The 72,089-nt window shown below is 43.8% G+C and overlaps 1 protein-coding gene across 1 annotated transcript; it reads right to left on the reverse strand.

Moving 5' to 3' along the window:
• Nucleotides 1–11,172: 11,172 nt before the first annotated feature.
• On the reverse strand, nt 11,173–49,596 carry ELOVL5 (ELOVL fatty acid elongase 5). The gene is made up of 8 exons (XM_080340871.1): nt 49,556–49,596; nt 28,210–28,275; nt 26,145–26,332; nt 19,039–19,116; nt 18,234–18,405; nt 16,579–16,703; nt 14,530–14,664; nt 11,173–13,106 (listed from the first exon to the last, which is right to left on the reverse strand). Exons 2-8 carry the CDS (start codon nt 28,265–28,267, stop codon nt 12,975–12,977), a joined length of 888 nt encoding a protein of 295 aa, XP_080196997.1. The 5' UTR covers nt 28,268–28,275; nt 49,556–49,596; the 3' UTR covers nt 11,173–12,974.
• Nucleotides 49,597–72,089: the final 22,493 nt, after the last annotated feature.

Below are 72,089 nucleotides of genomic sequence, written 5' to 3' on the forward strand. Positions count from 1 at the left end.
TATAGTGAGGTGGATAGATGCTGGCAGGGCGGTGGATGTGGTCTACCTTGACTTCAGTAAAGCATTTGACACAGTCTCCCACAGCATCCTCGCTGCTAAACTGAGGGAGTGCGGTCTGGACAATCAGGTAGTGAGGCGGACTGCGAACTGGCTGAAGGGAAGAAGCCAGAGAGTCATGGTCAATGGGGCAGAGTCCGGTTGGAGGCCTGTATCTAGTGCAGTGCCTCAGGGGTCGGTGCTGGAGCCAGTACTGTTCAATATATTCATCAATGACTTGGATGAGGGACTAGAGTGCACTATCAGCAAGTTTGCTGATGACACCAAACTGGGAGGAGTGGCTGACACTGGAAGCTGTGCTGCCATCCATCGTGACCTGGACAGGCTGGAGAGCTGGGCGGGGAAAAATGTAATGAAATAGAACAGAGAGAATGAAAGAGAGAGCCGCTGGCTGCTTCTTAAGGTCACTGAATCATTTCACTACAGCAAGTGATCTTGCTAGCTGGAAATGTTGGAGCGGCTCCCCACACCTCGTCGCTGATGCATCAGTGAGACACTTTAATCCCTGCGCTCACAGGTGAAAATGCACCAGGCCCAACCTCCCCGCTGCCTCCTCCATTTTGTTTTCCTCATCCTCCTTCATGTTCTTTTATGTTCCTAACAGCATTAAACTGATACAGATCTGTGTATTCTACAGTCTGTGGGCAGAAGGAGAATAGATACCTTAAAGGAAAAAGAGCAAAACTCCAAACTCCACCAAGCATTATTCAGTCTCCCTGGTCCTGGGAGTCTTTGGCTTTGCGACTTGTAGGAAGTTACAGGAAGGAGTTGGCAATGTTCCTGATTGCACAGGAGGACATGGTGTCCTGGGACAGGAACAAAGCTCTCTTCCGCAGCACTTTTAGCTTGGAGACAGCAAGTATTGACAGTCAGGATGTTGAAAGGTGTGCTGGTTTAAGAGCAGATGTCATGCATGGTTTGGCACGCTGTGTAATCAGTAACAGAAGGAATGAGTGGTCCCATTGGACATGACTCTGTTACAGCAGGTGCTGACATCTCCAGGCTGCAATCCAGCAGACCACATGGATGAATAAGACCAATATATATTTTATAAATGCCCCTATTTCCCTTGATAGGAGATAGAAGGCTGTTCCCTTGGTGAAACAAATTCAAACACATTATCTGCAAGCCATCGGTAACCCTCCTCGACCTGCTGGACAAACTCTTCTTAATGCACCCAGGATATCGTTGGTCTTCTTGGCCACAAGGGAACATTGTTGACTCGTGGTCAGCCTGTTGCTGATCAGAACTCCAAAGTCCTTCCCTGCAATGCTGCTTTCCAGCAGGTCTACCCCTAACCTGTACTGGTGCCTGGGGTTATTCCTTCGAGGGGTAGGACCCTACACTCGCCCTTGTTAAACTTCATTAGGTTCTTCTCTGCCCAGTTCTCCAGCCTGTCCAGGTCTCACTGAATGGCAGCATAGACTTCTGGTGTGTCAACCCTTCCTCCCAGTTTGGTATCACCAGCAAACTTGCTGAAGGTGCACTCAGTCTCTTCATCAGGTCACTGATGAACAGGTTGAACAGGACTGGACCCAGTACTGACTCCTGGGCAACCCCACTAAGTACAGGCCTCCAACCAGACTTTGCATCATTGATCACAACCCTCTGAGCTCGGATGTTCAGCCAGTTCATGATCCACATCACCATACATTCATCCAGCCCACACTTCCTGAGCTTGCCTATGAGGATGTTGTGAGAGATGGTGTCAAAAGCCCTGCTGAAGTCAAGGTAGACAACATCCACTGCTCTTCCCTCATCTACTCAGCCAGTCAGACTATCACAGAGGGCTATCAGATTGCTCAAACGTGATTTCCCCTTGGTGAACCCATGCTGACTACTTCTCTTGAAAAGTGACTACTCATTCTTGAAAAGTGAGGACAATTGAAAGACTTCAGGCATCTTAAATACAGACAAACCACTTAAAAATATCTCAAGTTGCCTAAAAGCCCTCTGGAATCAGGGAAAAAGGTCACCTCCAATTAATGTTAGTGACCTGGGTATCCAGCCTCACTCAATTAGAAGTTAAACATGGGACCCTGCATTTACTTGTTCAGTTCTTATGCTGCTAAAAGCCCAGGTAGGATTTGATCTGGGATCTTCAGTTTCAGAGGACAAAAGAGTCAAGCCAGAGTGTCCTCTATGATTGCATCTTGCAGACCTCTTCATTTCCCCACTAGATTACATTATTTTTAGAATGTGTTCAGTCTCCTTATGACCTGGTTTCTTCACATTATACTACGAATGATTAACGTATAACCTTTCCCTCAGGAGGAACCAACATCTCAGCAGCCAGCAAAGTTATTACAAGCAACTCAAGTGCATTTCAAGTCCGATCATCAAACACATTTGTCATCATTATTTTGGTAGAAAGTTGCTGCACTGAAGTGATTTGATCTTTCAGCAGCTGATGGGACAAGGCTTGCTTTACAAGTGGCTGCTTTAGTACGGCAAAGATCAAGCAGGCTCCCAGACACCAAAGACTGCATGTCCTGTTTTAATTTATGTTTTAGTACTGCTTGCAGGACACTATTTTTGTTTTCTGTCTCTCCATAGATCATTTTGACAGAAATGGAGGCGCATTTTTTCCATAGGGAAAAAGCACAATGTTTTCAGCAAAATAACTGAAAAATACCAGCTAAAATAAATAGCAAGGAAATGTTGTCTCAGTAGCTCAGTAACATCTGGTGTTCAGGTAATGGACATGATGTTCCCTGGGGGAGGGTTCCTGGGCACTTGCCAGACCACTGCAGTGGAGGCATCTGAAGGGACAGTGTTTTGATGCAGGAGCATCGCAGAGGGGAGAGAAGGAAAACTCGCTCCCAGGTCCAGGCTCTCCTCACTCCCCCCGGGTGCTCTGGCAGAGCACAGCGCTGAGGATGGTCCTGGGGAGGTCAGCATGACCAAGGAGAGGAGGAAGACCAGCACCATTTTCCTTCCTCTCCCATAGCCCCCATACTCCACCCAATATCAGGTTTCCCCCAGGGTGGGGCTCAGCTCATGCTGAGATCTCATTGCCCAGGAAAGAGAACAAGTACCAGGAGGCAGACATCTCCCACAACCTGCAGCTAGCCAAACCACTCCATCTGAAAGGTGTCAAGGGTTAACATGACCACCGGCAGTTGCAGCACTTGTTTCAACATTGGTATTGGGATGCTATTTGTGCCACCTTGAATGTCAACCTATTTTCCCTCTATTCAGTATTTTAAATGATCCTACTTAGTGAGAGCCATCAAGACCAGAAACAAGATTTATAAGATGCAGAAGAGTTTTCAGTAAGAAAACTATTGCCATATAACCTACTCCATGAAGTGCTACTAGTGAACAGCAACATCAGTACATGTGGTTGAAGTCCACCACCAGGTTTCTGTGGAGGCAAGAGGAAGAGAGGCAGCATGATTGCCAGCTGATTTAGTAATCATTTGACCCAAAATAACACCCCGAGAAGCAAAACCATGCCCAGACAGTGGATGCGCCCGTTTGACATAAAGCCAAAGGAAGAAAGGAGTAACGACAGCGAACACACGTCTTGGCACTGCTTGAAGGAAACCTACCTTTGCATCAGGCCTGAGCTGCAGCTGCCCTGCAGATGGCAGGGATGCCTTTGGGTGTCCATCAGTCACTGAGACAGACAGTAAATACAGCTGATCAGAATGCCGCTCTAGTGTCATCTTCACGTCTATGCAGAATCCCCTTCACCTTGCTGGAAATGAGAGCAATTCAGTTAATATTCTCCAGTTTCTCTTCCCGCCCCTGTTCTGAAAACTGCCATCAGGGCACCCTTCTTTCCTTCCCGCCAGACTGTCTCTCTCCTCATTGCCTTTTCCTTCTGACAGTTTATGGGTCTTCTGACTCCTCCAAAAGTTTTCTACTAGGCCATGTTCCCTCATTTTTTTCCTAAATAGCCTCCTGCTTTGCTCAACAGAAGGGGCCAACTGTGGTTTTTGCCCAGTGCTCCAGCTGTGACCTCTGGACAACTGCAGGACCTTGATTATCATGAATTCTAATTAACATAACCAATTCCCTTCATCCCTCACTCACCACACTGCTGCAGAAGCTCACTGTTTTCTATATTCCCCTAATTCTGGACATTTTCACATTTGCTCACAGGTGAGTAAGTCAGACCCAAAGAACTCTGAGGTGTCAGAGAAGGGAGGATGCTTTGTTCTGTAAGACAAAGGAGATGTTATCCCAGCATCACCCTTCCTGGTGCTCCTCGAAGGCCAGACATTTTGGATTTTGCTCACCCAACTTTATCTGGTAAAAAGCACAGTAAATACTGAATGATATTAAATAATTACCAGCCACTTGTATGTGCTAGACAGATGGTGATATATTGTATTAATAATCATTACAGGTTAAGCTTTCATGTGAAAATATATTTGTTTTGAGATTTGGACTGAGTTTAATTAGTTTGTTCCTTTTTTTTTCCTTTTTCCCTGCTTAAATGCATTCTTTCACCTCCAACCATAAAATTCTCTGAAATAGCCCTGGGTATCAAGGTGCACAGATCAGCATTCTGATAATTTTAGTCAAAACAGCTCCTGTTTTTCCCCGAAAGCCAGCGCTACCAAGGTTATTTGTGTAGTCAAGGTTAGATGCATCATAAAAGCCATTATGTAGGATAGGATATGCTTGCTTTTAATCTCCTCTTCCTTTACGATCCCTGTTTCCACACTAGGAAAAGCTCTTGATTACAAAATCTTTGCAGCGGTGAATAAAGGGCAACATGCTATTAATATTTTATTCTTGTCTCTGTTATGCAAAATTAATTGTACCTTGATTATCTGTTCTACTAGGAACTACTGTGCAGATGTTTCCAATACCGGGTGGGAGCTCTGTTTACCTAAACTTTACCTTTCTGTCCTCTTTTAAAAAGGGGCTAAACGTGGTTTTGAAGAACATACTACAGTGCAATCGCAAGGGAAAAATCTCCAGCTGTGAAATCTATATGACAATGTAAATAGTTATATGCCACCCTTGCTTGTACTAAATTCCGGCATGTTTGTCACTGGTCTCATTTCCATCTTTTTATGGAATTCCTCTGGTCCTACCTTGCAGACAGGCACTAGCCTGTCCCCACTGTCACCTCACAGGTGCCACCAGGAGAGAGCATCTCCATGGGTGCATGTTCCCGAGTTACTCCCCTGCTTTTGGATCCCTGGGTCTAACAATTCCCTTCTCTGCTTCCCCTCAGCCTGCAAGGCTGGCGCCAGTCCTGGGTTTAACCAGACCTGATTTTTGGCAGATGTGCTTATGTTCTTAAACCTCCTTACAATCATCTGCATAAGAGAAAACACCTCTACAGATGCTGCTTAGAGCTGCTCTCTTTACCTCTGAGGCCAGACAGCAAAATTTAATACAATCATGCTTGGGGGGATCTTGCTTGTTTGTTTTGGCAGGTTGGAGTATGTGGGTTTTGGTTGTAAAAGGTTTTGGGGTTTTTATTTGTTTAGTTGGTTTGGGGTGTGTTTTTTACTTCTACTTCATACAGTAAAATCTCACATTGGCTATAATTTCTTTCCAAGTGCTCTGGCTACCTGAAGCTGTGGAGTGGGTTCCATGCTTGTTTTGGAAGTTTTTGGAAAACCTTGTATCTCACTGCTTTCTGACCAAACAGGAGTTAGTTCTTAATTATTCTGATTTTCCTGTGTTGCAAATGAACTTTTAGTTAATACTGCATATTGGAAAAATGTTGATAAACCATGCAGAGCATCTGTTACCAAATCATCTGGTGTCGTTTCAGGAGTTCCCACTCATTTAAAAATGTTCTTACAACAGTGGAAACGGGCAGCAGTTCTTCCCATTTACTTTGTGTGGAAACCAGAGTGTAACGATGACTTCTTAGCTTTTTGTTTGAACTTCTGAGGACAGAGGGATCTTTTTCATTATGATTTGCAAAAATCTTTACAAACTTTCCTTGAAAAGGGCAACAAAGCTGATAATAGCTGATAATAGTTCTGCCATCTGTATGCATGGGAGGTATTTCCTGGTCTTTTCTGCAAACTCATCACTATTCCACTGAGGAAAAGTGCATTTGCATCGAAGATGTGTCCAGCTGCTGCTTCTCCCAACCCTGAGCACTGTGGGAAGCAAAGCAAATGGATAAATTAACAGAAGGTCTTTCAGAGAGGCAATCCTTTCTAAAGGCACAGAAACATGTTAGGCACTTAGATCTAGAAAGGCCCTGAAGCACCAAGATCCTATTGATTTTAAAGGAAGCAAAATGCTTAGGTAACTGCATAGGCTACAGATTTTTTTTTTCTTTTCAAAAAATCTCCTATTTCTCCCAAGTGAGCTGAGATTCTGATTTCCTACAACAGCTGGTAAAATTGAATTAGCAGCATTTAGTAAAATTTGGCTTCTAGTGGTAGGCAGAATAGTTCATGAAGACACAGCTTCCCGCTTGCTAAACAGGATGAGACACCATATGTCCAATAACCCGCACAAATACCACGACAGTATGTGTGGAAGAATTTTCACTTGGTTTCACTTTAAATACTTTTACCATGTAATTTATCCCCATGTGGCATTATCTCTGGTGCAGGCTAATCCTAGAGAGAACGCTGTGAATATCCACTGAGACAAGTCTAAGGCAGTAATAGTGCAACTGTACCGCAGGGGTTGTGCTTTCCCCATTACACCAGCTCAAGAGCAGCAAATACACAGGTGGAGGCAACTCATAAGGGACTGCATTTTTACATCAACAGGTTCAGTTCCCTTCAAGTTTTACCAGCTCCCAAACGAAATGCAGCCAGAACGATTTTGCATTTCTCAGCGTGACACATCCAGACCATCCCTGATTGAAAAGCAGGAGCTCCAGCTCAGGCTGTGAGGAAATTCCTCTCACAAGGACATTTAGGACCTTTCTGCTGAGCATGGGCTTCCTCCACACATGGCACCACTGGGGTACCTTTCCTCAGCAAACAGGAGGTTCCTCCACTGCCTTTAAAAACTTTCCAAGGATTACGGGCCAGATACTCAGAAACAAGAATTCGATTTGGAAGAAGCAAGGTTAAAAACCAAAACAGAACACAAACAACTGCTTTACTCTACTGAGCGTGTTTTCCTTAACTACAAAAGCTCCAGCTGTAACATGTTGGCCAGTTCCCTTTAGGCTACACTTTCTGGTGCTGTGGTGCCTCGCAGCCTTTGGCAGATCTTGCTTGCAATCAAGGAAGTTGCCTTCTGTCCAAACTGTTGGGTTTGTAAGAAGAAAACGTGCCCAGGTGGGGTGGGGTGACCTTGGCCAGCAGCAGACAACCACCCAGCTGCTCTCTCCTTGTTGTCAACAGGACTCGGGGAGTGGGGTGGGAATAAGACAAAAAGCTTATGGGTCGAGATAAAGACAGGGAGGTCACTCACCAATAATTATCATGGGCAAAACACATTTGGGGAAAAATAATTTCATTTATTACCAATTAAAATGGAGTTGAATGGTGAGAAACGAAGACAAAAACTAAACCACTTTCCCCACAGACCCTTCTTCCAAGGCTCACCTTCACTCCTTCATTCCCAGCTGCTCCACCTCCTCCCTGCTCCAGATAGTGTGGGGAGCTGTGGTCCATCCATAACAGCTCTTTCTGCCGCTCCTTTCTCCTCTTGCTCCAGCCTGGGACCTTTTCATGGGCTGCAGTTCCTTCAGGGCATGTCCACTTGCTCCATCATGTGGTCCTTCACAGGCTGTGGTGTTGATATCTGCTCTGGTGCGGTCCCTGCTGGGAGGGAATCTGCTCTAGTTCCTGGAGTACCTCCTCCCCTCCTTCTTCTCTCACCTTGGTGTCTGCAGGGTGGTTTCTCACACTTCTCTCCTCACTCCTCTCTCTGCTGGGTGGTATTTTGCCCTTTCTTAAATATACTTTAATAGAGGCACCAACAGCTGCATTTTGCCAGAAGGCAGAGTGGGACACCAGGGAGGTCCATCCTCTGGTCCTACAAACTTCAGAAGTGGCCAGTGTCCCATCTTCAAGCAAAGCCCCAAACCTTCACACTACTCTTATAGGAAAACTGCTCTAGAGCCGTATTCCACTAGCAAAGGCCCACTTCCAATTTCTAGCCGATGTTTACTCCTGGTTAGCCTATATCCATTTGTTTTGTGTCAATACAATTATTATAGTGATAGGCTGTGATTACGTTCCCACTCAACCCTGGTCTTGCTCCACTCCCATTTTGCAAGTCTTCTCAATTCCTCTGACCATCCCAGTAACTCTTCCGTATGGCTGATCTTTTATAACCAGTTTTCTAGAGAGTAGGTGACCATAGTGGAGGAAAACCCTGTACTCATCAAAAGGAAGCCCCACCAGGGCCTCAGCCTCACCCTCCTACTCCCGCATGTTCCTCTTTCTATCAAAGACTGATTAGCAAATATGATTTTTCCCCCTCTCTTTTCACAGTAGCAGCTCTAAGTTGTTGAACAGACGACTTTCAAATATCTTTCCTTCTCTTCAGTTTTTTCCAATTAAAACTCCCATGGAAACACCTGGAATCCTGTTACTGGTCCCTAAATGGGGATTTATACTCATCCCATCCCTTTTACTCCAGCCATCAAGGTCACCTAGTTGTTGCTGTAGGATACGTCATCTTCCTTGGCATTGACAGTGCCTCCTCCTGTTGTCATCTGCAAACATCACTGCAAATATTCCTACTTTTTATACCAAGATCACTGCTAAAAACATTATTAATGGGCTCCCTTTAGGCTTAAAGCATTGAGACAAACCACCTTCTCGTCAGGCTGATCCTTTCTTGTCCATAGATTCTGTTGCCAGTCACCACACCTTCTAGTTTAGACAATAATTTTCAAGATTAAAAGCAGTACCTATCACAGACGGATGGAAGATGTATTTCCTTTGTCTACATGGTATTTTTTTATTGAACAACAATATTGGTAAGTCAAGTGTGATCACTTCTAGAAAACCTGTTACATTTTTTCTCTCATTTTCTGTTTACTTCCTTGTACTCAAACATTCTTCCCACTTATTCCAAAGTCTTTCATCATACTGCAATTGAGCCTACCAGCTACCAGGTGCCACTTTTTATATTCTGCCTACAGAAAACGTAGTATCTGCATGATATATCCTTGAAACACAAGATGTGTAATTCTTTTTCCTCCTCCACATCCCAACTTGACTGACTTAAAACATTATATATATATATATATATTTTTTTTTTTTTTTAACTAGATCTTTGTTACTCATTTTTCCCCCTTCTCTTTGAGATTATTTTAACACCTTTGACTTAAAATATAGTGCCTCTGCTACTGTTGTGTCTTGGGAGCCCCGGAGGATTCTGGTTTCTCCTGCTCATCCAGATTCGCTGGACTGAAATTGAGACATATGTATCTTCTTTTGTATATCCATCTGTTTACATTAAATGGATTGTCTAACACAAGCTCTCTAGCCATTTTTTAATCACTCTTGCACTGCTTCTGGGAGATTCTCAGCAGAACCCACACTGTCAGAGTAATTTGGCCTCTGGTGTTATTTACACTCTTCTTCAGCGTCTACCTTATTTTTACATCTCTTTTTTGAATAATGCATACCTTGTAACAACATATATTCCAATCACATGCAACACACACACATTTATATCAGCTTATGCCTCAAGACAGCTACCAAATACTAAAGGTAGAGGCAACCCCTGGAGAGCTTTCCATCATGTTTTAGGCTTTGGGGGTTTCTTTGCCCTGATTTTGGTGGCAGTTGTCCTATCAGAAGCTCCAGTGCTTACTCGATGTCTGCCTTGGCACTAGGTAAGTAAAACACAGTCAACCAGAGAGATTTCCAGAATGGTTCTCTGCTTTTCCACTGCCCCCTGCAAACTCCAGGAATCCCAGCTCCTGGGCAACCAGGGGACAAGCCAACCCAGGAGTGGCTGGTACCTCCGTGACATTCCAGGTCTTCACACCAGGATGGCTGGATGGCTGTAAGAAAAGCTGTGTTCCCCGCATTTGAGTTCACCTGTCCCAGTCACAGCTTAAAAGCGTTCACCTCCCTCCCCATCATGAAAACGTGCCAGGGCCCAAGTATGGGAAGTTCATGAAGTGTGTGGGATCTTAACACGGCAGTTTGAATCTTGGTCATTCCGTCTTTGCAAACTGAGGTGTTTCTTTCTTCTCAGCCTGCTTTACGTGACACCTCTGTCCCAGTGGCAGCAGGTGGCCTTTTTGTGTCTCTCCAGCCTTTACAACTCAAAAAGCCCTTTCAGAGGATTCTTAGTGCCAAGTGCCAATCACAGGTACACAGACCCAGGCTCCTGCCTCTGTCCATCAGTCTGGTTGTTGATTATGGTAAAGTGTGTCTATCTAAGCCCTGCAGCTCTTGGGACATTCTACAGCTGCTGCAGACACTCCAGGAGAGCACCCAGGAGCAACCATCTTCTGACATGCAGGTGTGAACGCTACTGATGCTATACTCTTCCCAAGACCACAGCTCCTGCCAGTTTTGGACAAAGTCACTGGGTCTATGTGGTGGCCACATTTTGTCACCGTGTGCCCCTGACCTTGGAGGCCAGGTCTGGAGTGCAGAAGCCCAGTTGCCCCTGGCTCCCCAGCAAAGGCCAGGTTGGTGCTGTGGCTTCTGCCTTCCAGGTACTCCCTGCAGGTTTGGCTCAGCTGAACTTGCACATGCAGGATCAAAAACTGTCGCAGCAACCATCCCAGGCATTTGGAGCTCCCTCACAGACCAGCAAAGCATGAAACCTCTGAGCCTTTCACTTAAAGCACAAACCCCATTTCCTTGGTCTATGTTTCTTGCATTCGGAGCCTGCAAATGAGATGACAGACAGCTATGCAGGTAGTTCTGTTTCCACCAAATGCATCTCCAAGCTATCTGGGCTTGTTGCAATGTGCTGATTAAAGACTCAAATTGGAGAAGGCTCAGAAATCATCACTTAAGAGCAAGAGCAGCTATACGGAAATTGCAAAAATGCTCCCACTGTGGAGAGAGGTGTTACTGCCATTTGAAAGACAGGACATTTGAGGCAGAAAGTCCACCCCAGCCATGTTAAGCTTTGCTCCCAGCATTGATCATCTCAGAGCCATCTCTGCTCCTCCTTGGCCGGATATAGGATGGGGCAGCACATTACATCTGTACAAACCCACCAGGATTCAGGCAGAGATCATCAAAAGTATTTTAATGATTAAATCATGTCAAACATTAACAATGTAGGTATATTCAGATGAGCCAGGGGTTTATTTCTAGCACATTTAGACAGCCTATTTTGAACATTATAGCTGCTGTACTGAGCTATGTAAAGACTCTGCAAACCAATACCTAGAAATGAAGACATACGCACAAGTTTTGATAATGTAAACATAACAGACACTGTCTCCTTCAGAACAAGGAATGAAAACCCACAAGGCTAGTAGAACTTATTAATTCCCTAAGAGATGTGCAAAAATTTTTAAAAAGATTTCATTAAGAAAAAATTAAACGTTAAAACTGGCATTTATATAAATATCAAAACCCAAATAGTTAAACGAGCAATAATCAGCAGAATGTCTTGCACAATTTGATTTTTCATAGCTAAATGAATAAAATATTCATCAGCCAAACTCCACCACAGCAGATGCTGGAATACCAGCAATAGACATTGGCTTTGCAACTGACTCCTCATACGTGCAAGGCAAGATTTTACAAGAAGGAGTAACTTTAACAAACACTCGAACCAAATCTTCAGATAACAAGCCAAAACATTACCGGTGACATACACAACTCACATTACAGAAACAGACATCTCCAGCACGTTTCAGTAACATTTAAAAAACATTAGGTATGACTTAGATGGTTTAATTTTGCTTGTTTGGGAAAAATAAAACCCCACATATTTGTGTTAGGCACATTTTTAAAATGAACATATGCGACATGAAGAACAGTGCAGATACCAACTTAAATACAGACAGTTCCACCAGAAAAGCATCTTTCTGTCTTCATTTTTAAATACACTTTCGGATTTGTCACAGACTTAAACAGTAGCTCGTAAAACGTGGATATGGCTATGGTAATAACACTTGAAATTCTGCCAGTTTCCATATTAAAAACCACTTCGCATTGAGCATTTAAGAGTTCTCAGAGACAAGAAAAATAAGAAAAAAGAAAAAAGTTTAAAAAAAAAGATGGGTCCACCCTGTATACACTCTAAACCTTAGAAACAATACTTAAGTCTTACTGGACTGTGTAAGCGCCAATTAATTTTACATTAGTGACATACTTCAAATAAAAAAATAAGATCTATTAAAAAGGTAAAATAACTTTTCCATCTGGTTCGTGACTGTTTAGTCAGTTAAAGCCAAATATACAAAACTAAACGCACCATTTCCGATTTCACTGTATCGCGTAAGGGATACGTAACATCGTGTATCACATACAGAACAGTAAAATGATCAATGGATTCTTCTACATGACTTTTTAATAAAAAGCCAGTCAACTGAAAAGTTGAAACATACCCTAATTTTTAAACCAGTAAAATAAGCTTTGGGCCCTGCTTTTAATTTAAGGCATGTGTGTTTATCTACTGAAACCAGCATTGTACAAATTACCTCTACAATCACATGCATGATCTACAGTAAAAAAAAAAAAAGGAGGTTTAGATTACAGTGTTTTCAAATCGTGAATCATAATTCAGCACCTATCATATAGACTAGTAAGGCAACAGCAGTGTCGGATACTACGATAATACTCCCTTCCACAGTCTATAGCAGGGTCAGTGACAGCCCAGAATTATTTTTAAACTTTAACCTACTCTTATGTTCTGTATACAGTTTCTAGGGTGTTTGCACTGGTTAAGTCCTACATAAATCACACTATTCTAGGCAGGAATAGTTACAGTAGCTGTTAGAGTATTAGTGCACAACTCTTATTGTGCTTACAATCAGATGATTTTGTTGTTGGGGTTATCAAAATGGTTTTTCAGTTTGGTGTTCAATCCTTCCTTTGTTTCCTTTGTTTCACATTGTTCTCAAGGGAAGAAAAGCTGTTTGTGTACCCATTCACAGTGGCCGTAGAGCCGTTCTGATATTCTTTCCTCCTCGAGGACGCCTTCTTGTTGTAAGTCTAGAATATATGGAAAGACACATGGTTTTGCTTAAATAGATATAAATAACCACTTCCTCACCATAACTCTAGGAACACAAAAGCAAACTCACATCCATCATTTTTAAAGACTTTGTGCGGGTGGTAGAGTCTCACAAGCTCTACAACTTTTTGTGTATGAGGCTACACTGTGCCCTTCATTCATCACAGCAAGAGAATTAGTTCACTGGGAAAGAAAAAGGCTTGGTAGTATGATGGTAGCACTGTTATTGTTAACAGTAAATCAGAAACAAAGGAAGCGACTTTATGAGCAGGCTATGGCATAAGAATATAGTCAAAATGACAAGTGAGGAAGGAGGTTTGATGCACTGCAGGTGACAGTACCTCGATGAAAGCCAGAACAAGAAGCGGGTAAACACGAACAGTGAGGGAAGGTCAGAGACAGAAATGTGAAAGGAATTTGCACTGGCTAACATGGGAAGCAGAAACTAACAGGGACACAAAAAAACCCTACAGACAGTGAAAATATATACATGAATTAGGCTTTGTCAAATGGGCTCAGTCACCTGACATGAACGCATTGCCCAAAATACATGTGTGTGAAAGAAAGTTAAATGGCTAAAAGTTAAAATACAAGTAAAATCGATGAAGACAGCCAGGTCATATTTGGAATATACTATCATGTTTGATTAGCATGTTCATATGCAACTAATTTTAAGAAGTACTGGAAGATCAGATAGGGAAGCCGCTGTGCTTCCTCCCATGAATCACTCTTGCCAGACCCGAAATGCCCAAATCTTTCAAGACACATTTAAAATACATAACAGAGTTTGCTTGTTTGGGGGCAATAGGCCATGTTGGTTCGATTTTCAGAAGATGGGTACACATCTTGGTACAAAGCCTGATCGTGAACTACTCAAAACAACACATACCAAGCCTGCATGTGTTCAGGCATGAAGTCAGTTTTGTAGGAACACAACTCAAACCACTAATTTTTCATACGGGAATAAAGACAAATGCCTGTAAAGGTGAGCCAGAACCAGATGTCTTTATGTTGGGAGTTTGGGAACTTTCCCTGGGTATAAAACAAGCATTTCCCCTTGTAAGAGCAGTAACGAACAATTCCTCTAGGTGCTTCCCAGGCTGCTTTTTATTTCAGACTGGAAAGCTGTTGCTTAAACAAAGGTCTTTCTCTCCCTTACCTGCAGTCAAAATTGCATTAGTAAAGCACCTCTTTGTGCCACTCTGCTTACTGCAATTGTGGATACAAAACATCAGACGTTTCAAAATTGTATGTCAGACCAACAAATATAGTACTTTAGCAACATACATGTGTTACTGGAAGTCGGAAAAAGGCTTTTTCAAGCCTATCTTTCTGTAAACAGCTTTGCAATGCGATACAGCCAGCAGAACACTACAAAGAATTGACGAATGTTACTTTTACCTGAATATAGAAATTTGTGAAGAGAATAATCAGAGAAATCATGTAAAAAATCTGGAAATACAGCCATCCCTGAGGAAATGCACATGGCCAAACAACACCACAGCTGGTCTGGAAGATTGTCAGGACAAACTGAGTCTGGGGAGAGAGAAAAAAAGAGAAACGGAGCACATCAACACAAGGAGGAACAAAAGCCATTACTGACCAAAATCTCATTAGTTATTTCCAAAACAAGTCAAAGATACGTAATACTGTGTGTCTGACAAGTTTATCTTCTCTGTCTCGCTAACAGTGGAAACCTGAGTTAGCAGACATTCAGGTTGTGGTATCTGGTTGTTTAAGTGGCTTTATTTGATTAATATTGTTCCATTTTAGGGCATTAGAGTAGCTGATGTAGAACTAATGTATAAATATACTAAGGAACTAAGACCACCTTCTTCCCAGTGAGAGCTCATTAGGGTTTGACTCCACCATCCTGGCAGAGTAGATCTGCATTTCACTGCTTCAGTTGCAGAAGATTTCAGGTCATTGGGTCTACACACAGATCCTGAAACCCTCTCCCACAGACAGGCATTGCCTCTGGGGCGAAGGCTGCAGGGAAGCTAGGAAGGCAAGGAGGAGGATTGGGGTTCATTATCTTCAATTATGTGGAAAAAAAGTGTTTGGGCTTAACTTCTGCAGAGGGTTGCAGGCAAAATTCATCCTTACATGAAGGCTACCAGATTAGGGAATGTTGATTTAAAAAGGAAAAGACTGTTGTGTTCTACTCTGCTATTTTGCTGCCCTAACAGCTATGCACGCAGAGCAGTGAAAGCAGCTATGACAATAACCAGGAGAGGAACAAGGCACTGAGACACTTGCACTCTGTAGCGCTCCAACAACCAATATGGAGAATAGAGGCTAAATCTGAAAGAGACCAAAAAAACCCCAAAACAAAAACAAGAAAAAAAACCCCACAAACCCACAAAAACAAAACCACAAGGCAACAATCCAACACCCTTTCCCCCCCAGCTACGATCCCCACTGCTATAATACTTTAATACTTGGCCACCCTTCAGGAAGGGAGAGTGCTAAAAAAATAAAAACATTTTGAGAATCACCACTCTGAACTGCTGGCAGCAAATATTATTAATCACCACCAGCAAATGTTATTAAACCCATTCACAGGTCTGGGAGGGTGCTAATGGGGAGGCGGCAGTTGCGGGGGAGGTAAAAAGAGAAGTCTAGGCTTCAGCTTCCCCACATACAAAAAGGGGAAGAGCAAACACCCATGCACATTTTCTTGTGGTGTTCTGACACATTATACATGCTGAAACCTGGTTCTCATGTGGTATCACTACAGTGTGTGCCATATTGCTTAACTTCATTGCTCTTTTCACCTCCAGTACACAGCATCTGCACTTCATCACTGTACACACGGGAAACAACACAAATGGATACAAGGAGTCCAACACAGAATTACAAGAGAAAAAAATCTGCCCATTTAAAGTGCAGAAGGAGACCAGAAATATTGAACAGTTTTGAATAAACCATTTTCAACTGCATGCAAAAATGACACAGAAAAGTCATTGTCCCGCAGGACTAGAATGAAGGGCCTTGTTAGCCATGGACTGCGTTGCACTCGGTTTCTGGTCTGTCACCTCAACATCAGCCTGAGCCACGAAGCACAGAGAAGAGCACGCTAGCTCTTGGAAGCTCTTGGAGCACGCCAGGCTTGGAAGAAAAGCGGCTCCCTCTGACCCGGCTACAAAGTCCCAGAAAACCCAGCGCTGTGACTCCCAAACACATCCAGCACAGGGAGACAGAAAAAGATCCCACTGATGTCAGCACTGATTTGTGCACACCATCAGTCCCCAGCATCCTAAAAACAGAGCAATGGGAGGCGCAGAAGCTGGATATCTAGAGTGATTTAGGCACTTAAAGATGCAGAAGGTACTAGGCTTCATTCTCCTTTCTTCTACCCCCTGCCAAAATTTTCCAACTCAGTAAAGAAAAGAGGACCTCATCACAAATACGAGAGGTGGCTGAAGCACCAAAGAGCTCGTTACTCACCAGCTGCCCCTGAGTGATGTACTTCTTCCACCACAAATAAGGACGCATTGCTGGAACAGCAGACAGTCCGTAGTAGGAGTACATGAGGACATGGATAAAGCTGTTCAGTGTCGCACCAAAGTAAGCTAAAAAAGGGACGAAGGGAAAAGAAAGTACACTGCATTACCAGGAACAAGCTGTTTCATGGAACCTACAAAAATAACAAGTTCATAATGTTACTATTTAAAATATGATTTCTCCTAGAAAACAGGCAAGAGATTTTTTTTTCCCCCTGATTTTTCTTCTGCTCACCCAATGGAGTGGCTGAGCTGCTTTGCAGCTGTGCACTTTATACAAGCTTTCTGGGTTTGTTTCCTTGATTTATTCTTTTTCACATCTACATTACAGCTTCTCAAGGGAACTGAGGAAGCTGATAAAAAGGAGGCACGTAAGCATTTCCAACAATTGATAGCTTCATCCATCTAATTTTAGGCTTATTTCACTTCCTTCAGGCAAGAGCCTGTTTTGTCATTTATAACCAAAAGCAACAGATATCTTCAGAAACTGCAAGTTAATGATTTTATTTGTCCTTGTTCACAGTACCTTTAGACATTAGGGAAACTTTTCGCTTAACACCTAACTGCACAGAACTGTGATGACCAAGCAGAACATAAAGCTTGGAAAGGAAGAAGAAAAACACATCACCAGAAATAGCACAAAGTATTTTCAAGACCGCGAAAACACAAGATAGACTCCGAGTATCTGCACTTTTGACTGCTGTATAAACAGGGACTGACTTCCCTGGAGGAGGATGTGGTTCCAGATGCACACTTTTTATAAGCGCAGCATTGCTCATAGTTGTGCCGACAACACAAAACAAGTAAGAGTTGCTATGTTGTTTGGCTCACAAAGCAGACTCCTGAGCAACCCAGCGTCTTGGTCTGCGCTGCCAGGAGTTCATGTCCACTGGATTTGAAAAGGTTTCTCTTGGATGAGTGTGTTCAACAAAGCCAGTATCTATAAGCTGCTTGTCTGAACCACAGCTAAGCCATGCTAATGAATTAGGAAACTAGATGCCCGCTAAAAGCAATGAAATTAAAGAATCAAAGCAAGATTGCCAGAGGTCAGCAGGATTTAGACAAGAGACACATGGACATCTTCCATTTAAGATGAATTCGGTCTAATTCATTAGTGCTCAGGGGACAAGATTTTAATTTAAATCATTTGTTATGGCTTGTGGTATAATAAGATTAAATTAATAAAGTAACATCTCAAGTGAACTTGACAGATCCAGGGACAAGAGTCACTATTAGCCATCTTGCAGCTGAAACAAGCGTCTGAAACTCACTGGGAAAAGAGCATTGTTTCATCAGAGGGTCTGCAACCACCACACAAAGAGAAAGCAAAGCTGACAGGTGTCAGACCTGGACTGCTGCAGCTGATAAATGTCACGCTGTCACACAAATCCTTCAAGCTATATAGGCATGCCTTTCTAGGGGCTCTGTGTGCAGCTTAATATCTGTAACTACCTGTAACAGCTGCAATTCAGCAAAGCAGCTTAATATTGGTCAGAACAAACCCTACAGCTGTAGGTACCAGAGATGTTTGGTTTTAATAAAAGTAAACCAAAACGATGCCCTTCTTGCAAACATTCCCCACCATAACCCAGTACTTACAGTGACCACAAGGCACCCAGTTCATAACAAACCACCAAATGTTCAGCATCGTTGCATGGTGGTAGACATGCAGAACAGTGATCTGATGATTATTTTTCCGCAAAATGAAAAAGAAGGTATCCATGAACTCAATGAGTTTGGAGAAGTAGTACCACCAGAGGACACGTATGATCTAGAGAGGAGGAAACAAGTTTCAGAAGCGTTGCACATCGCAGGGGCTTTCAACCCTTTTCCTACCTAAGTAATTAAAATCCAGATTCTGTCCAGCACTACTTGGATTTCAGACACTGCTGAGATCTTCTGCAGTGCTTCAGCCTCAGGTGTCTCCATAGGAGATCTAGGTACAAACCCACAGTTACAGATGAAAACGGGATGACAAAGGCTGCTTTATGAGGCTATTGCTGTGCACCTAGGGTGGCCTGGGAGAAAAAAAGAGTTCATCCCACAGTGCTCTCTGTAAAGGAGAGATCTGAATGGTGACAAGAAGAAATCATCATCACATCTCAGAAAGAGAAGGGGAGTCATGACACACAGTGCATGGACACAGTCTGAAGACCAAGTCCCTGTTTTTTGAGCTGGGAACACTTGACAATGTACAGGTAATGACTCACTCAAATTGGAAATACCAACCACAAATATACTGTGGATCAACTATTGACTACACATTGTCCACTGTATTGTAAAAGAAAAAAAAAACAACTGTATAGTTTGAACAAAATCTGCCTCATCAATACTGTTCTGCTCTCCACTTACATACAGGCAGATAATTTGAAATGTTACTAGCTATAGGTCTCAATAACATTACCTTCATATCAGCTTCTCCTCCACTGTGCGTATCTTGACAGAAGAAATTGTATCCTCCTTCCCATACTCCTGTCACCAGCTGAGAAGATCAAAGAATAAAGTGTTATTTGGGGAGAAGGTTGCACCCCGCAGCACGTGGAAACCTCGACAGTGGCTCTGCCGAGATGTCTGGGGCCAAGGGATTCATGGGCACCCAAGTGTGGCATCAGGTTGAATTCAAGCTCCCAGCAGTGAACAAATCATAGTGGAGGGTGAATTAAGAAAATCTTCCAATTGGGTTATGTCAGAATAAAAATGGGAGGTAGAATCTTATCCCCGCTTATCCCACATAGTGAGTGTTTTGTTCAGTCATATTTCAGACAGATTCTTAAGAAATATCATTCCTTCTTGGCTGATTATCTCATTGTTGGAGAAAGTGAACGGCCAAAGAAAAGTCAATATATTTTTCTTCTGATTATTTTTGGAATGAGAAAGTTTTATTTTTAAGAGATTTTATACACAGAGATCCGACTATAATCTTTTCAGCTGTGTAACAGAGCCAATCTTAGCTTTGCTTAAAAGCTAACAACTGGTGTTTTACCCTATTTCCATTCTTCATGATCTTTTTACAAGATTCACGTATCCCAAGTACACGATGTCCTTCCCAGTACAAGCGGCTTCCCCCACAGGATCTGCTGCTGCCTTCCTGACTTTCCGGCCAAACAAATAACACCTCCAACACGACAAGGTTACTTTTGAGAGTAATGACCAGCTATTAAGCACAAGAGGCTGACGGGAAGCCTTTTGCAGAGGGGCTGCTCAAACCTCCAAAGAAGCAAGAGGCAATCTGGATGTCATGTCCCACCCTTCCATGGGTGGTAGATGGAGGAGCAGGTTGAAGGTGGGATGGGAGGATGGGCAGGGTGCAAAGACAGGCACGAGCATCCCTTTAATATCACAACAGAAGGGATCATTGAATACTGTTTATAAAGTCATTTTTCCTCTTGGGAGTAGCATGAGGAGAGGACTAACAAATTTAGATGATTCTCAAGTGAAAAAAGTAATTGTTAGGTATCCTAAAAAAACATTTTAAAGGTGAGGACAGATATCCTGCACAAGCAAGTTGACTGGTTTTGGCCTTATCTACACTCGTGCAGGATAAAAAAAAACTTTGCAAAGCCACGGTGAAAAACTCTTTGTACCGTCAGTCACTTAAAATGATCACTTGATTAAAAGACTACAATAACTGGTATGACCAAATGCTGCTCATAGCTGTGAATGGGAAGCTAATTCTAAAAGGTACAATAAAGGTTATCACTTAAATGAGCTACCTTTTCATAATGTTATTTCTTTCATGGCTCATTTTCCCCCAGTCAGCCTAGGTCATTATTTTTGACCTTCTGAGACAGAATTATTGCCACTATTTAGGACGGGGGGAAAAAAAAAAAAGACATCTAGTTATATCATAGCATACAGACCTGGAATTATCTCATGTATGAAAGACAAATCAATATCACTGTGCCACAGCACGAGCACGGCAGCCGTGCACAACAGCAGACCCATGCAATTCCCCTGCCCAAGCAGCAAGGGAGGACTCCTCTCCCTGCCATAAGGAAGACCCTGAAGTGCAAAGCACACCAGTTAAAAGCCATACCCAGCTACAGCACCAGCCACATCTCGGGGCAAGCTCTGCACTAAACCGCTCCTTGCGCTGCACCCGCCAGTCCCTGGGACAGAAGACCACATTGTGCTGTGATCATGTTGTTAAGAGCTTACAGATGTTTTCACACAGTTCTCATAGTTTGAAGTGTTAGGAATAGAGGGGTAACCACAATGTTTATATTGTGATTAATCCAAATAGCCATCCATCATAGAACCATAGAATGTCCTAAGTTGGAAGGGACCCATAAGGATCATTGAGTACAACTCCAGTCCCTGCATGTCACAACCCCACAGTTCACACCATGTGTCTGAGGGCACTGTCCAGTCTCTTCTCAAACACAGGTTTGGAGCCACGACACCTCCCTGGGGAGCCTGTTCCAGTGCTCCACCACCCTCTGGGTGAGGAACCTTTTCCTAATGTCCAACCTGAGCCTCCTCTGGCACATCTTCCTGACATTCCCTCGGGTTCTGTCAGTGGTCACCAAAGAGAAGAGACCAGTGTCTGCCCTTCCTCCTCCTGTTGTGAAGAAGCTGTAAACCATGATGTCTCCTCTTAGTTTCAGACTGAACAAACCAAGTGGCTTTAGCCACTCCTCATACAGATTCCTCTCCAAACCCTTCACCAACTTTGCAACCCTCTTCTGGACACTCTCTAGTAGCTTAATATCTTTTCTATCCTGTGGCACCCAGAACTGCACACAGTGCTGCAGCTGAGGCCACACCAGTGCAGAGCAGAGTGGGACAATCGCCTCCCTTGCCTGGCTGACACTGCTGTCTGTGCTTAACACATCACTAACCCTGCGGCCCATAAACTTCTCCCAAGGAAAGGGGAGCACAGTGAAACCCAAAAAGCTTTCCCCGGAAGTGACACAGGTTCACTACCTAAAGCAGAACACAACCAAAGGTATCTGAATGGATCCCACCTCTCTGAAGGCTAAAGGTATCAGTGAGGCTACAGGCAGCTTCAGCCAAACCCGAGTACTCCCTCCTTTCCAAAGGAATATATAATAATATGCTAGGAATTCTATATACTCTTACAGCCACAGGGGTTCCAATGACAGAAGTAAATCAACATTTGTAGGAAAAGAGAACATATTTTGGCATATAAAGTTAGTATAGTCACAAAAATAACTTAATTGCCCCCTGTCCAGAAGGAACTAAATGGTGAAAAGCTGCTACAGCTGCCCACAAGCTTGTGCCCACCAACCTTGCTTCATGCAACATTCAACACACATAGGTAATTCTTATTCCGAGTTAGCCAGCTGCTTCTTTGCCTGACACCACTATTTCTTGCACCCACAATACTTCCCAGCACATGCTGGAAGGCTTCAGAAAATAAAACCAACACACTGCTCTGAGACCCAACCACGAATGGTTCCCCAAAGGCTCCACTACGCACGGGGCTAGGCACACAGCAGCGGGGAGCTGCTGACATGCTACCTAGAAAGCAATAAACGGAGGTGCCATAAATTGCCAGCGAGTGCATTTTAGTCATTGCTCATGCTTCTTGTGGTCTGCTTCCAGGATTGCCAGAGTTTCTAACCCCTCCTCACAGCTACTGCTCCACAGGTCTCAACTCGCCCGACGCTCCTGATCCTCCTCATGACGGGCTGGAGAGCACAGCCACCACGGGCTGGAGACAACCTGTCCCTGCTCACTGTCTCGAGGCAGTCCTTCATCTTCAGGCTGGTGGGAGCCTGGGGTTGCTAATGGCATTGCTGATGCACAACCACGGGCACGTCTTCTCTCGAGAAATTAACCTGTCCAGAAAAAGCTGACTATAACCATTTTCACCAAGAGTACGTGATTTTTAAATGACACAAAAAGAGACAGCTCCTTCATAAGCCAATTAGAATTGTGCTCAAAGTCAATGTTAAGTCCCTCAGATCAGAAGAAAACCCTGCAGCTTAAAGTTGCTTTTGTGTTCAAGCAATTCGTACATCCACTGCACAGAAATTTTCTGTTTTTAATATCGCCTTCATTTTGTAATTCTGTTGCCAAATTCTTTATAATGCTGTACCATGTGCTTTTTTTTATCAGCTCTGCTACCAAAATAAACCAGCACACTCATGTCAGTCTGACAAGGCTGTAGGAGAGGCATTACTGGGACGTATTTTGTTTTCTCGTGATAAAACCAAACTCTGAGACATGCTGGAGAGGGGCAGATAAGGGACCCGGCATGGCATCACACTGTCAAGGCATGATGGGCTTATGAGCTTCAAAACATAGCTAGACTTGAGAGGAAAGAAGCAGAAGTTCACATGTCTGACCAAAGAAAGCAAACACATGCAGAGATAAGAAATTTTATCTTTTATTAACGCAATCACCTCAGCACAGAGATAAGAGCTTCAGGACCTGTAGAGAAGGCAAGGGGAGAAGACAAAGCAGCTCAGCAGCCACTGTCACCCACGGCACCGCTTCACTGAGTCCCCTCCTTCCTAAAACAGGGTGCTGCTCTTAGGATGCTTCTCCTATCTTCAGATACAGCTGTGCCAGCCTGCGGGACACCAGCCCATGTCCTATAACCCCTCTGCCACCTTATCCACCATGCAGGAAGCCAGCCCTCGCTGTCCCTGCCCAAGGCAGGAGTGTTATTTCCCCTCGAAATCCAAGCCCTTTAAACGTCTATAGAATAAAACGTTGTTGTTTCTGCCTAACATCATGTTTCCTCCTTTCTTGAAGTACGGGAGTGACAGGTCAGCCTAGAGAAACCTCTCGCACTCCCCTATGTCTGCCTTGGGCCTGCCTTTTATATTGCCTGAGACAGGCACAGTCCACTACTCTGTCCTGCTGGTATCAGAACCCAGCCTGGCCATGAAATGCTCAGATAAATAATTTATAGCAAGTACACATAGAAACTATCATCTTAGGAATTCCAAATAAGAGGTATAAGATTTCCAGTGACTTTAAAATAAGGTTATATTATACTATATTACATCACTAGACCAAATGGTGCAAGTACACAATAACTAGGAATTATGCAAAACCTACAATGCGATTTTTTTCCTCCCCCACGTTACTACATACAAACCTTTGGATGCAAAAGTCAGAAAACCAAGGTCATCTTTCTCGTCCTAATTTGGAGGGTGCCTCACTTTAATATCTTGGTTTGATCATATAATATTTAAATTGAGCTGTGATGCTATGAATCATGACGTGAACCATCAGAGCTACAACTCAGGAAAAACTCCAAAGCAGGGTGTATCACACACAAGCTATTAAATTGGCTTACTTTCAGACAGGCTACTGAACAAGTTCATTAGTGGCAATGGTTTACAACTTCCCTCAAACTAGGACTGAAAAAAGTTTAATCCAGCTGTGACTCAAAGTAACAACAAGGAAGAGAACAGGCAGTTACATCATTTTTTTTTTTGAATGCTGCCTTTCACCATTTTACCTTAAAAGCAAGAACATGTACTACAAAGTGCTACTGATGTATCGCTGACCCTTCAAAGCCAAATTTCCATGACTGACATGATCCAAGTGAGGGTATCACCTGCAGCAGCTGCGGAGGCACTACAGCTACAGAACATACCTGGAGGTGCAGCAATCTGATTTTTAGCCCTATCACCTGGCCCTTCGTCTCTCTCCCTGCAAACACTGAGCAGTGTGGTGTTAAATCAGCACAGCACTCTACTCAGTAGCATTTTTTATGGGATCACTCCCTGGTTGCAGAACATCCCTTGGCCCCACGTCCAGTTTGTGCGTGCCATCAAACACATTTCATTGCAACTATCATGAGTTTCTCAGTCTTCATAACACTGCCGCTTTGTGTATTCCCATTTATAAAGAGAAAGTATAGTTTCAACAATGCCAGTGAACACTTCTACATAGATAATGTTACATAAAGAGCAATATTCGCTTTGATGTAAAGCATTTCATAATATAGGAAGAAGCCTTAATATTCAGCGTATTTTAGTTGTCTCAGTCCTTCACAGCTATTCAGCCAGTTACAAGTATGAGGACTTCTTCAGCATATAATAAATAGTCCTTTCTTGGTAACAAGTTCATTGTTAGCAAGAAAAAGGCATTTATAAAATCAACAGTTCAGATCTTTTCATTGTTTAAACTTATCAGCAGGTTTTGTAACATGGCAGAATGTTACAGTAATTTTCATTTGGAAACTATGAGTATTATTCCAAGTATTCAAGGGAAAAAGATTGCTTATCATTAGAGTTTTATCCACATTTGGTACAACTGAAGACAAGTCTGCACTTGTAAACCCTCAATAACATAACCTGAGGTTAAAACATTATTTATAATTATGTAATAACATATTATCTACATAAAATAAAGCAGATGTTGCACATGAAGTCCACAGCAACACTACTTTCAGACAAATTAAACAGATCAACACAAAAATTTAAGCACATCAAGAATACAAGTTGTTCCAACCATCTACTGAATCCAAAACTGCTCCATCCAAAGAATTAAGCATGAAAGTTCTCACTTACCTGCTCAGTAATTTTTGACTAGACAATTCACTACACAAGAGAAATAACTTAAAATTTAAATGACTTCCTATCTAAACACTCACCTCATAAAACACCATAGAATTAACTACAAACTTAAAGTAGAATCACAGCTTGCATGTAATTCTAAGCAAATGCTAAAAAAGCCCCAAAAAGAAAACAAAAAGAAAAAAAAAGAGATCAGTAGATTTTGCTATAGACTGTAATCGCATGTTGAAAATGAACTCTCTCCTTACAGAAAGGAGAAATGCAAGCCAGAGTATTCTGTACATTAAAGCCACACACTAGATCATTTTCTGACCACATTCTTGTTTAGTCTGGCATTGGTCTTCATTTTCACTTTAATAAAAAACATACAATCCTAAGTAAAAGTAGCTAAAGTGCTCTCTGGAAAGTAAAAAACTTTGCCTAAATCTTTGTTTTGTTAGCAAAGAAAATAAGTCCACAGAAAGTCCAATTCAGTTTGAAATATGTTTGTATGTTCAGATTTTAACTTCCAAGAAACAGATGGATCACTACGGCGTTGATGCAATTGATTCAGCAAAACTAAGAGGACACAAAAGAAGCTATTGCAAGCTTAGAGAAATGGATGAGAAGAGTGTCTGCATGGCTGAACACACTCAAAACACATTTTGCACTCCAAGCCATGGTTTTGCTGTGAAGTACTTTGTACAATCCACCAGCACAAACACGTTGAGCGTGACTTCTAGGCAAGGAAGAGCCAATGAAGGAGCAGCCAGGTTGGTGTTGAAAGACCAGCCCTTCACTTGCACTAAGCGAGAGGAGGGCATGGGAAACACCACAAACCGAGTTCAGCACGCACGTTCAGCGCAAGGTTTGTTTCATACCATTCCTAGAGGTAACACCACAACCCCCGTTTTCTCCCCTGAGAACGGTTGCAACATTTCTGCAGATGTTTCCCCAGAGATCATTTTCAACATATCATTAAAATAGATACTGCAAAATCACCCAGACCAAACCCCTTTTCTCCTACCTCATGGAACATATACAGAGAAAGCAGCGTAAGTCCAAGGTTGTAGACTACTAGAATACCCCTGCACGACAATGGTTGCTTATTCCGCATGTACTTTGGTCCTAGCCATACGATTAGTAAGTACAAGACTGAGAAGATAAAGGTAGGTGTATAGTTCTCCAGAAGAAGCCATCCTTTTACTCTGGGGTCTGAAAGAAACAAACAAAAACATACAAAAACTTAGATTTTGTAAGGGAAAGAGTTCAATGCATCCAGAAAAAGCTGTACCCAAAATGCTTTCAGTGCCTGAATATGGGAGAAAGAAGAAGGAAGAGCAGCATGCTCTTCTATTAAGAGCTAATTACAAACAACCTACACAAACAAGAAGATTTTAGTTATGCAATTGTTAAAGAAAGCAGAAAAAATTATCTTCCTAAGGCAAAAATATTCTTAAATTATTACTGCTGTTATTTTAAAATACTCATTACCAGTCAGAATCATCATCCATCTTGAATACCACTGATGAACTTAAATTATAAAGAAAAGCTTCAACGACACTCTCCCCCTTATTATCTCAAACCAGCCTTTTCTGAGAGTACACATCCTATTTCTTCAGAGAGCCAGCAAAGCTAAGAATGAAGCAGATACCCTTGTGATTTTCTAACCAATACTAACCCAATTAGACTTACACATGTGCTACTCAAGAGGATTCAATTTTGGAGTCCTTGTATGTGCAATGAAATACGGAGCAGTGAGTGCAGTCTGACTAACCAGTCTGGTCAGCAACACGTCAGCTGCTCAGGAAAAGTCCATAAACCACCCCGAACGAGAGGATTTCAGGGGAACACTTGGGATAAGCATATGATCCTTTTGAACCACAATGGTGTCGTCTACACCCAGCGACAGCACGGTCTTTCACTCCTCTCACTAAAGCTGGCCCAAAGGATTAAAACCAAGTTTATCAAACCATAAATGAACAAATCAAGTACTGCTGGCATTCACAGCCCTGACTTAATTTTAAAGGAGTCATATGTGGATCCTGAATGTAAGAAATAAGGCCTTAAAATGTAGGTTGGGAAGTAGTTAAGACATCCAGGGAATAGTTTGGAATTGCCACCTTTATGGCTCATTATTTTTAAGACACAACAAATACAGACCATGTGCCAGCACATGCAATAAGTTATATCAGAACATCCAGACTAACTTAAACAGGATTAGCATGAAGAAGGGGTCAACAAGGGCACTGGGCTACTCAAAGTAAACAGAAAACACACTTTGAAGGAGCAGAGACTTCTTCCACCTCCTGTGGACTTCATGCTGTGAGGAAGCGGCCCCACAACTGGAGTTTCACTGGAGCGAAGACAGAGGTAGAACAGACACTGCTGAAGCAGAAAGGCCGTGACGCTGGGCAGCACTGCCACGCACACTGCCGGTGGGATGAGGCCATGTCACTCCCCCTGGTCAGGAACAGGTGAGACAGGGCCAGCCCTACCCTGGCTGGAGTCCTCCACCAGGAGGCCACCCCCTGTGCTGTTCTCACCTCCTGTCCTCTCCCTTCCTCGTGCTGCCCAGGACTGTGCTGTTCTCCACCTACCAAACCCCGTTCTTTAAAAAGAATGGTTTCAAAGCAGCACTGCTTTTCAAAAACTACAGGGTTTTTTTTCGGTGAAAAATTCCTAGCAGCTTTAGTTATGAGGGCAAGAGTATTATTTCATCAAATGCAAATACTAAATAAACCCCAGATTGTTAAAAATAAAAGCTATTATTAAATTCTAAAAAAAAAAAAGAAGCGGCAAAGATCTGAGTGAGATAAGTCATTCACTAACAACACAAGTTTAACTGATAGTAAGAAGAATAGTACCTACAACTGTCACAGCAGGAAAATCAGCAGCTCTTCACATCAACGTATCAGAAGCATTGAATAGACTTTTTTATTTATTACAGAAACATACATTTTGACACTTTGCAGATGCTACAGAAAACAGTCACCTGTCAATGTCAGGATGTTAGAGGCTGTTTCTTATGCTTTAGTATCTACATTTTAATAACAGTTTTATTTATGTATTTATTTTTTGAAAAAACTTACCTCTGGGTCCAAGCCAAACGTCAAGGTAGCTATTGATTGTTTTATCCAGAAGTTCCATTCTACAACCTATTGAAATAGAAAGAAGATAAGAAAGTTAGTTCTTCAGCTCACAAAAATGGTTTAATCATCTGGATACCATCTGCTAGGGTTAACAAAGAAAACACTAAGCAAAAATTGCATCAGACATACTTGACATAACCACCATATATATATATATCTGGAGAGAGAGAGTGCATAAAGCTTATTCTCGTCTCAGAGAGCCACTGGTGTAAAAGCAGTATTTCCCACTGAAGTATTTAATCATGGATCTAGATATACAGAAGCTTAAAATAATGAGTTCAGATTAACCCGAAGTTCTTTTTCATTCTGTATTTTTGTAAGTGTAAATACAACAAGACATCTTGCAAGATCCCTCTGCAAGGAGGAGGAAGAGGAAGGAGGAGGACTGGACCTTGAGAAAGCCAGCAACACTGAAATTCTCAAATAAATACTATGACCCTCTTTTAACAAAGAGCCTCAAACACCTGGCAATGCTAGCTGGGGAGGACCACGGAAGAAAAAATACAAGTGAAAACTGGCTCTGCTATCACTTCTGCAGATAGGTGACTGATTATAGCCCTGATTAACAGCCCATAAAACCAAGAGATCAACAGTCACCGACAGACAGAGAGGGTTGGAGAGGCCAGGGAGAAAACACTGCAGTTTGCGGCATGGGCATCTCCCGTTCCAGAAACATTATCACACAAAACTCATCTGACATCAGTAGAGCAGAGTGATTCAAATGTCACCTGTCAGCTCCCCACACAGCCAGCACATACTGCGGTACATAAGTCACTGTACCTCCCTAAGGTTAAAGCAAGAAAGAAGTAGCAACACTTTCCATGAGCAGGGATGAAACTGTTCTCAGGAGAAGTCGTCGTCATTTTCTTCTTGCTTAAGAAAAAAACAACTAAAACAAGCAAACAAAAAAAAACCCCTTCCAATTTCCTCTTTCCTATCCAGAACTGTACTGAACTTTCACTAAAATAATTTTATTCATTTTTAATAGGATAGTTTTTACTTCTTGGTGTTTCTATCACTTCACCCCCAATGAAGTACTAATATTAAATGGCAATTTTTATTTCTGGGGAAATAACATACGCAATGCATAAGCTGTCAACATACCCACAGCACAAACCAAAACAATTACACGAGTTTATATGTGGTTGCTAACAACAAAAACAATCATCTCTATTTTTTTTCAGTTCTGGCTAAAGAAACACCTCTCTTCCACCTGTTAAAACCCTGCCTCTAGGGGATTTCTGATTTACACAAGTAAAATGAATAGTAGGTCCTCTGGTCTCAGTCAGCTGGGGCTGACAGCTCTGTTTATTTCAAGTCCAGCAAGAAAAGCCAAGCAGGATGCAAACGATGTCCTCTCCCCAGTCCAAAGCGGGACTGGGAGCTGCCTGGGACCAGGAAAATACAAAGACTTGGATACGTGCCTTTAGATCACCCGGTCTTCTGCGCCAGTCCCTGTCCCCTCACCGCAGGGCTCCAGGCAGGAGGGTTTCAGCTGCATCCCCAACCCACCGCTTCCCAGGGGGCTCCTGAGGACACCCACAGAAAAGGACTTTCCTCTCAGTCTGCATCAAGTCCTTGTACAACTTCGGACCACACAAAGGCAGAGAAACTTCCCTGGAATCTGGTCACCAGCCACAAACAAAAGAGCTCGCTTAAAATAACCAACCAGGAGTGTTAAAAGTCTTTTGCAGCGCTGATTAATGCGGGTTTTATTTCCTGACTGAAGAAGTCCAGCCCACGCAAGCACACCCTTCACAAAAAGGTGCATTTTGGAGATTACATCACTTCATCAGCTATGACACACAAACTGTGAGTGCATGTGTGAACGGCCACAACACTGGCATGCTTGTGTCCTAGGAATAAGGAAATTTAGCCAAGAAGCCCATGCTGTTCTACCAGAAGCATGAACATCAGGAAATCTGTAAGAAATGAGTATAGAATTTCCAAGGAGAAGAAAGTAAGTGATCCAGAGCAAGCTCTTCTTTTTCTTTTCCACCTCTGTTTTTTTGTTTGTTTGTTTAATGTCAGCTATCAAATATGGCCAGAAAAAGCATTTCCTAGCGGATAATTAATTTGTTGCTTGAAATCCCCACTTACTCAATTTGTCTGTCGCCCCTTTGATCCACCAACTGATTTAGTGAGGCAGGACTGCAACATCCCATAACCCCGCATCAGCGCCTGACTCTAACTCCCCTTTGTGCAGAGGAAGACTTCAGGTGGGACAGTTTGTTTCAAAAAGAAAGGAATGCTATACAAAAATATACAAAAAAGCTCAATTCAGAACTGACTTGCTATACACTGTTGTTTGCTGGTCACTGAAAATGCAGATATAGAAATGAAACAATTATGAAAGCAGAAACAAAGACAGCAAGAAATTAAACTCTGTGTTCAACCCTTCCATAAAACTGGAAGAAAATGTCATTCCTCAAGAGGAGGAGGCTTTCTGCAAAGGTCTCAGCTTTTTTGGGCTGCTACCCCAAAGGAGCTTTTCTGGTGCTGCCCCAAAGCAGCTTTTTGTGGCAGCATTATCAGACAGCAGTTTGTAAGGCACAGCAAAGGAAGAACTACTCACGGTGTTGATTTCCAGAATCTGCAGAAAAAGAAATTGTTTCAAAAGGAACTCATTTGTGTAACAGAAAAACAGAGGGAAACAATCTGCTTTTGTTCCAGAAGGGGTCATGTGAAAATGCATCAAGTCTCCTGCCAACAGCCACACAACATTAAACACTGATTCAACGGCAGCAACTACAAGGGTTCTCTTTTAATTGGAATAGTTTCCCAATTCAGAGGAACATCAACTCCCAGAAAAATTAAACCAGTGGCCATTTGAAACACTGTTATCTGCATGTTTCCTAACACTCAAAGTAAGCAAATTCTGCAGCTGACCAGGTACATGAGCAGATCACTGGCAATGCTCCTTTACCTCGAAGCCATCCCACAGCAAGGCACACTATCCATAGACTCATGGAAAAGTTTGGATTGAAAGGGACCTTCAAAGCAGGGACATCTCCAACTAGATGAGGCTGCTCAGAGCCCCATCCAGCCTGGCCTTGAATGTTTCCAGGGATGGGACATCTACCACCTCTCTGGGAAACCTGTGTCAGTGTTTCACCAACCTCATTGTAAAAAAAATTCTTCCTCACTAAATCTACACTTTAATAGTTTAAAACCATCATCCCTAGTCCCATCACAATGGGCCCTCCTAAAAAGTTTGCCGTTATCTTTCTTACAGGCCCCTTTTAAGTACTGAAAGGCCACAACAAGCTCAGGTCTCCCTGGAGCCTTCTCTTGTCCAGGCTGAACAACCCCAGCTCACTCAGTCTGTCCTCACAGGAGAGGTGTCCCAGCCCTCTGATCATCTTGGTGGCCTCCTCTGGACCCTCTCCAACAGGTCCATGTCTTTCCTGTACTGAGGGTTCCAAGCAGAACTTCAGGTGGGGTCTCACCAGAGCAGAGGGGAAGAATCATCTGCCTCAACCTGCTGGACACGATTGGCTTTCTGGGCCAAGCGCACATTGCCAGCTCATGTCCAGTCTTTCATCTGCCAGTAACCCCAAGTCCTTCTCCGCAGGGCTGCTCTGTCTCTTCATCCTCCAGCCTGTATTGATACTGGGGGTTGCCCCGACCCCGGTGCAGGACCTTGCACTTGGCCTTGTTAAACCTACATCACCACTCTCTGAGGAAAGCGTTACTGAATGCTGAAGTATTTTACCAGCTCCTCCCTCCAAAGCAAATTGTCTCCTACACTATCCACAGAAAACACATTATGGGGGGCTTATGCCAAAAAGTGATTTCATAATTCTTACTCACATTTTAATGTTGTTTCTTGAGTTCAGTTTGTAGGTGCAAAGATACAGCACAAAAATATAAAGGATTGCCCCCGTCCCTCACCGCCCTTTTTAAGCAAATCAAAGAGCAGCAACAAAACATTTTGGGCTGAAAGCTCAAAGCATTGGGAGCCTGCAGGATTCAGCAGGATCCTTCAGCTCTCACCCTTCTGCATGAGAACTCCCTGAAGCAACAGATCCCAGTTTTAACATTTCAATGCCTGAACCTGAGTTCCAAAAAATCCCCAAAATAGGCATCTAAATAATTGTGCTGGCTTCTGAGAGCAACGCGCCATCAGGTCTGGCTGCTCAGCCTTCTTGGAAAACGGCCATGTTCTCCATTCTTAAATTAGAACTTCGAAGCCTAATTTTAGGTACTTAATTTCGGAAATCTTCAATTGTGTTTTCTAGTTGAAGTGATGTTTCCCAGTCCCTGTCACTGCAGAGGTGACTCCTCTTTTCTCTCCTCCAAAAGTACAAACTATCCCTCCTCCAAAAACACAATGATCACACTGAAATTTGCTTTTGTAAATGTACTAGAATTGAAAATGCTCAGCTGCTGGAGAACTGGAAGACAGCACCAACAATCGAAGCTGTCAACCATTGTCTGTCCTTTCTGCAAAGCTGCCCAGTTTCTCCTTTCCATTCCCAAAGCCTTAACTTGCCTGTGTTCCCTTTGCTTTTGAACTTGCTGCCAACCCCAGATCCCTTTTTGTTTGGTTGGGTTTGGTTTTTTTCTGTTTTTCCCTTTCCTTTTCGAATACTCTTGCAGGTTCCAAGCGTGCTTAACGTTAGCAGTAAAAAGGACTTTAGAATAAATCACAGTCCAGATTGATCTGAAAGTGCAAGTATATTTATTTTATAGGAAACCAAGCAAAGCACGAGTGCTGTGGATTTTGTACTTTAGTTTTGTTTAAATGCAATAAACTATTTTTAAACTTTATTTTGCAACTGCATCTCTAGCAAAGCGATGCAGGTTTTTGGCCCATCTTGCACCAGCAGCAAATCCTCCAGCCGGCTGCTGACTCAGCAGGACCCACAGTGCTGAGCTTTCACACTCACCAGCACCACCAGTGCAACAAAGCGTAGAAATAAATGATTTGTAAAAAACTCAGGGAAGTGTCAAGAATGCAGGAAAAAAAAAGAGAGAATCTAGTCTCAAATAGTTTAACCTCAACGGTATTTCAAATAATTTAAAAATGCAGGGGGTAAAGGAAGACTTTGGCCAGTTACCAAGGGGGATGATTTCATGCCACTACTTTTCATGTCATTCCACCCCTCCAAATCTCTCAGTAATGACTACCTTCATACATAAACACAGTTGTGGTAATTAAAGTATTTTACAGAACAGAAACAAGTACAAGAAGGAATACTGCAAAATGGAATAACTAATCATACTCAATATCCAATACCTCATTAAACCAGAATCTAAAAATCTCCAGAGAGGCAAATCAAGACAAATCATAGGTCCCTGCAGTTTTATTCACATTTTCAGCAGGCCTAAACTAGCTCAAATTAGGAGCATCCTAGATTAGGACATTCACATGCATTTCATCCCCTTGCAGTCAATGGCTCTCGCTGTGCCACAGGATAACGTCAGCCAGAGGGAAAACACCGAGGGCAATGGCTGAGTGGGATGAGCAAGTTGGAAGCAACCACACAAACGCACCCATGGAAGCATTGAGAATGAGAGGAAAACAGTACATCACTGCCTCTCCATCCCAGAAGGATGCATCCAGCTACAAACACGGATCTCTCGTGCTGCAAAGCCACCCTTAGCAGCAGCAGATCTGTCGTCCCTCAGCACTGTGGGAAAACGCTTTTGCAGCAGCATGTGCTTTCCTGGAATAAAACATTTGTCTGTGCCAGACCGCTGCGCTCACACCGCAGCATCGCGATACTGGAAACTTCCTCGCCGCTACCGGCTTATAGAATGGTGCTGTTAGAGTAATAAAGTGTAGACTGCAAAAGCATTTACAGAAATAAAAATGGGAGGAATAAAAGGCAAAGCTTGCAGGTTTATTCAACTGTCATGTTTGTAACAGCACACAACTGTAAAATGTGGAAGGACACTGTGAAGACAATTCCCAGCTGGGGGTTGAAGAACTGGTTTGTTTGTTAGTTAGTTATTTTTTTTTAATGTGAAAGAAACAGAAGAGAGACTCTGTAGCAAACTAGGTTAGATATAAACAGGGACAACATGTACATGGCACAAGAGCTACAAATTGACTTTTTTGGAAGGAAAGCCAAAGCACAGCATTTGTTATATAGGTTCACTCTGAAGCTCTTCCCAGGCAGTACATGAGTGTTTATTAACAGCTACTGTTTGCATCTGAAGCTTCCCCTTTTTTCAAAAGCCATGCTGGTATTGCAATTGGAAAAATGTTGCTAGCTGTAGGTCACAATGGCAAATTAGCCAGAGGAAGCCTGGGAGACTAAAGAGAGAGAGCTGAGAAGACAAAGGAGTCAAAAGCTAAGCCCAGAGGGCCATAAGGACCTCAGCTTTCATTTCAGGTGTCGCTTCTCTCATTCAAGTGCCACCTGCAAGAAGGTCTGAAAAACTCCTCTCCCTTTTAATAAAGGGATTCCTCTAAGCTTTGTTTGTGCACTTCACTCAAACTAATTTTTCACTTCCACAATACAGAAATAAAGGTGTGGTCCTCAAAGCCTATTTTAATGAGGCTTCTTGGTCAAGAGCCAATGAGACCAGAGCCAACAGAACCAAAGGACAGAGAAGCCCAGTCTTGCATGACCAGAGCTTGAGTGCTCTGTAGTCGTGTCAATCTACCTTTTTATTTTTTTAAATGTCCACATCACATAATTGCATATTAAATTTAAAAAGCAAGAAGTAAGAGGGGAAAAAAAAAAAAGAGTTATAAGTGGGGCCATCCTCCCATGTGAACCCTCATGTCCTCTACCACCCCGCAGCAGCGGTGCCAAGAGAGCATCGGCCACCAGGCTGCCCCTTCCCTTGCCGAAACACTGCTGCACCAAGGGCTGAACCCAGGCAACATCACTAGAATAAAACTGAAAGTACAGGACAGGCCTATAATTCTCAGTTATCTTCTTGCATTTATTAGCTTGGTATATGAAAGCTTGCTATCTGACCCCTAAACACACCCGCAATTCTCCTGCACATGTGAAACACCGTGCAAAGCAAGGAATGGCTGTGTGCAGCTACCCAGCAATCAAGGTTTAACTATAAAAAGGTTATCTGCGTTTACAGTCTGACTAGATATAGTGATCCAATAAAAAGTTGAGAAATTAGATGAAGATCATGAAAGCTGAGGGTGCCAGTCATGCAGGTCATGCTGCACTATGCAGCACTGTCTAGGACAGGGACACAGTACGCACAAAAACTGAATTAACATGCCCTGCTGAGATGTGTAGCGACAACCCCTGTGTTCATATGGCTAAACGATACCTTTTGGAGAACCACTTGTGTTTGGGAAACCAGATCACACTGAAAAAGTGCATGCAAACAAGTCATGCTTAGGCAAGTTACAGTGTGTTATGTATCCTTTGCATGCTTACTTCTATTTCCAACGAGCATAGGGTAGTACCTGGGTTGCTATGGGAGAATTCCCTGGTGAGCCATAACACATAAAAACCCCCATGTAATGCACTAAACTACCTACATTCCTCAATAACAGTGAATTTCTACACTTTTACCTAAAGGAAGAAAATATGTATTACTCACACTGTAGATGTCCAGCACAGCTTGCCTTGCTGCTGTTTCTTCACACAGCCAGCCATGCTACGAAAAGTCAATCTTCAAACTTAACTGTTTTCCAGCTGTACCTCCATGACTTAACCCTGTACAGCTACAGCTGGACCAGTACTCAGTGTCTTCATTTTAAGATGCTGAACATCATACCAGACAGTATGTAGTGAACAGTATTAACCAAAAAAAAGTCACACAAGTATGAATGATGGCCATCTTAAATAGAAGAAGGTACCAAAAATGTTCATTTTCTCACCCTTCTGAGAACTAAGAGAAAAGAAGAAAAAAAACCCTCTAGGTACAACTGATATGCCGTGGCATCATGCTGCTCTGGACAAAACCCTGCCACCAGGCACCCTGTTAAACCCCCTGCCTTCAAAGTAGTACACAAATTATAGCCTCATCATTCAGAAAAGCAAGCACCTTTGAAGGTCTGATCTGCTTTCCAAAGAATAAAGGGGCTAACACTATGTAAGGCAAGATTTTGACCTTGTTTTCTTCCTGCCTGCAACTGACAAGGAGTGTTGAGAGTGAAGACAACATGTCCTGCTACAGGACCAGAAGACAAGGAGACAGAAGATTTCTTAGAGATGCACCAGTCAGATCATTTCCCCCATTTCCCTTCTTGCACAACACTTAGCACATCTGTAAACAAAGTGCTGCCAAAACCGGACAGATGGCATTTCTGCTACACAAAGTCAGGGCTGAGAAGCCTGGTGGGTCCTGAGGAGCTGGATGTCCTTGCCTGCACCAGACCTGTGCCAAACCAGCCACTGCTGAAAATCAGCAAGTTTCAGGGTAACAAATCATCAGCTGTAACAAGGAATCCTGAAAACAATGACTCCTAGAGTGGGTAGAAAAGAAAGCATTTCTACCTGTACATTTCCTTGGTTTGATGTTGGCAGCACTTTCCTAAATGTTACTTCATCAGAAGACCCTGCTCCAGCAGGCAGTTACTGAAACTTCTTGTATTTTATTCTTTGTTTTAAGGGGAGAAAGAGAAATCAACCAATTAAAAGGAAATATTGCAGTGGTAAAGCTTGGTGTGATCTTATCACTGACTCTTTCTATGAACTTTAAATAAAATACTGGAGGAAAAACCAACAAAACACACCGTCCAAACATCTGACAACTGCCAAGCTATTTTCTATGAGCTCATAAGATAGAAAATTCAGGCACCTGCAGAAGTCTTGCAGGGAATTCCAGCAAAATAGGTCAATTTCCTCCAAAACTTAGCCACTTGTTTATTTCAATAAGAAGCAAAAAATTCCTTGTGTAGTGCAAGTCCCACTAAATGGTGTTAAAACCTGTTCCAGTGAAGAACCCAGCTAGACTGAGGCCCCAGCTTTAGTGCCAAGGTGCAGAAGGTTTTACGACATTTTCTTCACACTTTCAAAGGCACCGGAGCAAAGGCAGGGTCAGTACTGTAATTTGCTAAAAAAATTACATGCTTTAAGCACAGGGACAAACCAATACCCACACAAGCAGCAGGCAAGAAGTTTGCTCCTCCACCCCTGACGATGGGTGTACCAGATGCCCCTTCTCTGTTCTGCTGCTTGGGCAAAGTCTCTCTTGAATTATGTCTTTGGCAACTTACCTGTGTGTAAAGATGAGAAGCTCCCTGACATACAGCCAGTTTTCCTGCTCACACCTATCCCGGTGCCGGCTCACTGCTAACCCTCAGGCTGGCAGGAGAGTCAGCGAGGTCAGTCCATGGCTATAAAACCACACCCAGAGCTTGTGGGGTGACCAGGAGCAGCCAAGAACAGATTTGATGCTGCTGCAAGGGCTGCTTTCATTCCTCCCCTGCACTCCACCTGCCCAGGTGAAGGCATGCAGGAGGCAATGGAGATAGCCCCCAAAAATAACCAAGCAAGAAGATCAGGTTCCAGCTGGGTCCATCCACCACCTGATGTACTGGAGAAGCAGCACCAGCACAAGGCAGGCACACGGAGGTGACCATGAGGTCTTACCTGACTGGAGCTCAAAACCATTGCATCGCACCCGGCAAAAAGGAAGCTAAATAAAATAGACAGACAAAAAAGAAATACGCTAATTTTTTAAAGCAGAATTATAAAACGCTCTCACAAGAAAGCCAAAATAAAATGCATTGCACACACATTATTTTACATATAGGCATGATCCTAGCGAAAAGTGCAAGAATTGCAGAAAAAAGAAAACGTGAAATGACAAATGGTCATAAAGGGTATGTTCATGTAATGCAGATCTAACTTACAGAGATTTCTTAACTGTAATCATAACAGCATTAACTGTCAGATTATTGCACTGTAAAAAGCAAACAACAAAAACCCTCGAAAGGTTCAGAAGACAAAGGAGAGAGACTTTAAGATGTGTTGCCATGTTTCTGTCTTGAAAACTGCAGGACTAAGGACAGTCTCAAGGCAAGTCAGATGTGAGAGGGCAGGAGGCAAGGGGAAGAGGGAGAACATTAAGCATGGAGGGACAGAGCAGACAGAGACCAATGACAGATTTCTTTCCAAAAAAAGGCAACTTGAATGTTTGATTCTATCTAAACACAGCAAAAGTATTCCAATAGAAACAGAGCTAATGGAAATAAATACACAGAAAGGGATTGAAATAAAAAGCTAAACAGGTGGCGAATATAACCAAAAACTCTTACTACACGCTGGTGAGCCTGCAGCTGAGAACCCTGAAGACAGAGGGGAAGCATCCCCTTTAATTATCAGCCTTAAATCATGTTATCTTTTAATAAATTATAATCAACAACCTCACTAGTGATTTGAGACACACCTTGAACGCAGTAACCTAAGGCTAAATTTCAATGGGAAGTTTGATTTTCCTTTTTTTCACTTGATGCCCAAAGCTTACAATTAAACTTACTCTATGAGAAAAACACATTGCTAGATAATTAGAAAGTGATTTACACATGGAAAATAAAATTTTCTCCTTTACTATGATGCTTGCAGAGAAGTGTAAGTTAGATTTTAACTTACAGTGTACTTATAAGCACGCAAATTTTGCCAGGATTGAAAGACAGGAAAGAATTAAGTTGTATTTCATCAACCACACTTGTAAAACAGCTGTAAACTCTGGGCAAATGACAAGCTCTTTAGCCATCTGTTATACAGATGGCGATATATTAGAAGTTGCTCAGCAGGTAAACACAAACCTTTACATTCTGAGTGCACCTATTTTGTGTATGTTTTGTACAGAATGTGTAGGATACAGACTGATGGTTCAGGCAATGAACTTGCTTATTCATGGTGGTAGCTCTCTGAAAGTTTCTCTCTCTGGAATCTCGCCATCACCATGGCTCTATTTTTACTGCATGCTAAAAGCAAAACATGCTTTTGTGCAAAAACACACTTTCATGAAACCAATTTTTCAAATACAAAAAGACAATTCCAGTGGTTGAAGGTTATTTTTCCACAATGTTTTTATCTCGCTGGAACACAAGTCCTCCACACAGATGTGTCACCTCTAAAATAAACAGCAGCAAAGGGACCCTTCACTTAAATAGACCTGTTATTCTGAACCACGGAAGCTAAATGCTCAAGTTTATTGTGGCCTCACACAGGAACTGGTACTTGGTGGAGGAACAGAGGAAAGAAAAAAGCAAATAAACCAGATTTGGCTAATATTCTGCTCTCAGGCAAATGAATGACAGCTTAGATGGGAATTTGGTAGGGGTCTTGAAAGAGCAATGCTGCTGTAAGGAGGGATGTGTTAGAGCTGCCGATGGCTGATTAGGGCTCCTTCATCAGTTCAGCCCCAAACCCAGCCCTGCTCCTCTGTTCTGCAAAATAACCTTCCATGGCATCAGGCAAATAAACTTTTAAAATGCAAAGCCTGAAAAATAGATACAGAAAGAAATACAAAAGTGAGAAAAGGAGCAGCAAGGACAAATGAAAAGGGGATGGGGGTGGAAAACTCTATAACTTCACGGCTAAACTCCTTCATGCGTGAGATTGGCAAGTCACTTACAGTCCCGTCACTGTAGGTTCAAAGACAGTCACCTCCTCTTAAGGCCAGATATCTCTCCTTTGGAGACAACACAGCACTAAGGCATGTAAAAACTAACTCGAAGATAATTTTTCATATCCTGTAGATGGTAGTTAAAACCTGGCGACACCCCTGTGTTCTCACCAAGTGCATCCTTCAGGATTCAGATCTGTATTTTAACAGCTTCTTCAATGTGTATTTTAAGACACTACGTCAATCCCCACAAGCACTCAGAAAACTGAACTGTGTTGTTTGCAACTGATACCTGTGTTGGTGAATTGTTTGAACCTGACGTGTTTTGTGAAACCAATAAATATTCAGCCTGCACAACTGGAAATCCATGATAGCTCTGCAATTGCTAAACCAGAGTTTAGATGTGAATATCTTATCTAAACGAACTCTGCACTGAATTTAGAAAGACCAAGCCAATTAGATGGACTTCAAAAAACGGGAGAAAAATCTTTGAAAGCAACATTAGCAGTCCCTTCCTCTATCTTAATGCAACCACTTAGCAGCGATGATAGAACAAGAATCAATATAAAGAAGTACCCAAAGACGTTAGTTTTGTTCTGCAAGGCATGGCCAGACTTGCAGCCTGTTTTTGCTTGCTTCGAAGAAAGATGATGATGGTTTTGGAAGAGCAGAAGGAAGGGTAGGGAAGTTAGAGGTTCTGGGAACCTGTCAAGTAAAAGTGGAGGACTATGTATGACCTCTGGAGAACTACCCGGGAACCTGATGAAGGCTATTAAACAGTTACAACCATTTAAACTCTCATGACAAGTGGTCCAACACCACCATTTGCTCTAAAAATGGCTTAAGTCTCCTCATTCTTAACTGAACAGACAAGGCTTGACAAATGCAGTACTCTTTACTGACTTGCTTAGTCTTGTCCCTCTCCATCCATATGGAATGGGTCTGCCACCCTATATATTGCTGGTGTTTTCTCAAACTTGTGTTTTCCTCTAGCCCTTACACTACCTTTTCACCTCTTGAAGGTGATGGGGACACCCACCCAAAGTTTCCCAGCTCATGGTCAAGTTTAGCCACCTCTGTAGTAGCCAGAGCAAATGAGAGGCTGCAGAAGGGACCATGGTGTTAGTTGCACCTTCTGAGTGGCACGCAAGTCGGAATTCCATGAAACAACGCACTAAAATCTTCCACAAGAGGCTTTTCTGCTTGGGCCTCTTCAGGAGGCAGAGAAAAATTCCTAAGTAACCAGGCCTGCTGGACTAGCAGCTTATTTCCACAGAATCACACAGAATGACCGGGGTTGGAAGGAACCTCTGGAGATCATCTCGTCCAATCCACCTGCTACAACAGGTTCACCTAGAGAAGATCACACAGGAATGTGTCCAGGCAGGTTCTGACCATCTCCAGAGAAGGAGACTCCACAACCTCTCTGGGCAGCCTGTTCCAGTGCTCTGGCACCCTCAAAGTAAAGAAGCTTTTCCTCATATTTAGAAGGAACCTCCTATGCTTCAGTCTGTGCCTGTTGACCCTCATCCTATCATTGGGCATCACTGAAGAGAGTCTGGTTCCATCCTCTTGACATCCACCCCTGAGATATTTATAAACATTGACAAGATCCCCTCTCAGCCTTTTCTTCTTCAGGCTGAACAGGCCCAGCTCTTTCAGCCTTTCCTCATAAGAAAGATGCTCCAGAACCCTCATCATTCTTTTTTTTTTTTTTTCCTGTCACTATATCACATATGTTAATTAAGGAAGAAAATTCTGAACCACATTACAGGTGCAGGTATTTTGGCCATTAATGAGGCTTCATGCATGTAGTAAGTCAAAGCACCAAAACTAAAGTAAAGGTTAACACCAGGCCAAAAGGCCACTGTACATGAGTGAACTGAGTGACAAATGTATGACCGGAGGGATAAATGCATGACCCTAATTTAGGACAAACAGCTGAGAGTTTGCACCAGTTCACAGGGTCTGTGATCAGCGAAGAGGAACCTCTCCAGGCCAGTATTGCAAAAGAGAACTGAAGCACCAAACCGGAATCAGACTTTCACCACAAGCATCTGCTACCCTGCAATCCACATAAGCATGTATATAAAAATGCATGCACAACTAACTATCACTGTGTCCTTCGAAGCCAAATCCAGAATCCTGTGCTTCTATCAACATTGTCCTGCAGCAACCACGTGAGGTTTTGCTCAAAAGCATGCAAGCAGCCACGTGAATGAACTGAACACGTAGATGCTTTTCAGTGAACACACATGCCATGCACCCTAACCAGCACATGAAAAGGTTTCTCAAGTTTCTTTTTCTAAAGGTCAGGGTGATGTTAAACATTGGAGAATGTCATCCTCTTAACTGGTTAAAGGTTTAATTACTGTTATTTAAGTCAAAGGTTCTCCCTACTGTTTGGCTAGGAGATGATGCAAAAAATGATGATTCAAAACATCAGTATTTTTTAAAAGCCACCCAGGATCAAGAGATAATCCTTCAGAAACAGGTTAACAGAAACTTTATGACTAAATTATGTGCATAGAAATAGCACATCTAAGGGGAAGTCTGTAAAGATTAAGGTATAAAGGTCTCTAGTTTCCCAAGTCCTCATTATCTTGAGTGAAACCAAATCCGAGGACACGGGACCAGCTCAGGAACTAGATCCCCATGTTCAGACCCCTATGCTGACAATTAATAGAGTAGTGGCAAACATACAAGTAGATTTCTTTTGCTCATTTCTAAGAGCTGCAAGACCTGATGTGATCCTTGAGACCTCTATCTGAATACAGATGCCATGGCTTTAACTCAGCAGAGGAGCTCTTACACTGAGCTGCCGTCTGCTCCAAGCCGCAGCTGTACGGCATCTCAGGGAAGAAGGCATTTTCCCATAACTACCACCTGCTAGGGGTTCCTTAGCCAACAAGGGCACAGTAGAAATACAAACTTGCTGGGAAGCATTTCAGATTAAGGGTAACAGTGTGAAGTATGGAAAAGAAAAAAAAAAAGAGCAGAACAGGCAGCAATGCGAACCTGCATGCTTATGAATTAATTAGCTAAACACATGGCCTAAAACCATACGATACTTTGAAGCACATTAAGTTTAATAAGCTAAACCACATTATTCTTCAAATTAATACTAGTTTTCATCTAACACTGGTAACATCCCTAAGAACAGTGACACCAACAGAAACATCCATCAGCATGCATGCACCTTAAAAGCCGGAGTGTTACTTGAAATCAAGACTACATCCTTTTTGAAATCAGAGAGCCTGAACTTGACATAAGAAGAAAGCAATTACCCTCCAGTCACAGCAAAGACAGCCAGAAAGAAGGGAAATAGTTTTCTCAAGGTCACAGAGGGAGAGGAGCGCTTCCAAGTGACAAAAGAGGAACAGTCACTTTGTTCAAATCGCTGACCCAGTGTCTCAAAGGGAAAGGTTATGTAGTTATCAAAGAGCAGGACAGAATTTGAAAACACAAGAAAAAAAAGGTTTATTCCCTGTTTGTTGTAGCTTTGCACAGGGAAGTTTTGTCTCCTGTAAATGTTAGTGCAACTCAGACTATTTAGTCATTGCCCAAAGCATCTCACGTGACAAGTAAATCTTCAGTATGAAGCTTTGACATGGATGTCAATTAAATCCAGACAACTTTAGCATAAATACAAGTTCACGGAAAGTTTTTATATTTCTACCTGCTCATTATGCTGCTGGTCATCAACAACGCTATCATTAACAAAGCACACCTGCCATGGTTTAACCCCAGCCAGCAACTAAGCACCGCACAGCCACTAGCTCACTCCCCTCAGTGGGATGGGGGACAGAATTCAAGAGTAAAAGTAAGAAAACTCATGGGTTGAGACAAAGACAGTTTAATAGGTAGGGCAAAAGAAGGAATTCATTCACGTCTTCCCATCGGCAGGCAGGTGTTCAGCCATCTCCAGGACAGAGAGGCTCCATCACGCATAACAGTTACTTGGGAAGACAAACACCATCACTCTGAATGTACCCCTTCCTTCTTCTTCCCCGAGCTTTATATACTCGGCATGACATCATGTGGTGTGGAATATCCCTTTGGTTGGTTGGGGTCAGCTGTTGCAGCTGTGTCTCCTCCCAACAGCGTGTGCACCCCCAGCCCACTCACCGGTGGGGTGGTGTGAGGAACAGAGAGGCCGTGACTCTGTGTAGGCCCTGCTCAGAAGTAGCCAAAACATCTCTGTATCATCCACACTGTTTTCAGCATAAATCCAAAACATAAAGCCTTACTAGCTACTACAAAGAAAATTAACTCCAGCCAGCCAAAACCAGCACAATCTCTACAGCTAATAATGTTTTAATAAGAGCATGTAAAATACCCAGATGCTGAGACCAGCCCTTAATTTGCAGCACTGAGTTCAGCATAAGCAGCATGATTCATTTGTTCTTGCAGAAGTCACAATTAAGCTTAGCAGCATGCACATGTAAAACCTTTACACCTGGTAAGGGAATTTATTAGACTGCCATTGTTCTTTCTAAATGCTTGATGCTTTGTGTTTCATATGAGTAAACCACTTCATCAAGGAAATTAAATAATTCTCCAACGCATTGAATACAGCAGGAACACATTTACCAGCCACATACTTTGGACAAGTTTGCTCTTGTGCTCTTATTTACCTGGTAAGATAATGTGTCCTAAATGCAAAAACACAAACAGAGAAACCACGGCAATAAATTTTAGGAGATTAATTTCACTAAACAGATCTAGGGAGAGCCACTGTGTACACAATCCACAGCAACTCTACAAGTTATCTCCATAGTAAAATTGGAAGCAGCATTTATTTGATTTGTCAATCAAAAAATCAAACCAGGTCACTGTTTACAATACCTTTATAAAACGGAGATAAAACTACTGTTCTGTCAGACATAGGGTACAGTTTTCAGTGCCCTCACAAACCTAGATATAAACCACATTTACCAGTCAGCACTTAAGAGCTTGAGGGATGTCAGCCTAAGCAATACCAAATTTAAACAGCCTTAGGAGAGACCATAGCAAATCAATCTGAACTGGAGATAAGTTTGAAAATAGACTTCTGTGTAATTAATTGATTATCCCTTTCATTTGTCCTTGCATGTGATCTTTCACCTAATGCAAAAAGTGTTTCCAGTGCTAGCATGCATAAACCATTTGGATTGCAGAAATCTTCTGCATTTTTAACACATTTAAGAATCACAAAAAAAAATTAGTGACTATATTGCATATTACAAACCAGCTACAGATTACAAAGATTATTGTCAGTTTTATGAAATGTCTAGAGGTGCACAGATAGGTGTGCTCTGACTGGCAGGCAGTAAACATCAATTTATCAAGTCTATTATACAGTCAAACAGCTTTCAAAAGCATATGTTGCATCGTGGAAGAACATTTCTTTGTACATTGTAAAAATATGAAAACAAAAGCATTACTGCAAAGAGCTGAGGCCAACAACCCCAAAAGTATTCCTATGTTTAAACAGTTTTATAGATCTCATCCCTATGTGACTAATTTCAGACACAGCAATAAAAGAAGGTAACAAAAGAGGATTAAAACAACAAAATGAGTGAGTTGTTCAGTTATGCAGGAGAGATTATAGCAAACAGCATCATCACCTACACATGCCTTCATGACCTATACGAAGATCTGCCAAATCTAAGTGGAGCTTTAATACCTCTGAAGAGACAACATATCTTGCTTGTGACCCACCTCAAGACAGTATGCTGCTCATGGGAGTAAAAAAAAAATAAATAAATAAAAAAACCCAAGGTAAAGGTATTTGTGGCTCTGCTCCTCAGCACTGGAAGAGCATCTCTGCCTCTATTCCAAGTCAGAGAACAAACCTTCAGTGTCTGGAATAGAGAAAACACACCACCAAGAGCCCACCTGCTCCAAAAGCACTGTCCGAAGGAGCCTCTTTGACACGACCTGTCCCACGATACGACTGTGCACGGCAAGGGAGCTCTGGCTTCGTGCCACCACGGCAGAAATTCCAGGCAGCAAGCAGAGCCACCTCTTGTGCCAGTGACAACCAAAATGCCACTCAGCCCACCTTGCCACTCAGTCACAGAGGCACGATGCTGTTTTAACACAAGATTGCATGGAACTGCTGTTTCTCTCCCTAAGATTTGTCCCAGGTGGGACACAGACTGTGTTAATTGGAGACTCCCTTCATCCACCACTGAGCCAGGACTTCTGAGGCCACTAGAAGACAAGCAGAAGATGAGTGCTTCAACCTTGTAAGCACCACCACCTTGCTCTGTATGGGTGGGGAGATTGTTGTTGTTGTTGGGTTTTTTTTGGTTGGTTGTTTGTTTTTTGTGGGTTTTTTTTTTTTTTTTTTCCCTGAACTCAGCAGAAACAGCTTTCGGTGTTGCAATGTTCGATGCCCAGATAATGAGGGAGGTAAAGGAACGAGGTCAGCTCAGTACTTGAGAGCATTTAACCAACTGACTGTCACTTACAAGGAATACACTTCCCAAAGGGCAGCTCTGGATCACTCTCAGCACTGGACTTTCTACCTGAGGCTGCTGGACTTGAGCACCAGGTCAGCCTGACATCCTAAAATTTTGTCAGTTCCACCATCATTCCAAAAATCAGAATCTTCAAACATATTTCCAAAAATCTGGTTCTATCAAGTTGCAAAAGAATGATCAATGAAAGGTGTTGCCCAGAGGCCTGATGTATTTATGGTATTATTTCCAATTTACTTTTTTTGTTGTTCCGTTAATCGTATCTTCTCTAAGTTAATTCCTCTTGTATAACAACAGAAATTGAAGGTCAGCAGGAAAATAACAGATTAGACCAGAGAATTCCAAATATTTTATTTCAACTCTGGCTGTACTAAAGGCAAGGAATGCAATGAGAGGAATTCGTGCTGAGAAACGTAAAGACAACAGCAACTTACTAAAAATACTGTGATAAGTATACCTAGAGACGGATCAGACAGCACATAAACTAAGTATCCTTAATGATGCTATATTTATGTACCAAATATGAATGAGTTTTTGTGAAATATACTTCATTTGGTCAGCTGCTGGTGTGTAAAAGATGCTAAACCATACAAAGTGCAACTGCTTTTTAAAAAGCACAGCGAGGCTAACAGACCATCAGCCAGACTTTTTCCCAGCTTACAAAACAAAGCTTCACGGCATGTGAATTTCGCTGCTGCTCCCTCTGGTTGCACTTGAATGCTAAAATACAGGAAACTTAAGTTAGATCACTTACGATAAATTCACTTAGCTACTTAAGGATAAAAACCACAGAGAATTCCCTAAGGGTTTCCAGCACGCATTACATGTGTAATGTCCACCTTGTAAGGAATTCAGTAAAATCGAGCAAAATTCTGGCATGTCTTTTAGCATCTCTGACCCACGTTAGCTGGCAACAGCATCTTTGAGGGCAAATCCACTTTTAACTTCAGCAAGCTTCCACCTGCTCCTTGGTTCATGGAAAGCTGGGAAGGTATGTCCACCCAGATGACCCCAGACATCTCCAGGCACCACAAGTTTCCAAGGAAAACCCTTGCTCTGTGCGTGCAAGTACAGCTGCCCCCAGGCAGAGTGCGTGTCTTGGCTACTCACTGCTCTGAGAACAGATTATGTCTAGTGCACCCCAAACATATTAACGTTTTTACAAGAAACTCCAGCTTTCATTGCTGAACAGCATCAGATGACCATGCACGCAACAGGCTTATTCTCCCAGACCCAGCTTTCACTTCTGTCAGCCAGCAGTGAGGATACAACAATATTTAATTTCTAGCTACAGAGTTTTCTAACACCAGAAAATAATCTCAGGCTGCAGCTGCACTGAAAGAATGAGGAGGGCTTAGAGTGAAATATCAGACTTATATCACAAAACACTTCACGAGTTCATATTAAAAATAAATAAGTACCCCTCTCTACACCAACAGCTTAATCCTGATGAAGCAACACCGTTAGCCGGCATCTACAAAAACTTCACAGCTCCAAAACCCTCCATCCAGCCAGGGCCACCAGTGATAATTTAAACCAAATGCTTACAGCAGGCCTGCAGCTGCCAGGTCCTGGGAGAGAGCTGCTCCTGCAAGATAACCTCACCCTGGAAGCAACCTGGCCCAAAACCCTGGCGAAGACTGTGCCGCCTCCGGAGACGCCTGCACGCTTGCCCTGCTCTGGTGTCAGCTGCAGGGCGTGTTTCCATTTGCACAGAGCGGTTTCAGAGACTTCCTGATCGGAAGCATCCTGACTGCAGCCGTGCCCCTGCCTCGTTCTCCCTCCGCATCGCTGGCAGCTGCCTGAGGTCTTCGTTCACATTTTCCACCATAGTCCCGAGTCCTCTGCCGCGACAGTGAATCCCACAGCACCAGAGATCACCTGAAGCACTGAGAACTCAAACTGGCTGTATGGGGCACTGTCGTTCAACCGTGGGACACGGAGCAGGGCATCCAGCTGCCGGAGGGAGAAATACCTCTGGTCATCTGCCAGGAGCCCTTCTTGCTGAGCAAACCAAGGCGTTACTATTCCTTCCCAGGTCTACAAACCTAGCCTTTTGTCTGCAAATTCATAGCACCAACCAGTGCCGGAAAGCTCTGCAGAGTCAGATCCTCAGCTGCTGCATCCCTGGGAAATAGGGCTGGCGATGAGGGCAGAAAAACAGCCAGCGCAGGCAGGGAAGGAGAAAACAAACTGCGTAAGACAATACCCTGCACAACCCCAAGCACTGCCAGCTTCTAATGCTGTCGATGTCTGAGGGTTTCCAGGAGATGGAAGAGATAAAAGCAAAGTAAAAGTTCTTAAGAAAGTCCCTGCATGTGCGCCTGACATACTGACATATTTTTATTGCATGCCCTTCCTCTGCTACTTATCTCCTAATGCTTGTACACTTTAAACACTCAGATTTTAAATCGGGCAGGAATCTTTCAGAAGCACCGCACATCTCCATGCCGCTAGCTTAACGTGGCGCCTGCCCTGTCCCGCAGACAAACCCGGGAATTACGGTACCGGCGGCTCCATTTCTGAACCAGTAACGCGGCCAGGGGCTGTGAGCACGATTGTGAGCTCAGGAAAGAAGAAGAAGAAGAAGAAGAAGAAACCTTCCCTTCCCAGCCCGACGAGACCTTTCGCTGACAAGGGGGCCCTCTCGTTGAGGCTGCTCACACCCGCCCGCCTCCGGCCGCCCCGCATCTCCCAGAGCGGCGCCGGGATCGTCCCGCCCCGCGATGCTCCCGCACCCCACGGGGGAAACGCGGGTCAGGGGTTCTGCGTGGAGCCGCAGCAGCGCCCAGTCCTTCGCAGGCTCCTCCGGCCGAGGGCCGCTTCCTCACAGCTCGACACCGCCCGGGTGGGCTCCCCGCTTCCTGACCGCGTTATTTCTCCAGACTCCGTGCCCCGCCACGGCGGAAGGAGCCGCCGCCGCCCCGGGATGCAGTAGCTATGGCAATGGAGATTGCATCATGTTTTTGAATAACTGCACCGGGGAAAGACGCTCCCGGCGAAAACCCCGGCCCTTCCGCCGCCCCGACCCCTCCCTCCCTCGGCCGGCCAGCCTGCGTGCCTGCCTGCCGGCCGCCCGCCGCTGCCGGCCGCGGCCGCACCGCTCGTTGCCGGAAGCCGAGCCCGCCTCCCGCTCCGCGCCCGCCGCTGCCGCACTTGTTGCGCGCCCCGCGGAGCGGCGCCCCCCGCCCGCCGCGGCCCCCAGCCAGTACCCGCCCTCCTCCTCCGGGCCCGGGCGGCCGCGCCACATCCCGCCGCCGGGCGGGGAGCCCCGTCGCTGCCCTCCCGCCCGGGGACCGCGGCCCTACCTGGCGGCGGCGGCGGCGGCAGCGCTGGGGGCGGCGGGCGGTACCGGCCGGCTCTGTCACGCTGCGGCGCCGCGAGGGCAAGGGCGGGGCCGGGGGCGGGCGCGGGGCGGGGGCCCCGCCCCCCAGGCGGCCGTGGGCTGACTGTGACGTCAGAGTGGTGCGGGGGGCTCACGGGCGGCGGGGGAGGGGGCGCTATGAGGTCACGGCCGCCGGGGGCCAATCCGCTGGGCGCGGAAGGTTCGGGAGCGGGGCAGGGGCGGCGCGGGGCTCGGGCTGGGCTGGGCTGGGCTGGGCTGGGCGGCGCCGGCGGGTCCCGCGGCCGAACAGTGGAGGAGGGTCCGGCCCCGGCCCGCGGGGATCCGGTCGTGGAGGTGACAGGAAACATCGGGCCGCTCTTCGTGAAGTGAGAGTTTTCCAAGCCAGGCTTTGGGAGGAGAAGGCCCTCGTGAAAAACAATAGGGGATCATGTAATTAAAGACTATCATAATGAGATGAGCCACAGGCCTCAATTAAAGGTCACAGGCAAGTGCAGTTGATCTGTGTTACCTGCATTTTGAGTAACGGGCTTTGCAGCATCACGATGTTTTTGAATATAAGCTCTGGGTGTAATAAATATGCAGTACTTTAAGTCAGTCATGTAATAAACCGCTGCTTTTGTTGTGTAGTTTAGATGCATGAAGGAGCCCGTCCCCAGTGTCAGATGTCCGAGGAAGGCATCTCAAAGCATCATGCTCTTTGGCCCCTCTCCAGTAGCCAGGGCATTTGGCAGAGCAAGTACCCTGTACCTGCTCCGGATGTTTCGTTACCTCCGTGAGATCCTAATGGGGCAGCAGCGAGGGAGCCTTGGCCTTGGCATGGCCAGCGTGAAGAAAGAAGTTCGTTTCTTTCCCTCTCTTGTGTAGTTCCTCGTGCTGGAAGGTGACCTTTTAATTTTTTTTTTTCCCCCTTGAAGTTTGTTCTGTCTCTTTGCTAATTAAATTAAAATGTTACATAAATAAAGAGCAGCTTTGCTTTGCAAAGGAGAGGAGTCAAGCAGCAATTTGCATGGGTTTTGTTGAAGTATCTGCACCCAGTGGGAAGCAGTTTAGCAAATTTGGAAAGCTGGAGGAAAAAGGGTTTCCTGGAGCTTCCTCTGTGGCTGTAGCAGCAGCCGTGCAGGTGGAGCCGTCAAGGCTCACCGTGCCAATCCAACACCCAGTAGCTGCTCCTGGGCACTGATACACTGGTCCTACATCCACGCTTGTTTAGCTGAAGCAGCGTGTTGCAACCTCACCTGACCTGGTTGAAGCTCAGTGTGCAAACAGTCCCCAGAGGCGATGCTGGCCTGGAAGTAGGCAACGTGATAATGAGGCGTGTTTGCACAGTGGGATCAGAAATTATGTTCCTTAAGCTCTCACAGGGACAAGAAAGAAATCTGTCTCCAAAGTAGACATCGAGGCTGTGCCACAGTTTTTTGTTTAATCTTATTTCTTTGTCATAATAAGACATTCGTAGGAATGTTTGGGGGGACTTTTTTGGTGGTTGGTTTGTCTGTTTGTTTTTGTTTTAAAGCCCAAGTCTTAATTTACTTTTCTCTTTGAAAGAGTGAACTCCAGTATGACTTCCGTGTGTGTCCTTGCCTATGTATTTTAACACTTTGGGAAACAAACAAACGAACAAAACCACACCAAACCAAAACCACCCAAAAAACTAAAAGCCAGCACAACTCTGGGGCAAGTATGGCCTTCTGAAGGCCCTTTGCCCGTGTTTGTGTTTTGCACGTTTCTGAGGCATCCCTTCTAATTTGATGGGAGTCAAGCAATCTTGCTACTGACAAAATTAATGAAATAAGGCACAAGTCCTGTTTTTTCTCACCTGACCTGAAATGTCATGAGTTCATTGAAACGTGACCAGCATTGGGTCTTTTCACATTTGTAAATCTGAACTTGACTTTTAAATGTGCTTTAAATAAAGTTGCTTCCCAACGGGTGTACGCATTTGTTTGCATGGTTTATTGATGAGAGATGATTGCACCAAGTGTTACTTTCACAGCCAAAACAGCTTTCTAAATCTGGAAGATGCTTAAATAATTAAGACTCAATCTGGTGGTTTAAAAATAAAAAATAAGAGCCATATGCAACTCTAGATGCAAAAAGGGATGGAGCAGGGTGTGGGGAGTGTAGGCAGAGAGGCAAGAGGTAGCTGGGAAGCGAGCAGCACCCCGTGCACGGGAGGGATGTGCTGCTGCCCAGTGCCAGTGCTGTGTCCTGCCTGTGCCGTGGGGGCAGCCAGGTGTGCGTGTCCCGAGCCTGCCGGTGGCTGGCGTGACTCGGTTTGCCTCCCTCTGCCATGGAGCTCGCTCTTCTCACCTGGCAGTGGGGTTATAACGAGGCTCTATGTGCCCTGGGGTGCTGAGTAGCTGGCACTGGAGAGGGGAGAAAGGATGAAGCTGGCATGAGGGGGCTTTGGCTTTGCCAGCCCAGCTCCAGCATGAGACTTCCTGCCCACCCACTGGGCTGCCTGTTCTTCCCTCTCCTGGCCTCTCTAAAGTGCTCATGCTGTTACTGGTCAGAGAACAAGAGCAAGGTCACAACATGGTAAGTGTTATTTCAGCGTTACCCATTTGCGAGAACTAAGCAAACAATGCCAAATGTTTTGGCACTCAATGTTCGGCACTTGACGAGTGTTTGTGGCCGGTCAGTGTCATTCTGCATTGCAGATGTACTGAGTTTCAGTGTTTGTACCTGTCCTCTTGGACCATCTGCAAGTGTGGCAGGCGTGAAGACGTTTCCACTGACCTCTCTGCCGAGCCCTGATGAAATTGCTGCTGATATGTTTGCTCAGGACGGGCTTCAGAGACCTTGTTATCAGAGTGGGATCAACGATGCTAGAGTTCAGAGAAAGGCTACTTAACAATTTTTAGGGATTTAGGCATATTGCTTAAAGACAGATTGTTTAAAATAAATTATACCATGCATTTAATTTTTACCTGTGTTTCGTGATGATTGTAATCCCATTTTTTGAGAGAGAAGAGGCAGAATCTGAGCACTGCAGAAAGCCAAGTCCCAAGTGACCCAGCCTAGGTAGCAGCAGCAGAAGTGACAAGAGGCCTCAGCAGATGTGTTTGTCCTCACTAAATCAATGGTGAGCAAAGGGAAGAGGTTAAGTAGATGCTGGCATTTGAGAGCACGGGTAGGAGGAGAATAGCTGGAACAACTGAAAGTAGAGTGAAGAGTCAGCAGGGGCTGCAGCACTGGGGAGATGAGAGAGTTTGGAGTAGAAGGTCCAACAATGTGGTGTTAGAAATTAGCCTGGAAAAAGCAAGGAAGTGTGTGTTGCAGGAAAATGAGCCTGAATGGTCTTCTTTTAGGGGGGTGAGCTACCAAATGTTTTATATCTTCCTTTTAAAAAATCTATTCAAAATCTTAGCTATGCCTGTTTAATAGTGGTTCATCATACTGTAATGAATAGGTCCTTGTTTTGATTAGAAACAAATTAATCCAGTTCTTCCAGAAATAAATTAACAACTTGATTAGAATAAATAATCATCGTTTGCCACTCAGTCATCTTAATGGGAATTTTCACTTCTGCCTAGGTTTGCCTTGGCTTTCCTCCAGGATGACTGCGGCAGTTCCATGTTCTTTATCAGTGAGATAAGTGGGATGCGATTACTGTTCTCTTTAAATCAAACGCTGGACTAAAGTATCAGGCTTGAAATTTCAGTATCTATCTCTTCTGAATACGGTGTTTTCTTCTGTTGTGCAAATCACAAATGCTTCAGGCTGTTTGTACAACTTTGACTAATTTTTAAGTTCTTGATCTTTGTAGAAAAAGCTTCCAACTGAGGTTTTCTTCACAATTTTGTATTTAGCAGGTCTCATAAGCAAGAGGCTGGATGAAGCTGCTATTTTGAGATTCCAAGACAAAACTGGTATGAACACACTAAGTCTCTGTTCTGATGTATGATCATATTACAAACTGCCGTTAACTTTTGAGGGTGTATTTTGTGCTCTGCCATTGAGGGCAAAATTCTCACAAGCTAGATTGAAGGCAGGCTTTTGGCCCTAGCTATGTTTCTAATCTGATTTCATGCATTTTACGTTAAGAGCAGCTACTCTTCTGCATTTTCTCTTACAGCTCCCTGCAGTGTGTGGTGCTGTGGGTACTGAAGACCTGCACTGACTCACCAAATTTACAGTGTGTTTTAAGAGCTGGGTTTACCCCAGATGGTATCCGGCAAGAGCAAAATATTTTGTTTCTTGCCAAATAGAAGGTAGGTCAAATAATTAGGATGTTTTTTCTGCAAGTGTTGCTAGTTCCTCCTTCTCACCATGCCACTCATCATCTCAGAGACAAAATTTGATTAAAGTCTAGCCTTGTCAATGCTACTTACCTTAATTACTTGAGATATATGCATTTTTATTTGGTGTCATCAATTGGCTGCTAAAGCTTTGACTGCCCTGAGCAGAGAAAACAACAAGCCCCAGGAATCTTGCCACTATATTTGGGGCTGGTTTGCCCCTATGGCACCGCTAGACAGCTGTCACTGGCAACTGCTGGATTGCTAATAGGAGACACATGGAGAATTAAAAGGTGTTTCTGGTGAGCAAGTGATGAAGGAGTGAGTAGTTTAAAAATGGACCTGAAGAAAGTGGTCACTTAACCTCTCTGTCTGGGGCAAACCTGGTCTATAGTAAGGCACAACCCACCATAGCCCGTATGGGGCTTTGCTGATGGTTGCAGGGTGCAAGGGAGGGAGCAGGATGTCGGGATCATCTCACCCAGAGCCAAAGACCTTGGCTGGATCTCACCCCGGTTCTCCTCTGTCCTGCTGGCCCTGCTGCCACCCCAGAGAACCCTGAGAGCCCAGCCCCGCTCATTCTTTTCCTGCCTGCTTTTGGGCATTCCCATCACGATTTGGGCACATCTGCAGTTAAGAGTAGAAGCTCATCAAGGGGGAAAGTGCATTGTCACTTCATCTGCAAGCAGCTTCTGCTGTGATTTTTTAAGAGCTAATGGTAATCACAGTTGGGTGAATAAAGTATAAACTGCATTATTTTGCATTAGTAATGGGATGTCTGCTCCTTGTTTGTTCATTTTATGGTGCTTTTTTGTTGACTTTATGGATTACAACATCTAATCTTTCAAAACAATGTTTGATCTTCCAAAACAGCACCATAAACCCATCATTGTCCACTGCAGCCTGTCACCAATGTTCTGCTTTATCTCAAAACTAGTGGGGCTGGGATTCAGATCCATCACGTTACTCAGTATAATGGGGATGGTAGAAGTACAACACTGTATTTCCATTAAGAGTATTAGATGTTATGATTTGGAGGGGTGGTTCAGGGCAGCATTTGTGATCCCTCTTCCTTGTGCCATGCTCCCTATCCCTTTCTCTTTAATCACAACCAGCGTAAACTGCTTGAGATAATCCTGTTGTTGAGAGAAAATGTCTCAGTGCTTAGAGCAAACAGTAAATCGTGTTGTCCTAATGCAAAATCAGAGATTGGGGAAAGTATTCTTGTAAATGCTCTGATTTGTCTGAAAATGTGTACATGAATCCGAATGGTTGTCATTCCTCTTTGGGATTTTTCAAGTATTAAATCCATTCAGATTGCCTTGTTGCTGAACTTTGTGTCATCAACTCTTACCTGCACAGTCAACATAGTTATTAGGTCACGACCACAGTCATGTTTTTGAGGAGGCTTTTTCCCTAGAGAGCACTCAGATCCTGCTATAGCTCCTTTCCTCTTTCAGTCTTAATTGTTTACAAAAGATCTTTTCTGCGTTTTGAGAAAATCATTACACCTGGACGTTTGTCCTGAGTTAAAACTGTTGCATGCCATTGTAATAGTCTGTTCTATTGCAGGATCACTGTCTGTGCAGACCAGCCCACAGCTTCCCTCCTTGGCTGCAAGATACTAAAGCCTCAGTACACCACCCTGAGCCCTCCCCTGCTTGTCTTCTTCCAGGAGACCAGTTCACTGCAAATTCAATGTGCCTTCTCTGTTGCTTGCTCAGCCCACGTACTAAGGCAAGAGTAACCTTTTTGCCTGATATAAAGTGTTCAGATAGCCTTTCCCACTGCTGAGGACTGTTTCAGGTCCCACCTGGGAAGGCAGGACCTACCTTTGCCCTGTGGTATCTGCAGCCTTCTTGGGACCTCAGTTTGCACGGCCTGGGAAGAAGGAGGGCTGGGAATATATTTTACAGGCAATCAGAAAAAAAAGCCAAGTTAAGATGAAACATTCAAAACAACTGGTGGTTTAGATGTTTTCACCTTCTCACTGACCAACTTCAGAGGGCCCTGAAAAGCGAGCCACCCAAACCAGTGGCTGCTGTGGATGTTTCCAGCCCTGCTGCTGACCTCAGGAGAACCGCAAGGGGACCCTTGGTGGGTTTCCTGGCTGTGAGGTACCAGCAGCACTCTGCCAACTATTTGGAATAATCTCTGATGAGACACATAGCCACGAATCCAGATCAGTTTTTGTGTGGGGGATATTTTAGCATAAGCTTCCTTCTTGTTAGGTGAAAAGTAGTTTTTCCCTGAGAAGGAGGGGTGGTTTGGCTTTTATTCTCCTAGGAATGTATTTTTTTTTTTTCCCAGCTGTGAACAATACTAGATATACTGGATAATGAGGTAAATAATGGTGGATACTCATTGCTTTCTTCCTCACTTTGTGCCTGTTTTGACCACTTACACTGTAAACTCCTCAGGGCAGGGACTCTTTCCTATTATGTGTGTGCAGAGTGGACTCCAGATGTTTAGGAGATAGGAAAAGGGTATAAAAATGTTGCACCCCACTGGAGCCATTTTGATAATGACCCAAGGAGCTCTAAGGAAAGACTGGTAGCTCTCCAAAGAGGCATCACGAGCCCATCGTGAGGTCTTAAGTAATCAAAGGTCCTAAAGGTGATCGAATCCTTTCCCTCACCCTTGGGCACGGTGACATCTTCCTGAGCATCGCCGAAGATACTACACTGTTCCTGCTGTATGAGGTTAGCAGCCAAAATGAACATCCCCAACCACACAGGCCACCATGTCCCGCGTGTATGGGGTGACACTGCAGTGCCAAGCAAGGCCTTGTGTTAAAGTCCACAGGAGGTCATGGTGGGGTCCTGGGAAAGAGGAAGAGTTCTGGCTCCAAGACAGGCTGCTGCTGTCTCTGGGGGAAGGGTGCTGCAGTTGTTCAAACAAACAAGCCTGATGTACACTTTTGAAAGTAAATTTTAATGAAAACAATGCCCCAGTCAACCTCATCAATTTCTTCTTCAACCCATTGCCTCCCTCAGACCTCATTTAACCAAAGGAAGACCAATAATAATAGCAATTAAAAATAAAAAGTGACTACTAATCTACTTCACATGAAAACAATATTTTAATATACTTGGGTCTCCAGAGACTCTTACGAATGAATGCATTTGAGTTTACAGTCCTGCCTTTTAGGGTTTTTCATTAAGCCTTGCACCTATTTTGATGACATTTTTCCTGTGCCTCTGTTACAGAATTTAATCTATAATCTTAATTCCTACTTCCTGTTTACATAGTTTTTTGGATTTATGACATTCACAAGCTGCTAAAACCTCTTCATTTGTCTGCTGCAACCTTTGTTTCCAGTCCTTTGATGCAAATTTTCACTTTAGTACTTTAACAGTCTCACTAGCAATTATTAGAGTTTCTTGTATTTATTGGTTTATTTAAAAGGCTGTGGGCAGATGGCATGATTACCCTATTATCAGAAACAATGTTCGAGCATCTCGCATCAATATCCACCCTACTTAGCTGCAGTGTGCTGATGATGTGATGTGATGTGATTTGTGTTGACTGAGTGGGAGGGTAGTACGTCTACACCTGTGAGTAGTCACTTTAATGAACGTATCGGTATTATGAGACCTGGTGCTTGTTTTTTTATCTGTCCTTATTTCTCTCACTTAACTCCATTTTAAATTAGGCAAGTTCCTCTTTTTGAGTCCCATTACAGATTTGTCTTTGGCATTTAAGGTTAACCTTTTCAGTGATTTCTGTGATAAAAGATTCTGTTTCTGAAGGTGATCTCATTTTCTGGTTTGTCTGTATCACTGTCTAATAGCTGTATCATTATTATTCGATAACTTTAAATACCAAGTTTATACCTAATCAAATTTAGAGGAATTCTGTATTATTGTAATTCTTTTTCTCATTTCAAAGGAAGAGATTTAGCATGGTTGGACTAGTAGATGTTTTTGTTTTACTGACGGATTAATTTTATGCACTGAATTTTTCTAAAATTGAAAACGGTAGCAACACGTTTGCAACCTCAGATTTTTCTTGTGTTTTCAAACAGAAACCAGAAGTGGGTTTTGTGTACTCTAAAAAATTGACTGAAGAGCCACAAATAGGTAAAAACTGGCTTTTTATTTTTTTTTTTAATTTTGCAGTAATGCAAGGCAAATAGCTTGTATTTAATGTCATTATCTCCTGTAATGTGACAAAGGTGAAGGCTCACAGGAGTTTCTTTCTCTCTCATTTCAGATTGTCTATTAAAATAAGAAGGATTTTAAGTATCTTAAGGTCTACTCCACTTCAACTGGGTGATCCCCGACTTGCTGAAACTTCAGCGCATGTCAACCTTGTAAAGTTCCTGTCTTAAGGCCTCCTTGGCATCATATATTTCATTAAAACTAAGTAAGCACCCAAAACTTCTCTGCAGTCGCTGTGGCTCATTCTCTGCAGCCTCCAGCCTCTGTATGGGAACAGCTGCTGTGGGATGTCCCCAGACCCTTTCATCTGCAGGATGGCTTCTCTGTGTCAGGATGAAACAGCCAGAGCTCAGAAATGCCAGGTTACTGCTGTTTAATGAGTTACCACATCACTTCAACCACTGAAATACGTTGTTTGTGCTCATATTTCCTGTTGGAAATGAGAGATTTAAGTACATCAGCCTGAATCTCTGCAGATCTAAGATAGAGCGCTTTGCCTTTGCCGGGGACTGAGAGCTTTTAGCTACTGCTCCAGCACAAGGACTTGCTCAGTGGCAGGGACCACTTAAGTGTTTGAGCCCTTACATGTATTTTAACAAGAACTAAATTAGCTCGGTGTAAACTGGGGACACTCATCGTTGCTAAAGAGCTCTCCTTGGCACCAGAAGCTCTTCTAGGCATATATACGAGAGTGCCTCTGTTCTCATAATTATAGTATCGCTACCAGCATGCTATAATTAGACAAGTTAAAAATTGTCTGAGCTCCTGCTTCTTGCTGAAATGTGCTAAATTCCGGATGCGGTTGTCGCTGAGAAAAAACACTTAGAAGCTTTAGCTCCAGCATAGGCGTTATCCTCACACCCTCCTCACCTTTCACTTCAATGGAGCTTTTTGTGTGGACTTCTTAACATGCATGGATGGTCTTTGTAAACAGCTCTTGTCTTCTTATTATATACCAGGAGAAGCATTAGCAGCTCAATGGAGTGTATTTTTTAAAATAATTCCTTTATGCCACCTGCCAGTCTTAAGTGTCAGGGTTTTGTTATTTTATTACAGCAGTTTCTCACTGAGTTTGTTTGTTCTCTGTGTTTGGGGCTGTGTAGAGCATCCTCTGAAACATGGAAAGAAGAATAGTTTCATTCTTTTATTCCATGTGAGGGGTCTGTGCTCCTCGTCCCTTACCTCTTGCAGATAGCAGGTGCAGGCTCTGCACAGTGTGGACAAGAGGTTCTAGCTTTGAACTGCTGCCAAATTCAATCAGCTGTCATCTTCGATGTATCTTGGTTTCTTCAACCTACTTTTGTGAGGGGAAAAAAAAAGCATCACCAAGGCCTATTTGCTTTTTGCTATAATCACTCCTCCTTGTATCATTTTGACAAGGTAGTTGCCTTGTTACATCCCTTGTATGGATCATTGGTCGTGTCGCTTTTTATAACCATCACATTTTTGCTCCAACCCTGCAGTGAGAGCACTGACAGCAGCGAAAGGCAGCTCAGAGCTGACGCTTCTGGCCCAGTTCTCATGCACAGAGTAGCAGGGGATTCATCATCAGAGGCTCTCATCAGAAATCCCCATTCTTCGCATAGTTTCTTATTTGTCTTCTAGCTCTTGGCAGGCTGTCTGCTTCCACCCACATGGTAAAGGCTTGTCTAATAAAGGCAGCAGCGTGAAGCCATTAAGATCAGAATTACTGACTAACTGAGCCTAAATCTCCCTTTTGATAGTGGAGAGTTGTCTTCTTCAAAGGAAAGCAGGGAAGTGGGTTTCTGACATGGAAGCAGTAATGTGTGCTGGCCCTGAACGCTAAGCCAGGCTGATGTGCACATCTCTTCTTTAGCCATGTTTGCCCTGTGCCTGCAGCAGTGAGGTCCTACCCCAGTGCCGGGGAGCTCCTGTGGGCCATGACCCGGAGCAGGTTTATTAACCGCCCCTCCTGCTTCCAGAAGGTAGCTTTGTTACGCTTGGATCCTGTGTTTTATTTCAAGATACGGTGCGTGCCTTTCCCCTGCCCTTTCCTCAACCCCAGCCTCTGCCAGACCCACACAAAAGCCAGTCATCTAATTTCATCTGGAGCATCACTCTGACAAGGAGACTTAGTGATCCCAGCACCTGGGCTTTAAAGGATGTCTGTCCCCAGGGGCAGCAGGGTGGGCCGCACGGGCACTGAACATCTTTGGACTCTGTCTATATGAGCACCACGGACTAGTTCCTGTGTTTAACATGTACATTAAGCGGTGTTTCTTACTGCTCTGTTATACTCTACAATAGTGTGTATTTTGCCATGCATCAGCAGGGGAAGCTTACACTCCTCAAATGAATTATGTGCATAATGTTAGCTTTATAAAATATGGATCCCCAGTTCATGAACACGGTACAGCACCCCACACCTAATAGCACACATGCAGAACTGTGCCAGCAACCTGCCTGGGTAGCACAGAGTAAAGATGGTCATCTGTTGTCTAGATCCTATTTTAGCTTAAACAGGGGGTAAAGGCTTCTAGGAAAATGAAGCTTGGCTATTTAAACTCATTTTTTGCCTGATGGACTGTGTGTGTACAATTTTCATTCCTGGTAAAGCCCAGAATGCATCAGGCAGACCACAGGTCAGTGAGGTGGGTCCCTCCTCTGGAAAACAAGCAATTTGCACAAATGTCCTGGTGTCTGAAAGATGAAGGAAGGGTTGGAATAAGTGTCTGTAGGCTTATAGCTGTGGAGTAGCTCCCTGCAAAACCTTGGCCTGCCTGATCTTTCCACATTTCTCTTTCCCTTTGCAATGAACCCTTTCTCCCAGGAAGATGGAGTCTTCTTTGGAGAGTCTTGCAGATGACAGTCATTCCCCTCAACAGTGTCTGTGACATCTTTTTTCAGGCTATAGTGCCATGGTCAGCTTAGTGTGGCTGCCATCAAAGGCCTGGTCTGCTACTTTGCTCATCACTTTTTGCAACTGCTTGTTCCAAGTGTCCATTGTTGCCATTTGCCTGGTCTCAGGGTTGAACCCTGGCTGGAAACTAACCCAGCACAAGCAGGATTTGCAGGAAGTCTGCACCAGCATGAGGGAATTAAACTGGTCCCAGGCAGTTCTCTGGCACTGAGGATGCCTGTGCCCATACTGCCAGACCCACTGTGGAGTGGCCACCTGCAGCAGGGTGACCACCCACAGCCTCGGTTGAGAGTGGTGCTTCCTTGTGCCAGCCTCAAAATCATAAACAGGACCTCAGCTGGCAGGTGGCTAGGAGGCATTGCTCTTCTTATTTAAGCATGGATGCCTGAGCTCCAGTGGCTGGTCACATTTCCTGGCAGGGCTTCATTAAATGAATAGGTGTGGTCCATATGGCTGTGCGACCAATGAACAAAGCCCTACCGTGGAAGAAGGCTCAGAGGAGGTAGGCAAGGAGAAAGCTTCATGGGGTGTGCTCATGAAGCTCAGGAAAGAATATAGGAAGTGACCACAGCTATGGTAAAGGAAGCTGAACTTACGTAACCACAAAGGAGACCGGAAGGTGGCTTTTGTTGTAGACAGACCACTGTATCAGTTGAGTGGATCAACTGACTGCGTAAATGGCAGAAAGTATTATCTTCCTGAGTCAGCCAGACCCGCATGTGAAAGCATATATATGGCTCAGACCAACATGGAGTATAAAAATTGAACTACTGACAAAATGAACAGTGGAGAGAACAATGGCCTTGAGCTGGCTTCAAACCCACCTATTGCTTCCCAGCAAATGGAGATGCCCAGCATTGTGACAGTGAGCATATAGAGACCAGTATCACAGTATCACAGTAATGAGAATCGTGTTTGTATTGCGATTCAGCTGCGTATTGCAACTGTTATGTCATGCTCGTGTTGTGATTTCATTATGTTCCTGTATCGGTCTGTGAAATCAAAGTCCCATGTAACAACAAATATTATCAAATAAGTAATTTAGTATCAAACATCAAACCCTGCTCTTATGGGATATCAGAAAGAACCTGCTCAGAGAGCATTAGGCTCCGGCAGGCTGCATGGACTTTGGTGTGGGTGCAAGGGAGAGGATGGGAATGGGAGCTGGGAGCAGGGGGAGGACAGCACCAGCCCTCCCTGCTGGAGCGAGGGCATGTGCTGGATTAAGGGGCCACTGAAATACGGTGTTGGTCACCACTGCAGACACAGGTGTGGGTGCTGCCTCCTTACCGCAATTTGCTCCTGCTGATGGTGTCCTTTTCTAGAAGGTACCTAGGATTAGAACATTAGACCATTTCCGCCACTAGTTTCAAGCAGGCTTTTGAAAATATTGATTTCTTCTTCTGCTTTAATTGCTTGCAGTTTCTCAAAAACAGACACTTGTACGTTTTCTGATTTTATTCTTTTGTGTTTTCTCATCTCCCCAAAGGTTTATTTCCCTGCATTAGCTCCTCTTTCTTTGGCTGAATTTGCAAGGAGGAAGAAAACCATGCTGTCAGAGCTGAAAGAAAGCAGCTCTACAATAGCGTGTATTGACTGGACCATTCTCAGTTCAGTCGTTTTTTTCTATTTGTCAGTGAGGCCTTAGAGCACATTAGTGCTGTCACTGGCCCCTGCAAATTGCAGCATGTCCACAGGTGGTGGGAGCGATGGCTCCGCTTCCCAGGGTCTCAGGAATGTCCCTGAACCTTGTGAGGATGCACAGGGTAAGAGCTCCTCAAGTCACGCAGCTACCAAAGACCATCACCTACACGAAAACTCTCCAGTCCTATATACTTTGGGAAATTCACATACAGTTGCTGAAACACCACAGATCCGTCTCTGTGGGTAATATGATATAAAGGAAACATTTCAGTCAAAAGAGTGAAATATTTTCTGAAACCCTTTTAGAAACATATATCTAGAAGAGAGGGAAACTTAACATGGTGTTGTTTTGCTGGGTTTCTTTTTTAAAAAATAACATGGCCAAGAGGGAAAGATCTGGTTTAAATTTTCGTAGAACCATGGCCCAGTTTCTTCTTAAACTTAAATTGCCATCGATTTTAACAGGAGAAGGAATGATCCTTGCATTGATTTAGACAACAACTGAAAATTGGATTTCATGTGGCAAACCATCCTTGGATTGTGACTAATTATATCACTTCAGGTAAAAGCTATTAAAACCTGCATTTATCGTGTTTCCCTTTTAAATGCAATTTTATCTGAAAAAAACATCTGTTGTGAAGAGGAAAAAACAAATCCTGTATTCAGTTCAGTTTTATCTACTGGACAACACTTCCGCATTCTGTAAAAGCAGAAAGTAGAGGAGCGAAATTACAGATGCCAGAGAATATGGCTGGCGAGCAGGGTCAGCCTGGCTTGCTGAGTTGTTCACCAGCTGTATTTTGGCACAGGAAGAGGTGCCGCCATTGCGATATGGGCCTGGAGGGAGGCTGTGCTGTCGCAGGTGTGGGCGTTCGGCCCAGCCCTTGCCGGGAAACTTGTGTTTTGTTTTCCATGGCCTTAGTCAGCGCTGCCTCTTGGCCTCTTGCCTCAGGATGTGCCATTGCGGGCCACTCCCTGAGGTACTTCAAGGCAAGTTTTTTGCTGTAAGGGCCAAGAGATTTTGTTAAATCCAGGGACAAGCTGGGTTCAAGCTCCCTCCTCTCCTTAGAGAACCTGGGGAGGTGCCTGGGGGCTACTGGAGCTGCTGGTAACTTCCCCGGTGGAGGTCACAGCAGATCTGTAGGGACTGATAACTTGTGTCATGCTCTCTTTGCATTGCTTTAGCCTTAGCCTAGGTGCAAATGTGCCCTGCTCTGCCTGGGGGCAGGCAGTACCCAGTACCAGACATCTCTCTGCGGTGCACAGCAGAGGTGGGATGTGGGAAGGAAGCGCAGGGGCTCCAAACAAACAGAAGGATCAAGATCATCCTGACCACATCTTTTGCAAAGAAAAGTAAGGACTGGAAAGGAGATATCTTATGAAGCTTCTGCTGCAAACCATACACCTTAAGGAAGGAAATAAATTGGCATTATTCAAAGCTCACCCCTCTGCAGAACACATTATTTGTACAGTAGACATCATTAGAAGCAGCTTTGGTCAGTGGGAGAGTCTTCTTATGATGAAGAGGTCCAGATTTTTATCAAAAATTAAATTTAATTATTTAAATTCTAGCAGCCAGTGCTAGACACAGCTGTCCTGATGCCACACCTGAGGATGTGCCCTGGTGCAACATCACAGCCTGCATCATTACAGAGACTTGCTCTTACCCCTCAGGAAGGGTAGCAGCCTGAGGCTGAATGGACATGAGCTAACCAGAAGTTTGGGATGAAAATTGGCTCCATCCTTTTCTGGTATCTAATCTGTCGGTCTCACTCATTTGCAGGGCAGTTTTGTGTCAGTAACATGGACCTCTGCTCAGGATTTTCTTCCCCCACCAACAGTCCCACTGACTCATGTCTCTTCCAGGTTGTCAGCCCATACTCATCTAACCATGGCTGTTCAGTGCAACATGGGGGTGTTGGGGCCTCATTCACTGCAGAAACACAGAAGTCTCTTTCTTCACACTAAATTTGTGTGGTCATGTTGTCATCTTAAATTAAGAACAGACTGATCCCTGTGGTCAGGACCAAAGTTCTTCCATCAGGCCAGGACTCATCCTTCAAATAAATCCAGATCATAAAAGCGTTCACCCGTAGCATACACAATTTTTTCAACACTGTTACCAGCATTTGCTAGCCTCTGCAGGTATTTTCAGACAATTCTCTTTTTCTTCTAAAAATATGTACTTTCTTCTTATGCCTCCCTCCTTTTTACATTATGTATTATCACTAAAATCACAAATATTTATGGTGTTGGCTGTTCATTCTAGTGAGCTGAGAAAAAGAATTGAAAAAGAAGCTCAGAAAGTAAAACCGAAAGGTGGTGGAAATGATGCCAAGTGCTGGAAAGAAAACAAAGGGAAGCTATCTGAAGGACAAAGCTGAGAAACAGAAAGAAATTAGATAAGGTCTGAAGAGATGGTAACAAGGAAATGCTGCCTGGAAAAGAAAATGACATTTTGAACAGGCTAACCAAACTTTTAAACTGTAAAGAATGCAGCCATTCATATAAAATCTCTTTTAACTTTCTCTTTTTGAAATATCAGTGGCAAAACCCAGAACCATAAATATTTAAAAACAGCAATAGAGGCTGTAAGCTTAGCTTCCTTGGAAACATTTGTTAGCACCAGCAGTCTAGCCAGCGGAAGGCAAATGGTCTCCCCAGCTTTACCGAGCACCCGAATCCTCCTCCCCGCAGAGGAAAGCAAAAGATGCCGGGGACTATCACTGCTTCTGCTCAGCTCTCCGGCTGGGCATGGTGCAAAGGGCAAATGGTGGGAGAGCCACAGAGTGCAGTGGGAAGCACAGTGCCCTGCACTCAGAGCCCGGCCGTAGCTAATTAAATAGACCTCATCGTTACTGATCCCCGGTGACTTTTTTTGCAGGGTGCTAATCAGTGTCTCGTCTCTTTTCCAGCCTGCATGATTGCATTCTGCCTGCTGAAATAATTACCTTCTGCTGTTTGAAATTAATTTGGTGTCGTTCTGCATGTCCTGGCCTAAGCTGCCAGGGAGACGCGTTCATGCCACGTCGCAACCGCAGGTCCCGGCTGAGGGGCTGTGGGAGATGCCCTCCTCCCTCTGCCTCTGCCATTTCTTCCGTGTCTTAGCACAAGGCAGTTAATAATTTTGCAATGGTTTCAGGCCACACAACTGGAAATTGCTCTCAGGGTACAAAATATGTCCCCAGCCTTATTAGGGGCTGCATGTGTCTGGTCCTGTTTCCTTCTTTGAGACCGCTCCATATGAGTGCCACCTGGTATTCGGGGAAAGTATGTGCAAGCAGTCAGACACGAGTGCCTTCACAACTTCCCAGGTGACAGCTGGCCTCTGTTACCTGTTTGCTGTCAGCTCGTGGGATGAGGGTCTAAAACCTGTTAGCTGCTGGGATGTAACCACCAAGTGTTCTCTGACCACAGCCGCAGGCTGAGGAGCCGCGGCAGGACTCGCCAGTGCTGCAGGCAGAGGGGGCTGCCTGCCTCAGCCCCACTCCCTCCCAAAACCCTGGCACCTGCTTGCCATGATCCCGCTTTCCTCTTCTACATCTTCCCAGGACCATCAGCAGAGTGGATACACACTTGGATTTTGTGTATGCCGCTGAGAAGCCCGGCGCCGGCTCTCACACACCTCAGGTGACAAACAGTAACTCCTTAATCACAGCAATTCACCCTCAGAATGCCCTTGCAAGAAAACAGATCAGTTTGTTCTCCCAGTTCTGTTTGGGCAGCTGCATGACTTCCAGGAGCATAAATGAGGGGAGAATCTGGCCTCTCATATCCCTCGAGAGTCATGGTTGCTCTCAGAGTTCCTCCTCCCCAATCCTCTGAGATCTCGGGCAGTTTTCCTGTTGCAAATTGCACTGGAAGCATGAAAAAAAAAAAAAAGGTCTGTTGAGGCAAGCATGGCTGAATGTTTCATTGTTCTTTTGTTTCTAAACACATGGAAGCTGATTTACTTCTACTGCCATCCAGTTAGAGGGAAACAACTGCTTAAAAAGGAAACAAAAACAAAACTAACAACAAACCCACCACCTCTGGAAACACAAGGGAAAACAATTGGGTTTTGAACATGAATGGCCATAAGCTCAAAGAGAACCATGTCTGACAAAGAAGAAACAATAAATAGATTTATCCTTGCTATACATAAAGCAAACTGTATGTTTTTAAACCCATGAGAACAAATACCCCCTTTTTTTTTTTCAAAGCATGTTCAAAAATGGTGACATCAAAAGCACGAACAAACAGTTTTGATGCCTGGCTGGGGAAAAATGGCTTCAGCACGTCCCATCTTTGATGGCGAACTGTTCCCCAGCCAGGTGAACAGCCAGGCCCCTCCACGGCGTGACTGGGGTGCATGTGCCCTTCTCCCAAAAGCCACATTTGCCCCTTTCCCTGCCCAGCTGTTGAGTTCAGCATTTGCTCTGAGGTCACTGAATAAGCCTGTTAGATGCTCACAAGGTATTATTAAAACTGAAATATTCCTAAGCTGATCTTGTGATTTTCTACAATACTACCAGGAATATGTTAGCACGATATTTTTTGCCAGGCAGCAACTGCAGAAGCCAAACATATGATGGTGGCTACAAATGTGCTTTTGTGGTCCACAGAGGGCTTTACTGGAAGTACAAGAATGAGCTTTAATGTCTGCACACTCCTTTGCTCGATTCCTTACTTGCTCTTCTAGGATCCACAAGAAATTTAGCTGGCAATAAGAGACAATTTTGGTTTTGCTATGAAAACAGCACAAATGAATAGTTTTCACCTTGAAATCTTAAATTGTTTGCTAATCTTAACTACCAAAAAATGAGAATAATTTAAGAGAAACCACTTAAAGCACTTGCAATCTAATTACAGTGATGTGTCCTCTGGCAGCAGGAAAAGGCTTTAAAACATGGGTACACTCCAGGCTATTCTACTTTGCCAGAAAGATATATGTAAGCACATGTGTCAGTAGGGCAATAACCACTGTCTTTTGTTGCAGTAATTTGAAATTATGTGCCATTCTCTTACACCTCCTGCAAAAGGGACAATGAAGGACAGGTCTAAATGCAGCAAAGTCACCTACTGTACCTCTGGGATTTTGTAAATGATTAGGATTTATCAAAATGAAGCTTTCTGTGACTTTTGTGTTACTTTTCCTGTTCCTGTAAAATGCGCAGTTCAAATGCAACATTCAAAAAGGGAAAAAATGCTCCTCAAGAGCAACGTTCTCTTTCTACCCATTTGGTGCTAATACCTGCTTTTCCCAAAATAAATCCAGTGTATTTGCAAAGGACTTTAAGGATATTGCCTTTATATGTTTAAACAAACCCTGAGTGCAGGTGTAAGTTATATAACATCACCAGTGAATGGATAAGCAGATAGGAACAACAAAAGATAATTGTTTACCCGTTCCAGTTGCAAAACCTTCCTGCTGGATGACTTTCTGCTGTCACTGGTTGTCGGTGTAATACTGAGGTAACCTCAGTGCTGTAACTCCGTATCTATAGCAACACAGGTGAGAGAAGCAAAATGTAGCTGCCTACCTCATTTTGATATAAAATTATCTGGCCATGGTTTACCACTGGCCAGTGTTTTGCTTGGCTCTTACAGTCTTCACCCGGAACACATCTCTGCTTTGAGGTGCTAGCTTTTTTAGACAAAGACTGCATGACAAGTAGAAGTTGAGGAGTGAACCATGAAGTCAGCATTGGAGACATGCCTTACACTGGAAATCTGTGTGAACAGTGAAAATTTGAAGGAAGAAGGGACACGTGTTTGTGCTTAAAAGATCAGGGAGGTTTCTCCAAGCACTGAAAATGGTCCAGGGAAAGGGAAACGGGTTGGAAGTTGAAAGCAAACATCGGTGGGAGTATTTGGGAGGGAGGATATGAGTGCATCATTCATCACAGGATGGGGATATAAAGAGGCTTGCTCTGTTCTGAAACAACCAAAACCAAATTGTTGATGTGACTATCTATCTGTTACCCGACACAGGTAAAGGCCCTGCAAAACATTCATGGATATGATCACGTTTGTTGGTACAAATTTGAAGAAGTATGAGAACTCCTATTAAAACTCCTCTGTCTTCTGTCTTTTCTCCTCCCCTCTGTGCTCCTGCCTCTTTGCACCCATCCACCACTCTTGCCGTCCTAGGCCTTCAGAGGAAGGAAGACCTGCTTTTCTGCTGCCAGCTGCAGACATACCCTTGGCTGCAGGTTGGTACCAGAGGTAACAGGTGTGGACCGCTCACAGCCCTGCAGCTTTCCAAAGGTGTTGGGTTTCTGTGGGGTTCCTGGGTACGCCCAGCAACAGAGGAGCAGGGAGACAGGGAGGAGGGATACCCACAGTATCTGCCTTCCGAACATCAGATCATGCACCTTACATCCTGTCCAGACTTCCCAATGCAGTATTTAGGCCCCAACAACACTTTCTCTTGGAGAAGATCCAAGATATTCAGAACAGATCTATGATGCTTCATCACACACAGCAGTGTTCTAGCTTCCTAATCTCACACCAGTCTCTGCACCAACCATGATACACAATTTTCTGCTCTTTTCCTCTTTCTGTTTGTGCGTGTCTCTGCCACAACTCAGTTGTTGACCATTGAACTAGATTGGAAACTTACATTAAGCCAAGCGATCGTCCATTTTGTACTAGTGGATAGACCAACATGGGCTGTGTTGTTGTGGATCTTGTACAGATCGTGGGATCAGAAAGAAGTAGTAGATCTTCAGATAACTGGAAGAAGCCTAATGTGATTGAAGCGATTTGGAGTAGTCAACATAGATTTATGAAGGTGAAATTGTGCTTAACCAGCCTGATAGCCTTCTATGATGACATGAGAGGCTTTGTAGATGAGTAAGTGGTTTTTATCTTTACATTAACTAGACTTTCAGGACTGTTTCCCATCACATCCTCATAGACAAGCGGAGAAGTATGGGCTTGATAAGTCAGTATTAAGGTGGACTGAAAACTGGCTCAATTGCCAGGCTCAGAGGGTTGGGGTCAGTGGCACAAAGTCCATCAGGAGGCCTGTCACTAGGGGTATATCCAGAAGTTGATACTAAGGCCAATATTAACATCTCCATTAGTAAACTGGATGATGAAGCAGAGTGCTTGCTCAGCAAGTTTGCAGATGATACAAAACTGGGAGGAGTGTCTGATGCACTGGATGGTCGTGCTGCCATTCAGAGGGACCTGGACAGGCTGAAGAAATGAGAGGAACCTCATGGAGCTCAGTAAGGAAAATACAAAGTCCTGCACCTTGGTAGGAATAATCCCACACTTCAGTAAAGGCAAACACTGGCACAGGTTGTCTGAGACTCAAATGCTGCTTGATTTTCACAAGGTTGAATAATAAATTTTGGACACTTTGCCATTGCCTGGAGCTGCAGTACTTGACCAGCCTTCTCAACTGTGAAGGGCTCCTTGAGTCCTATATAGGATGTGATATGCCATCAAATACTACTGGATATAACCACAAAGGCATAACAACAGTCCTCTAGTTCCATAGAGAGTCTGGTGGCAAAACCAAGAAAAGATTTGGGTATACAAAAGTTAGATTTCATTATTACTAATTTATAGCTATATCTTGTTGTTACCAGTGGAAGTTGGTGGGAGGTACATACACTACATCAGTACTAGTAAATGAAACAGTCCAAGGGGGCTGGCTCACCTTGAGGCCACCACAACTCATGTACATACAGCTAAGTTCTCTCCCCTCTGAGTAGCATGGCCCCATCCTGCCTGGGTAACTCTCAACCCATGGCTGCAGAGTCCTGTCAGCTCGGGATAGGTCTATGCAGGGAATAACGTAACCAAAATGACTTATATGCATACATTGTCAGGCAGGACTTTTTGCTTTCCTAGGGCTGTATATGAACCCCAAGATCTTTTTTCCAGCTCATGGGTATGGTTTGGTATCTCCATGGTTCAAAGCAACCAGTAGTTCCAACAAAGAGGCTAGTTAGTATTAACAAGCTGCTAGAGCAGTGTTGCCCAAGATATGGGCTGTACCCATTAATAGGGTTATAAAACATGACTGGAAAGGTACTTGGGGCAGGAGAAAGAACAGCTCTAGGTAGATTAATTCATTACCTGAGTAGTTAGGGAAAAGAGTATGAATGACTGAGTTCACTTACAGCAGGAACATGGAGCAAAACAGTTGAAAATGCTATTGTATATCAAAGTTAATAGGAAACACTGAGGTTTTCCTTACATCCCACTTAGTGAAGGTGGTTAGAGAGGTAGCTCCACCAGAGCCCTGAGTCCTCTCACGAGATGAAGCACCTACGTGTTCTGCATGACTGCTGAGAGGGCTGGGCAGGCTTCACCCTTCTGCCCAGGACCTGGCAACATGGCTGCCGCTGGTCTAGTTGCCTTCTGTGCAATGCTATTGTGTTTGGAGGGCTCACCCAGAAAGCTGAAGAGTTTGATTCAGCTGCACTCTCAGACAGTGAGAACCACCCTGCAGGAGGAACCACCAGGCATGATCAAGGCTCCCACCAGAGTCTCTTCTCAATTAACACTGAATTGTGTAAGAACGTAACTCAGTCAGGCTGGAGAGCCAATATTTTTTTCCCTGGTGAATGTGGATGCTTAGGGAAAGAACATGAGAAACATCCAGTATGAAATGATCCTTCCCTGACATATTTTCCACATTCCAGCAGTCTGTGACTTGGGGATTTCCTCAGGCAGAGATGGCACCCAGGCCACGACCACCAGAACATTTAGCATTAAATGAGATAATAACAATAATAGTAACGACAATGATGATGTTGCCACTATCTAGCTACTGTAGCTACAACTTTTCCATTAATTTGGCTAATCACCTGATGATCCTTTCCATATTTTGGCTCCCATAACATCTTGCATTGATGAGTTCCACAATTTACTTAGACGATTTAATTTTACGTACTCCTATCATGTTACTCCCCAGATGCCTATTTTCCAAGAGAACAAGTTCTAGCTTATTTTGTCTTCTTTGTTAGGAAAGGCCTTCTATTTTTCTGAAAATCGCCTTTGGCCTTGGCCATCTCTCACGCTCTTTTATGCTTTTATGAGATAAGGCAGGAAGAACACTGCACAGTAATGAAGATGTCAGCACATTGCAGATTTGTACAAAGGTTTAAAAATATCTTCTGTTTTGTTCCCTGTGGCAGCAAAGTTGAAGAAGGAGGAAGGAGAATTTCTATCCTTTCCAGAGACCCCTTAAAAATGTGTTAAGGAATTGTTTTAGGTACCCTGTGTGGAGATTATGTGTATTTGAGCCCTCTGAGGCAGCAGAGCATCTGACCATATGCTTTCTGAGAAATGCCGTAACCACAGGGTCTTGGGTCTTGTATGAACTCTGAGACAACACCTTTTTCTGCTAAGCCCTTCTTGAAAAAATGGAAGTGGCCACTGTTTCAATTTGTGGATTGCCATTGCTGATTGCTTACGTCCCAAAATGAGTCGCTCTGGGGCTTGGGCATTGCTGGTTTGGACGGTGAATGAACCTACACAGGTGTCTTGGCATTTCCCCTCTGTCTGGAGGGGTGTGTGCTGAGACACCTGAGAAACTGGAGGTCAAACGTGAAAGGAGTCTGG

The sequence above is a fragment of the Nesoenas mayeri genome, assembly GCF_963082525.1.
Source record: "Nesoenas mayeri genome assembly, chromosome: 3".
Classification (NCBI taxonomy): Eukaryota; Metazoa; Chordata; class Aves; order Columbiformes; family Columbidae; genus Nesoenas; species Nesoenas mayeri.

What these genes read in the sequence shown, in the direction of transcription:
- ELOVL5 (XM_080340871.1), bottom strand. Translation starts at nt 28,267, where the DNA reads ATGGAACTTCTGGATAAAACAATCAATAGCTACCTTGACGTTTGGCTT. An exon ending in GAGGAGAAGCTGATATGAAG is followed by an intron (nt 18,406 to 19,038) that starts GTAATGTTATTG and finishes CCTCCTCTCTAG; the next exon opens with ATCATACGTGTCCTCTGGTG. An exon ending in TCACAAATTTCTATATTCAG is followed by an intron (nt 13,107 to 14,529) that starts GTAAAAGTAACA and finishes CATATATTCTAG; the next exon opens with ACTTACAACAAGAAGGCGTC.